The 58,778-nt window shown below is 39.1% G+C and overlaps 1 protein-coding gene and 2 long non-coding RNA genes across 12 annotated transcripts; 1 reads left to right on the top strand and 2 right to left on the bottom strand.

Annotated features, from left to right (window-relative positions):
- Positions 1 to 2,616: 2,616 nt before the first annotated feature.
- ERLIN2 (ER lipid raft associated 2) lies at positions 2,617 to 21,284 on the bottom strand. 7 transcript variants are annotated; one of them, XM_087938896.1, is made up of 13 exons: positions 21,129 to 21,284; positions 20,569 to 20,641; positions 18,348 to 18,469; positions 17,637 to 17,718; positions 15,819 to 15,865; positions 14,076 to 14,137; positions 13,665 to 13,790; positions 12,501 to 12,574; positions 11,806 to 11,864; positions 11,007 to 11,098; positions 8,260 to 8,349; positions 5,065 to 5,144; positions 2,617 to 3,813 (listed from the first exon to the last, which is right to left on the bottom strand). In XM_087938896.1, the coding sequence occupies exons 3-13, from the start codon at positions 18,452 to 18,454 to the stop codon at positions 3,625 to 3,627; spliced, it is 1,008 nt and encodes a 335-aa protein (XP_087795022.1). In that variant the 5' UTR covers positions 18,455 to 18,469; positions 20,569 to 20,641; positions 21,129 to 21,284; the 3' UTR covers positions 2,617 to 3,624. The 7 variants fall into 7 exon arrangements, with proteins under 7 accessions (XP_087795022.1, XP_026573040.1, XP_087795023.1 ...); XM_026717255.2 differs by lacking the exon at positions 20,569 to 20,641 and having other exon boundaries at positions 21,244 to 21,284; XM_087938897.1 differs by lacking the exon at positions 20,569 to 20,641.
- Positions 21,285 to 21,352: 68 nt separating this feature from the next.
- Positions 21,353 to 44,310, top strand: LOC148125031 (uncharacterized). Of its 4 annotated transcripts, none has more exons than XR_015744660.1 (6): positions 21,353 to 21,502; positions 29,415 to 29,533; positions 30,031 to 30,143; positions 31,309 to 31,368; positions 32,270 to 32,431; positions 44,194 to 44,310. It is a non-coding gene; the product is annotated as an uncharacterized LOC148125031 (long non-coding RNA). The 4 variants fall into 4 exon arrangements; XR_015744661.1 differs by lacking the exon at positions 44,194 to 44,310 and adding an exon at positions 39,323 to 39,865; XR_015744659.1 differs by lacking the exon at positions 44,194 to 44,310 and having other exon boundaries at positions 32,270 to 32,880.
- A 5,190-nt stretch (positions 44,311 to 49,500) lies between these two features.
- LOC148125032 (uncharacterized) lies at positions 49,501 to 56,248 on the bottom strand. The gene is made up of 2 exons (XR_015744663.1): positions 53,232 to 56,248; positions 49,501 to 50,268 (listed from the first exon to the last, which is right to left on the bottom strand). It is a non-coding gene; the product is annotated as an uncharacterized LOC148125032 (long non-coding RNA).
- Positions 56,249 to 58,778: the final 2,530 nt, after the last annotated feature.

The following is a 58,778-nucleotide window of genomic DNA, read 5'->3' on the forward strand; positions in this document are numbered from 1 at the left end:
TATGACTTGCATTTATCAGACATGGAAGAATGCCAGGTTACTTTACAAGGTGTGAGATAAGTCTTTAAATCAGAATAGTAAAAAAAAAATCTCGATGTTATTGCAGTTCTAGGAATTTCAACAATTCAGAACAATGCACTGTATGGGAGCCAATGGCACACTTAATGGACTTCTCCCCATGAATTTGGGGGTAATGACGCCATAACTCTCACATTTTATTCATACACAAAAAGTCACACAAAGGGAAGTACACTTGATGCTTCTTCTGCTCTGCTTTCCTTACAACCTATACTGTGTTGTACATAATCACTGCTTAATACAACTGCAAGAAAAGGCCAAATTCTAACACAGAATGGGAAACCAGTATGTCACCTGTACCCTTGTCAATTGAATGGTGAGGGTTCATATGACTGAATGCTCCTATACTAAAAATGTATTCCCCCAAAAGTTAATACCTCAAGAATACCAACTAATCAGATACACTTGCAGGATATTTCTATATTTAATTAACCTGGCCAATTATGTGACCTCTTCAGTGCTGGCAACTTGAAGTATAATAAACGGAAATATAAATCTTATCGCTTCCATAAAAACTCATATAATAGCAAAGGTTGTTCATAAGACAAAGCACTGTTTCCTCTGGATTCATAACTAAAGGTACCTTAGCACGCTTATGCTATTTTTTCTCCAGTTTTCGTGGAACAGGCAAATATTGTCCATACAGCTTCCTTCACTCCAGAGGAATTCTGGATGTTCATTACATTAGCTCAACTTTACACAATGAAGACATGTGGAAGAAAGCAACTGCAAGTGGAGGAAAGGCTAAGGCGTCCACCTTAGCAACATTAAGACTTATGGACTTCAACTCCCCGAAACCCCAGCCAGCAGTCTTAATGTTGCCATGGTTGGACACCCCTGGGCTAAGGAAAAGCTCATTTGAAATTTAAGGCACATGTGGCAAAGCGCCTGAGATTCCCTTTATTTAGTTTGCAGGCTACAAATTCCGAATCGTAGTCCCCATTTTATAGAGAGGCTTGCTTCAATCCCTCTTGCACATTAAGAAATGTTAATGTGGAAACACCCCTCTCCCAAAGTCACACTTCAAGAGCAAGGACTATAATCAGACTGACAGAAATCTCCCATGAAGATTAAAAACCAGCAGGACAAAAAGATCACCTTTCTCAATTAGATGATGGAACAAAACTAAAGAAGAGGGATTTTTCATTGGCATATTCCAAGAAAGGTGCAGGACATCTCACTTGATGACAACTGAAAATTGACCAAGTTGTTTGAAAAAGATTAGAAAAGGAAAGAGAACAAAAAGCGAAAGTTTTTCTACTTGGTCTTTGTCCAGCATAGGCAAAGCATACTTTAAAAAGGACCTAGGAAAGCTTGCATTCTTAACACATGGAACAGACACAAAAGATGATTTAGCAAGAGGGCTTATTCAGGCCTTGTGGCTACTGGGCACTGATTTTATAGTGGGAGGCACTGATTAGACTTAGATGAGTCTTTTGAGTATCATCACCTAAGAGATCCAGGGTTCCTGGTTCTGCCAGTTACAAGACATAGTCCTGCTTGCTGCAGCTTAAAAGCAGGAAAATATATGCTACTGATATACCAGCTATTCAACTCGCAAATGCTGATTAGTGATTTTTTTAAAAAAAGGTTCCCCTACTTCAAGGAGAAAAAAAGGCTTTTGTTACAGACTGTTTGGATTACAAATAAGATTTCAGCCCTAGAAATACAAGAATCTTGGGGTTAGAACCGAAAATTTTGGCGGATTGCCCAGTTAGTCTACATCACTGTGTCTCAACCTTTACAACTTTAAGACATGTGGACTTCCAACTCCCAGAATTCCCCAACCAACCATCATGGCTGGCTAGGAATTTAGAGAGTTGAAATCCACACTTCTTAAAGTTGGTTAGGCTGAGAAACACTAGCCTATGCAAAATAAATAGCACAGGCCAACACAAAGAATGAAAAAGTCCTGTTTCGGAGGAACAGAAAGTTCTCTCAGTCTGTTTTTTGGAGCAAGCCATTTCTCGGACCACATGCAACTCCCCCTCCCTATTCTTAATGGAAAGATACACACCAAATGTAAAAGCAGCATGGGATTTACAGAGTCACTAAGGGCACCATCTGAGACATCATTGGTTGCTGAAGGAGGGATTTGGATGCAGCTTGGTGTTTCGGATTCCTGCTTGCTGGGCTGTCCTCAGAAAAAAAATGGTGTTAAAAATCAGTTCCCAAATTATTTCACCTACTTGTGGATCACTTCAAAGGGCAGCCTTCTAGAATAGAGAAATGCTGAATCTACTTTATCCATAAAGTAGTGGAATAGGAGAGACCCCGATGTTGCACCACTGGAGATTACCCAAGCCAAAATGCAGCCCTCTATGATGAGTCTTGATCAGTCAGATCTGGGTTCTACAAATAGGCTGCCAATTACCTAGTGAACAACAATGACATGGCTAGAAGATTGTGTTAAGATTTCAAATCAGTAGTTATGCAGGTTCATTCCAGACCACGAGCTGAAAACCAGAATCAAGGTATGCTTCTCTATGGATTCCCTCTATGAACTGCATATTATTATAGAAGAACTTCCAGACAGAGGACAAGCACTTCTCCATTTAATGTAAGGACAAAAGAACCATTTCATCTGACATTTGTCCCATAGTGTCCCAACCAATTTCTACAGGGTAGGAAGGTGGACATACGGTCTAGATGTGCTCTGCAGATCTTGAAATAAGCACCAACTGACATATCTTTAGTTAATGTTTAATGCTCCATGTTTCTATTCCAAGGCTTTTAATCTGTAGTGTACTTCTTGTTTAAAAAATTCAAAATTAGCACCTTTATTTTTGAAGGAATAGGTTGCAACTGATGACTAGTGAAATCCAATTACTGGAGACGATGCTCATGAATGCAAATAATTCAGCATGCAGAGATGATCTGCTCATCCACATAAAGTCCCCCCCCCCCCTGAAAAAAAAAATCAGCCTACTGAACCTTATCCCTTCAGAAGGGTTGGGACTGTAACTCATGGACTTCCCAGTTACTCCAACAACTTACATCACGGGGAGTTGGAAGTCCCAAAACTTCTAGAAGGAATAAGGTTGGGCTATATCAAGACTAATTTGCCATTACCAAAAGAGGGAGCGAGTTCTTTTTTCAATCCTCCCCCACCCCCGAAAATTCCTATGTGGTGGACTTGACCTGTAGTATATGTACAAGTATAAGGGGATAGTTGGGTTTCTCACATGAAAAGACTTCTCTTGCTCCAAAAATAAAATTGAGCATGCTTCATCTTATTGAAGTGGAGGCAGAGTCAATCATAGGCATGCTGCCTCTTCTTTTACCATGATTCACTGTTGCTCCCTCAATCGGCACAAAGATCAATAAGGCAGCATATCTTGACTGCTAAGAAAGATGAAGTCAGAAGACTGAGTTGCAGTGCTTCTTCAGGCTGTCTTTACAGAACAGAGGGTGTTCTTCTTTCTGGCCTAGTAGGTTCAGTGCTTCATCACATTCTGGAAGGTAGACACCACACATCAAATAGCCAAATGCCAGTTCGGATGGATTCAGACAAGGATTGTGCTGTCCTTCTGGCTGCTCATGACTTCACAAATCTTCCCCTGCTTCCAGCCAACTTTCATCTTTTAGCTCCTCTGCCTGCCCTTCAGAAAACTTAGTGGGAGTCCCAGCGTGATCCATAAACATGTTGGGTATATCTTTGCCGAAGTAGATTTTGCTGTTAGAGGCAATCGCTTTGTATTTCATTAACTGCAAGTATTCTGGGGTCAGTTTTAGCTGCAAGGAGAGAGAAAGAGAGCACACCCACAGTCCAGTTATGAAAAAGAGTTTTCAAGACTACTGCTCAGGCTTTGGATTAAATTATCAATTGTGTGGCTTATAATACTTCGAAAATACAAAAGTAGAGCAAAATAAATATGCAAGATAAAGCTAAAATGAGGCTTGTTAATTGATTCAGCCACTACCTTACTGTGTTATACAAATAGGCTACTGCATTCAGCCATAATAACAGCTTGTTTGAATATAGCACAATATCCAGAGGCATTCTGAACAAATGGTTATCCAGTGGCTTCTGCTCTTTGCGATTATGATGACGTACAGACAACAACCCTATATATATTTACCCTTTGTGTCCCAATCTGGATCTCATGGCAGCACGACAGAGCACAATCACTGTTGCTAGTTTTGGGGCTAGTTTTTGTATATATTTTAATGTTGTATATTTAATATTTTATATCATATAGTCTTCCTTATTTTCACTGTGTTGCTTCTGACACAAATGAATCAACAATATGTACATGGGAGAAACATACTACCAATCTACATTTGGGATTTAGCATGTTGTGTAAATACCATATTTTTTGGTGTGTAAAAAGTGGGTGGAAATGTCTGTGCATTTTATACAGCAAATGTTGCTGAAGCCCTGCCCACCTGCCGGGGGCACACAGAGGCCAAAAACAGGCTGCTGAGGCCAAAAATGGGGCATGCAGAGGCGGCAATAGGCAATGGCAATCCCTGCAGCCTGAAAGTATCTTGCAGTATCTTAAGTTGGTATTTGAAGACTCTTGTGTTGTAAAATATTTCTTATCTGTTATTCTTGGCAGCCTCGCAGAATTTTGGCAAGGCTTGTGTTTATAAAAGTTAATTAGTTTGCAGCAGCCTTTTAACCGGGAAGTCGTAAGAATCATTAAAAAGTTTCTGTTCCCTTTGGTTCATGTTTGTTTTATTGGAAAAGGGTTTGGGTCAGAACAGTCTGTGTCCACGAGGAAGAGGAAAAACCTAGCATAATTTGCCAGGCACAAACTAGTCCATAAATAAATAACTAAACAAATCAATGGTTAGCAATAATCAAGAACAACTTTTTAAATCAATAAGATTTTTGGAGTCACACAGATTCCATCAACAACCTGAGGATTGAGAATCTCAGACAAGGGGACAATTGCAGTGAGAACAAAGATCAAAACAACTCGCAGTTGTTGCATCAATAATCTGAGCTCCAGGCCATGGAAGCACAGTGGAATCTCTCACCTTGTTGGCTTCTGCTATCTTCATGGCTGTGTAACATTCAGCATCCGCCTTCGCTTTTTCTCTGGCAAGGAACGCAGCATCTGCAAAAAGAGGGGAGGTGGGTGAATAAGACTTCCAAATGCAGAGAAGCCTCAAGTGATCCTGAAAATTTGAAAATTAAAAGAGGCAGGCATTTTCTAGAAGAAATGCTGATTTCTATCTTCAGAATTGGTCAAATACTTTCCACCTGAAGTCATTTTTTCTCTTAATCTTGATCAGAATAACAAGGAAAAGAATACAGCCAATCATTAAGAGAACAATCTGGAGGAGGAAATGAAGCAGAGCAGTTTTCCTTAACCTGATATCATGCAGGCATTCTGAGCATCAACATAGCCAGTAGACTTTGTGTAGTATGAAGGGTACTAGGTTAGGCAATGCTAAAATAAGGCATCACCCTAGCATGCTCAAAACCTCTTCCACTCAGCTTATGGTAAGTGACAAAAAGAAATCTGAACAAGAAGGAACATGCTCCAGTTAAAAACTCAAACTTTTCTGTGTGAAACCTACTGGTAAATCAGATACTTTTCAGAATCAAGTGGAACAGATATAATTTAGACTGTTCTAGTTATTGAGCAAAACTCTTCCGCCACACACCCACAAGTCAGTGAGGTAGAGATGGTTGAAATTAGATCTGGGAGATATGAAATCAATTCCCTATAAAGTGCACAGCTGAAAGACAGTACTGATAGAAAAGTACAAAGAATTATTCCGCCTACGCTGACAAGCACATGTCACCCTCCACTTCCCACTTCCACTGAAATGTTTGTGTTCAGCAGAAACATAATCTATTGCATAATCTTCTATCCGCCACGAAAACAAACTAATATTAGTGTTTTGATAGTTAGCAAAGCTATTATTCTAAGAGAAAGAATTTCCAAGTTTAGAAAGCCAATTCATAAAGTAACCGCTAAATATGACCACAATTAAGCTTCAAATTTCTGTTGCTAAGCAAGACAGTTAAGTGAGTTTCGCCCCATTTTATGAATTTTCTTTCCACAGTTGTTAAGTGAATCACTGCATCTGTTAAGTTAGTAACACGGTTGTTAAATGAATCTGGCTTCTCCATTGACTTTGCTTGTCAGAAGGTCCCAAAAGGTGATCACATGACCCTAGGAGTCAATTGCCAAGCATCTGAATTTTGATCATGTGACTGTGGGGATGGTGCAATGGTTGCAAGTGTGAAAAAGTCATAAGCTTTGTTATATAAAAGCAATACAGGCAGTACTAGACTTACAACCATTTGTTTTAGTGACCATTCAATGTGACAATGGTACTGAAAAAAGTGACTTATGACTTTTTCACACTCAGGACCATTGCAGCATCCCCATGGTCCCATGATCAGAATTCAGATGTTTGGCAATTGGCTCTTGTTTATGACAGCTGCAATGTCCTGAGGTGATATGATCACCTTCTGCAACTCCCCTGACAAGCAAAGTCAATGGGGAAATCCATACTCATGTGGTTTTGACACACTTCCATCCATTAACATCTCCATGTCAGTTCATATACCAATGTACTAATGTCAGCAGCCCAAAGTGCGTGCAATTCAAGAAGTATACAGCACAGTATCCAATTGCCAGAACAACCACACGAGTCTGAACAAAGCCCCAAGTTTGCTACTCAGGATACACTGAACATCCTGTCTCCTCTCTTTCACTCGCTTAGGATACAGCTGGATCATTTCAAAGGCCTGGCACTCAGCAACACGTCTCGATGTAAAAGCAAGCTATTAGCCCTCTGTCAGGGCCTGCCTGATGAGATGCGGCTGATCTGTAAACCACTAATTAGCTCCTTGGGGACATGCTGCATTGCTTGACAAGGTTCATAATGAACTTAACTTAGCAAACCGGTGCTTAGAGGCAGGCCAGAGAAGCCTTTTCCCTGCACCAGCAGCTTATTCCAAAAATAGGATCAACAAATGGGAAATCCTTATGTCAGCATCTCCTTCTTACAAGGGTAGCTTGAAAGCTTTTGCTTGGTGGCACAGCACATGCTTTATAGGCAAAGTGCCCAGGTTCAGTTCTGGCTTGTGATGTAGAGAAACACTTGGGTTTAAAATCCTTAAGAGCCAATGCCAGTTGGTGGAGATATCACCGGGGCAACTTGTGATCCAGATGCTAATCCCATGTAACTTCAACTAATTTCAAAGCCTGTGCACAAAGGGGGTAGGCTCAGAGATATTTGGATTGTATTTAAGGTCTGCAAGTTGGGGGAGCGAGATAAATTGTTGCAGAGAGGAGGAGTAGGTGATTCATTCTGCCTCATTTATAGCATGGTGGCATGGTTAGGACATTGAGTTGACAAGTAGTAAGCCCATGTTCGAGACCCAAATGCTAACATGGAATAGGGTGAATTCCCATAATTTCCTCCAGCTCCTGCTGACTTACCAGTTCAAAAGTGTGCATTTCCAAGTAGGTAGGTACCACTTTGTTTGGGCACATTAACAGGGACATGAAAGCAGCTCTCAACTGGGCATCCCCTGGGCAACAATGTCACCGGCTAGTACTTTGAACACGGAAGCAGCCTGGTGCCTCTGACATAAGTGCAATGCAATTTGTTGCTCAAACCTGCCTACTGCACACTCCTTCAATGGAAGTTAGGAGAAATTTCCTAATGGTAACAAGCAATGGTAACAGTCAATTTTCTGATTCTTGATTTAATGGCAGTTCAAGGAGGATTTAAAAGTAATGGGTAGCCTTTGCTGGAAGTTTTCAAGTGAAGCTGAACTGTAACCAATGCTTTAATTTGGATTTTTGCACTAAGCAGGGGTTCAAACTCAATAGTCTAAATATTATCCTTCCCATTCCATGATTCTATGATTTACCTCCTTATTGCTTAAATAAAAACTGGGATAAGCAAGGAAAAGATTCTTCAAACCTCAGTGAAATGGGGAGGTGCTCCTAAAGCTGAAAACAGACAAATGTGGTTAAACAGAAGTAAATCACAAGATGCTGCTTCTACAGAATTACATCATATCATATTGATTCACCCAAAACAAGATAATCTCCATTAACATCATTAAGATTTTTGGAATTTCCTTGTTCTCTCTGTAAACTGGATTTATCTCTTTCCTAGATTTCTGGTGATCTTCAAACATGGAACATAGTGGTTGAAATCCTCAGACAGGATAAACACCTCTAAGACACCGCTGCTTACCTTCAATCTCAGATATTCTCTTCTCTGTTTCTTTTTCCATCACCTTCTGCCCGTATGTTATCTCAGCCACCTGGGCAATTTTTTCTGCCTCTGCATAGGAAAGAAAACACACCCAGTTATTATAGGAGGCAGCAATGATGTTCAATGAAGCAACAATTTCCTGGAGCAGACAGGCTTCATTCACTGCCTCTCTATGGGTGCTTAGAAATGATGACTTGTACACCTTTTCAGAAGGTTTTTTTCTCTCCCTCTCTTTTTCACAAGGGTGGCTCATATTTTAAATTAGGGTTTATCTAATGATCTCTGATTAAGTTAATTACCCTAGAGGAAATTGTTTGTTCTCCCCATCATTTTACAAACTGATTATTTTTTATTCTCTCAGAGAATTCACAGCTTGCAATCTAAAATAATTCTGAGTTTATATCCAGTTTGGTTCAGATCCAGTAGGAAAAACACTCCCTTAATAGTTATATGCAGTTCCGATTTGAGCTTCTTCGGCGATAGACTGAAACCGCAACTTTGCGTGGTTTCGATCCGTGCTCGCCGCTGGAGTGCCCCGAGCCGGCTGGTTTTGGGGCTAAGCCACCCCATAGAGGTGGTGAAGAAGGGGGAGACTGCCTGCAGGGTTGAGGAGAACCGCATCTCTCCTCCTTAGCTGGCCATTATTCTCTTTCCCAAAGGCGGTTGTAGCGGTGGTCAGAAGTGGCCACCACAAAGAAGAACTCGACCGGAAAAGAATGTGCAGGAGGAAGATAAGAAGAGAAAGTTTTGGTTGACTGGGTCAAACAGCAAAAGCAACAAATAAGGTACCCTGGAATTTAAACTATAAAAAAATAATACTGTTCCCAAAGAAGATCTTTAAGCAGCGAAGGAGAGAGAAAAGGGAAAAGATTTGGTTTTCTCCTTTTCCTATACTGACAGCTAAGAGACTTAAGCAAGAAATTGGAAAAAAATCCACTTTGGCATCAATAGGCATTTAATGCTGAAAATAAAAAGTCAAAGGGATAATAAAGATTTCTGGATACTTAAAAGCTTTTGAAAACAGGAAAGGAGAGAAAAAGAATAAAAGGGCAGGATCTGGAAGGGAGGAGACTGCCTGGAATTAAAAAGAACTCACAGTAAAAGCTCAACAAGACTTCTAAAAGATACATTTTAACTGCAACATGGCAACAAAATAGTAAAACCCTAGGAAGAGAAAGTGAAAAAAGAAATAAGAAGAAATAGCTCGGGAGTATTTGGATTACTTGGTGATCTCTGGATTCTTGGTTACTGCATCTGAATGACTAAAATCAATCGGGTGGTTGTTTAAAATGTTTAAAATGGCTCCACTCTTAGAAGAACTTAAAATGGAACTTAAAAAGTACAAAGAAGATGCACAAGAAGGGAGAGGTTCTTTTGGCTTTGTATTTCAGTTCTTAGAAATGGAGATTTGGAACTATGAGAAACAACAAGAAATGCCTGCAGAACAAGAAGATTGGGACAAAGAAGAAGCCATCTTTAATGAACAAGTAATCTTAGGTGGGGAAAAAAAAGGAAAGGGGGGGAAAGAGAATGGAAAGTTTAAGACTGGGAAAAAGAACCCCCCAAAAGAATAGATTGAAAAATAAGTATAAAATCAGAAAGCGACAGAAGAGGGAAATGCAGAAGAGAGAATTAGAAGTAGAGAGACAAGGGGGTAAAAAGGGGAGGGAGAAGAAGAGAGGGAAGAAAGAAAGGAAAAGAAGTTATAAAGGAGAGAAACAAGATATAGAGAAACAGGGCCTATTTAGAGATAATGGGTGAAAATCTAATTGAAAAAAGGATTCTGCAAAGGTACGTAAGATAGTATTGTTATATTAGAAATAGAAATAATTTCAGAAAATATGAAACAATGTATGATTAAAATGTTTGATAAAATAGTTATAACTCAGTGGAATGTTTGTCAATAAATAAATGTAATAAAATAAACATTTAATGATTTATAAAACATATGTGAAGAGAAATAAGGGAAAAATTAATTATGGAGATTATACGTGTCTTCAAGGAAGTATGATATTTAATTGAAAAGAAATGTTAAAGATGTTAAGACTTTAATGAGTATTAATGATAGAACTGAATTGGAATGGAATGAGAGTTTTAATTATATATATTTATAATCCTTTTTAAAAGAATATAGTGTGTATTATAAGAATGTACCAAGCAGAATTCGATTGGAAGTTATGTATTATGTATTATATTGAACGTTATAACCTTAAGGTATATATTGAAGTTTAAATAGGAGTTGAATGGATAAAATTAGTAACTACAGGAGAAAATTTGTTTAATGAGAAAAGATAATATGAAATTGAAACAGGACAGACAAAAGTATAAATATAATGATTTGAATTGAGATGAGATAATCAAAATAAAATTGAGAAAATTAAGAGGGGAAAAACTATATAGAAAATGCAAAATAGAAATAAGATATGGAATAGAACACAAAAATGAGCATGAAACTGAGTTTGTGTCTGTATAACCCGGGACCATGCTATTTTCAAAAAAGATGTTTTACTTGTATTATGTTTTTTGTGTGTGTGAAAACCCAAGCAAAACTTTAATTAAGAAAAATAGTTATATGCACAGTGTATACTTCCTAACCTCTGCTTTTGATCACCCTCTGCTCTTTTGGAAAATGCAGTTCACACAGACAAAACAAGAAATACCACCTTCTATGTTCTGCATAATTCTACAAGAATATTTATACATGACAGCAAGAACTGCACACCAACCAATGAGAGCCTTTTTGCGTTCTGTTTCAGCCTCTTTCTCCACAACTTTCTGCTTCTGAGCCGCAATCAACAGTTTTGTCTTTTCACTCTCCCTAGAGGAGATCAAGACAGGCTTTAGCTAAAGGATTAAAATGACTTCCATAACAAAAGGCATCTTCAAGTTTCTGAATAGATTAAAATACATACATATATAGAACAGCACTTATATATACTGCTCCACAGTGCTTTATAGTCCTCTCTAATAAGTTTATAGAGTCAGCTTATTGCCTCCAACAATCTGGGTCCTCATTTTACTGACCTCGGAAGGATGGAAGGCTGAGGTCAACCTTGAGTCAGTGAGACTTGAACTGCAGAACTGCTGGCAGACGGCAGTCAGAAATAGCCTGCAGTACTGAATTCTAACCACTGCACCACCACAGCTCTTATATGCACAAATAATAAGCACAAGAAATTCTTACAGACAGCTCAAACTGATCCATCATTCGATCATTCATTCCTATAGTAGCCCATCTCAGTAAATGACTCTTGGTGGCTTACAATTAAAAAAAAAGATATTGCAATTAAAACATTTTAAAACACTAAAAAGTTCAGATTAAACATACTTAAGGGCAAGATACTTGGCTAATTAGCAATACAGTTAGGAAACGGGGTCCTTAACATACTTAGCAGATAAAACTGGGTGAGCAGTGTGTGTTTTTCCATATGTCACATGACTGTAACTTTATAGTCCTATAGCGTATGTGTAATATATGCACAAACACATGTAGTGACTATAAAGAAGAGGACTACAGAAACTTACATGAGCTCATAATTTCTCCGAATAGTTTCTGGGATGTTTGGCTTTGTAACTCGAACTGCCTGATTGAACAGAAAAAGTGAGGATTATGTGGAAAGATTCTCAAAATGACCACAATATTAAGAACCACAGAGCTGATTGTTCAAAAGTAAAGGCATCCTGAATCTGTGAATAGGAACCAGCAAGACTGAAGCAACAAAGCAAAAACTAGTTATCAGTTGGATAGAGCTTATAAGAGGTTTCAATAACTCCTTGTTTAGATAAACAACATTTTTTTTATAATTTTATAATCTATTCAGACATATAAAACTAAGCATGGAAGTTGCCTAGACCAGATCTTGAAACACTCACATTAGGAGAAAAGATTATAATCTAGAACAAACCTAGAACCAATATTTTGTCATCATGTTTGCAACAATGGTAGAATCTCTGAACTTCAAATGGGATAACATTAACATTAGTTTGCAATCCTCTCCTCTATTCCAGCGATACTCAAACTTTCTTTCAGTAATATTTTAAACTTTCTCTATTTCTAATATCTAAATATTGTTAGATATACCCTGCATTAACCAAAGCTCTTTGGGATCCCTCAATCATTTTTAGAATGTAAAGGGATCCTGAAACCAAAACATTGATCTTTCTATCTAGTTTTGCACCAGAATTTTGTTCTTGAAATATACTCCAGATTTTTTTGTTACCTGTATGATGAGTCCTGGAGCCATAGTTGTCAGATCTTGTTGGAGAGCCAGTTTTAGGTTTTCATCAATCTGATCTAAGAAGGGATAAAGCATGAAACAAGAAATTGTGAACAAGCATGAAACAAGAAATTGTGAACAAGCACATCAGCAATGTTGATTCTTTGCTGATACACTTGCATGTGTAAACAGAAAGAATGAAGAGAAGAAAAGCAGTTGCACTTGCTTGCTCATTTACCAAAGACAATATTGTTGCAATAAAAATGGGAGAGAATATGGATGACAAGGCATTTATTTTCTGTAAGGAATTATAGGTTATTGAGACAGTAGTTCCTTTGGAACCAGAAGGCCTCACTTTCAATTCCAATCCCTTTTATGCCAAAGATCACAGAAAATATATGGATTTTCAAAATTTGCTGAACTTCCAGCAATATTAGCCATAAACTTGTGAATTTATGGTGAGGAATACTGAGTGAGGAATACTGGGACTTACAATTCAAAAATATTTTAAGTATATCAGGGCCACTGATAAGTAAGGGGAATATAATCGTCAACCAGTCATATAATCAGTAACACGTTCCAATGTTCCTGTACTGCTAAATAGTTGTAGAGGTAAAAAAATGGTGCAAATTTTCACTCCTGCCTCATAAAGCAGATCTGCCAAAATTCCTGATTATGAAAACTTAAAGTACAAAACCACTATTTGACTGATTTGCCTTCTGAAACAAGATGAGGGTAGATTAATGAAGAATATGTAATGTACCATCATGCTCTAGTTGTGGGTTCAAAGGAAATGATATATCACACATTGCAACATTTAATTACTTCCACTGAGACTAGCTAAAAGCACCATTAATTTTTTGATTGATAGATTTTGTATCATCAGATTGGTCTCTGTTCTTAGCAACCACATATATTTTCTGTCTTTAACCTGGTCTTTCAGGTTTTTCAATGCTGCCATTAATATTAGAAAAGTAATATCTATTACTGTGGATTCAATGATTTAACAATATGCAAATCCATAAATGCTCTCAAATTATGGGAAAGAGAAAGAAAATTCACAAACCTAACCCTTAAATTCCTTTCATTCTAGAGACATTGTAACCCCAACAGTTCTCTAAGGTATTTTAATTCAAGAGTTCTGCACGTCATGCCAAAGACACTCACCAAACAATTCAATATAAACTTCCTGAAGTGTGTGAACACTGCAAAACTGGTTCAGCTCATGGTGAATCTTGTTGAAGATGAGAGCCTTATCATAGTCTGCAGTATAGTTCTTTACTATATCATAGACTAGGGAGAAAGAAAAAGGGGTCTTAAAAAATTGTGCAGGCAAGAAATGGCACCTCAATTGTTATCACTACAGCCATGGTTTGAAAACAGGAAAAACTCAGTACTTCTGTCCAGGCAGCAAAGAACCCAGGGAACTGATTTCTAAAAAAACCCCAAATTTTATTTCCTTGGTATAAAATGTTCATACAATGTATCTTCCTTTCAGCACAATTGGTGCAGCCAACTAATACAATAAATGCAATCCCAAATCCAGCTCCAAAAAAGAGGTTGGCAGCAATAACTCACCTGCACTTTGGATCAGGAAATTCACCACCTCAATTCTGTCAAAATAGATCATCACACCTCCGCTGCAGGAAAAAAAAAAAATCAAGGTGGGGGGAGAGAGGTGAGCATCTGCTGGGATGGGTCACTTGGAAGAGAAGTGATGTTGAAAGCTGTGCTAATCTAAAAAAAACAGGAGTTTGGTAGCACCTTTTTCCGATGAACACCTTTTATTAGAAAGCATAAGTTCTTCTCACGTAAGCTGACACCTTTTATAAAATGCTTTATTTCGAAAAAAAGTGCTACCAGACTTCTGATTGAAAGAATAAGGTATCAAGAGGTAGCTCAGAAAGTGAACTCCACCTGCCCCCAAACAGATTTTTGTTAAAAAAAGAGTAGCAATTTTAGATCCATTGGTGCCTATTAAGACTACTGCAAGAGGTTTCTCCGTGGATAAGTAAAAGGAAAAAAGTGCCATCTAGTGGTAGAGCAGAGCATTCTTTGGACTACAGAATGCAATCTGGCCTCCCATCTGAGTGAGAAAAATAAAGAAAGCAAAGATAATACTAATAGTAATATTGCCTTGGGTGCAATCCCAAAACAATTGGAGCACCATTTCAACACCAGCGGCATTGACAAATTCACCATCAGTCAATTGCAAAAGACAGCTTTATTTGGAACAGCTTACATCCTGTGACCATACCTCTAACACAATGAAACATCAACATCTGCCTATCCCACTCAGATCCTGGGGAAGGACTTGACAGGTGGATAAAAATGGCAAATCCAGTCTGAACATCTGGCTAACTGTGTGACAAGCCATAATAATAATAAAAATTGCACTGAAATAAGATGCCTGGATGAGAATCCTGCTCAAACACTAACATCATCAGGATTGGAAAAGGGGGAGAGTTTGCATTTTCTCACATGGGCTCCATAAATGGAAAAAATATAGAAATGAGGGGTGAAATTAGAATAGAAATCGGTGGATTTCTTGCAGACATTTCATGATGTTATCTAATTTGGGTAACGAAACGTCTGTGCAAGAAAACAAGCAAGCTCAGAGAGTACCAAGGACCCCTCATTTTAACCCTGAGCTACTAATATTCTCCTCTATCGAAAATAGAAACATAAGAAATGATTATATTAATTAGCCAAGCTACATAACTTGAGGTTTTTCTTAGCAAAGTAATTGCAGTTTTGAATACCAAACATCTTAGCTCCAGGTTTCAAGACCGACAAACCTACTTGCATTTTTATGCCATCTTTAAAAACAGACTCCTGGGCTGTGGTATTGTTTTTTTTATCTTGCCTTTATCATTTTTATAAATAACTTAAGGCAGTGAACGTGGCTAATACTCCTTCCTCCTCCTATTTTCTCCACAACCACCTTGTGAGGTGACTTTGGCTGAGAGAGATTGACTGGCCTAAAGTCATCCAGCTGGTTTTCATGTCTAAGGCAGGACTAGAACTCATGATTTCCTGGTTTCTAGCCTGGTGACTTGATCACTAGACCAAACTGGTAGTTATGGAAAGCCAAATACAGTATCATAGATACGAGACGATTCCATTTCCTATTTTGTGTCATCTTATCTGAAAACAGGAAAAATAACCACCATATTTTCTGACACATCTATACACAGGAGGGAAGCACTAATCAAAGTTACAAAACAAATTCTAGATTTATGTATGTGAAAAACTCCCTCCACCTGCGGAGAAGATAAAGGCTAAGAAATGGCAGATTCATAGATAGGGGTTCAACCTCACCTTGTGCCACATGGAACATTCTTTACTTCATCTGTTTGTAAGGTGGTCTAGAAAGTAGAAAGAAAGAGGACTACTAAGGAACTGCTTTCCTTAAGCTGAATTTCACTTCTGCAACAAGAAAAATAAACTTTTCTATGGGATGGGAAATAAACAAAATTTGGCAGCCGACACTCACATAATCTTTTGGGAGGGATAAACAGCCGTAGGAAACAAGGTAATGTTGCATAAAGGAGGTCACAACTGTGAAAAGCTTCATATTTTACTCCCTGACTTGGAGGATTTTTAAATTGTACAACTTTTTATTTCCTGGTGCCAAATGATGTTTTGGTCCAAGCAGAGCAGAAAAATAATTTTGGGGAGTGCAGAGCTCCATGGGCTGTAAAAAGTGGTCCTGGAGTTACCCATCTTTGCAGAATGGCTTGCATAGCATTGGTCAGTCTCTTTGGCCCTACTCAGGTAAATGTCATCCATCTGTCTACATCTAGCACTACCTGATTATCTTAGCCCCATCTTCTCTGCAACCTATCTGAGCCAGAAACAGACTGGCCATTCCAAAAGTTGCTCAGCAATAGTTCAAGACAAATATATTCAACATGCTGATTGAGAGCAGGTCTTGAAGATAATTTCTTACCCTTATTGTGAAAAAGTGAAAAGACTTGTTTGAAAACAGGTTTAAGGTCCATTCAGATAAGACAAAAAGAAAGAATGTGAAGGAGTCAGAAAAATGTGGCACATGCAAAGAACAACTTTGTTTGCAGATCTGCAATTGTATGAATAACTTTACAAGAACTTTGCATAGGCTCATTAACAAAATTTACAGAGGTAAAATGCTTAATAAAACATGGAAAAAATATACATATTACAGGACAATAAAATAATAAAAGGCAGTTAAGATCTATGTCAATTTGGGAAGTAGATAATAAGAAAAATAAATAAACCTTATTGCCAAATAACAATGTTCCATACACATGAAACCAGTTTTTCTACTGGATGTAACAATTAAACAAATTGGGGTATGTAAATAATATTTGTGTCACAAGCTTGTATACATCTTGTCTGATTTATATGGATTATATATTATTATATTATTGTAAACTACCCAGAGTAACGTGAGATGGATGGCTATATAATTTTGATTACTAAATAATGTGGAGTTTATAGCTTGCTACACTATATGAATGATGGTTATTGCAAACTATAATTCCTGGTCATGGAAACCAAAACTGTACTCATTCTAATTTTCCTCTGGAGACAAACTAGGATCAGTCACAGTTTCAGACTAAGCTATGATTATCATGGAGAATTGAGATCCAAGAATAAAAGGTTACATTACAAATTTAAGAATGGGCGCAATTCTTCTTCATGTCACATTCCATTTTTATTCTACTTTTAACCTCCTCAAGCATTTCCCACATTATTTTCCTTACCCAAACAACTTGTAACAGAAAACCTGGACTCTGAACTATAGGGTGTGGCAAGCTTCTTTCGTTCCTTTCACAACAGTTATTACATAATGAACCACTTAACAAAGCAGTTCCTCAGGCTTGCACCCAAGATACACAAAGAGCATTAGAGTTATATATTAACAAAATTGCCCCAAGATGCATTTAAGAGCATCAAAATATACAACAATTATGAATATTGAGCTATATAAAATATATATTGGACTGAAATTACACCTCATATTGTTGAGACCATAAATTAGAATCTACCAAGAAATGTCTATTCTAAGATAGCATTCAAAACTACTCTGGCACAGTCAGTAAGAGATCTCTGTGCTTCTCCCCCATAAGACAATTATATATAAAGACAAGATACCTGTACTGATTTATAGGAAGTTATGAAAGGGAGCATTAGATGGAAACCAGGTCCACTTGTAGATGTCAGAAGTGCTCCTCCTCTGTAGGGGAGAAAGGTATATATTTAAACAGATAATGCTGATTCTTTGATCAGCAATTTTAGCCTTTTGACATTCCCACCAACCAATTCCAGATTATGTAGTACATTAACAAATGCAAAGCTTGCTTTCTCACCATCACATTTTGCCTGTGTCCTTTTATCAGAACTTTATTTACAACATTTGTATAGCATCTACAAACTGAAGATCTCTGGACAGCTCACCATAAATACAATTACACGGAGCTTGCAACAACCTCAGGTTCAAAGCCAAATTTTTCAACCTAAACACTCAAGTTATTTATGGGGGTCTTCTCCAGTGCCAAAAGACCACAAGTGTCCCAAGCTAACCACTCTGGGGCTACTATTTTGAAACCTGTACAGGCAATCTCAGCAAGCATATTCAGAATGAGATGCATTTGCACACACTCCTCAAATGGTCCTAGAGAAGCAGATTTTCACAGCTATGGCATTCAACTTAAAGAACACTCTCCTAAAGAAAGTCATGCATGGCACCAGGTTGAAGTGAAGGAAAAAATCCATTTGTCATTTATTCAATTTTGCAAACCACATTTCTTAGCACACATGCAACAATATAACAAAGCACAGCTCTTTCCAAGTGTCTCCCCTTACCTGTAGTAAACACCAATATGTCCTTCTTCAATCTTGTGTATTGCAGAAAAAAGAGAAGCTGCCATTAAGCTAGCAGCCAAAGCTGCAATGGCACCTAATTGAGTCATCCCTGAGAAAGTAACCTGAGAAAAGCAAAAAAAAGGAGCAAGATAAGCACTTATGTGAATCTGTGCAAGACACAGGTTCTCTGCTTTGGGACTGCCTAAAGTTATAGCTAACCTTACATGATTGTATCACATGATAATAATTGCATGATTGGATCAAGGTCCACAGACACAGCATACTTTTTCCATCAATAGCTAAGCCGACTGTTCTTTGAAAGAAGTGGAAATTCAGTTACATATTTACTTATAGCATTTGATGACCAAGCCTACTGCCACGGAATATTCAGACTGTTTCATGTCATGGCTGTAAGATATGTTAACTTATATTTCTTATTAACTTTGATTAAAATACTTGACATCCTACAAACCTCAGCTGCATTTTAGAGTAACAGGAGCAAACTTTCAGTCTTCCTGGTAACAGGAATCAATTTCACACAATCAATTCCTTAATGTTTTGTCAACTTCAGCATTCATGTGAAATAAAAAATGTGATCAGAAGATAACTGTAAAAATTGGGCTGCTGTTTGTAACTTTTGCAATGTTGGGTCTGTTGCTGAACATTCAAATAGCACCTTAGACATGTTCACCTTTTATTAATATTAAATGCAATCTACTGATAAACATCTCCAGCAGAGACCCCTAAGGAAATCTGTGGCTGGCATATTCTTCATGCAGAAATTGTCTCTAAAGGCAGGACTAGAATCACAATATGGAAACAAGAGCTTGGCTAAAGTCTATAAGCATAAAAAATTTCCAACTGTAGAATAGACTACTGCAAGTGATAGGTCCTCCTTTTTGATCTCAAAGCAGAAATTGTTATTATAAAACGGATGTTTAAGCCTCAACAACTTGATTCTAATTAAATATATTGATTTGCAATTCCCAGAAAAATATATTGATTTGCAATTCCCAGAATTCCCAATTTCTGGGCAGCACTAGGTTAGGCAGGAATACTTCTGGTTTATCCTGATGAATCAGAGAACTGGACTAAATTATCCCATAATTCTATTCAGTTCTAAGATTCATTTTGCACAGAACTTTCTGGCTGTGCCTGCATTTTTCTTATCAGTATGACCCAAATTCTGACAGATACTACTTTGTGATGTTGTGTTGTGTTAAAAAAAAAATAGCAGGTTGCAGAGCAAACAATCTTTAAAAGCTACTGCTTGACTCTCATTAAAAATCTCCAGAAGCCTTCTGACTGACTCACAGAAGTGCCCAAGTTGCCAGTTCTTTGAATTTTCAACCACTGCTAGTGATAAGGAAACCAAGCAGGAAGAACTTAAAAGCGTCTTTTCGATTTTTGTAGCTTATGCTTCTCTCAGCTTGCCAAATACCTCTTTAGACAACCAAGAAGAGATTAATCTGCAAGTACGCCTATGATTTGTGGTATATCCAAATAGCAGGAAACATACATTAAGCAATCAGTTTCTGTGAGCTGCAGCTATAGCAATGATATATCCCTTATTACCCAATTCAAAATTTTCACTACAATTGAAGAATGCCCACCAGCTTTATGAATAAAATTCCAATAGAAGAGAATGAGCTAAGCTGCAAAACTCATAAAGCTCAAAATTTGTTGACAATGAAATGTGACTGCTAAATAATGGCAATTATATGCATGAACTAAGCTTGATTACTTATCAACTGAACCAACTGTAACTTGTTCAACAAGTCCTGGCCTAGTGAAGTCAAGCATATTAGCCTAATCTCCAGACAAACTTGTTAATGATTTTTTTTAAAAGTTCACCTGGAACCTTTATCTGTAAATGAATTTCTATTCTTCCCACCATACCTAGTCCTTTAGAATAGCAATGTCCAACCTTGGCAACTTTAAGACTTGTGGACTTCAATTCCTAGAATTCCCCAGGCAACGTGTCTTAAAGTTGCCAAGATTGGACACTCCTGCTTTAGAAAGACAACTGTTTCATCCTTTCAAGCTTCTCTGAGCTCCTTCCCAAACCCTCATTTTCTTTGGATTTCAAAGACCGGATTGTATTGGAGTATATCTGTTGAAAAACATATTAAAAACAAAATACAAGAGTTCCTTTTGGTGCATGCATCTGCAAACACCGAGACTTAAGCTCTCAGTAACCATGGAGCTCAGTTACTCTCACCCAACCATTCTCATTCCAATGAATCTCGCAGGACTGTTGTGGGAAAATTCCCAAAGACAGACCCTCTCGAGCTCTTCAGAGAACAAACAGGACATAATGAGAGAAGAGCCACATAATAGAGGAAAACGCTGTCGAAATTGTTGCAGTAAAGAATTGTTGCAACAGACTTTTCCACTGGGAGTCCAAAAAGGCTATCTAGAAGTTTCTGTAAGAGGTGTTTTTTTTTCCAACACCCCTGGAAGGCCCAGATTGGGGAAAGACGACTGGAAATGGAAGGACCTGGCTGTGCCGTAAGCGGAAGACAAAATTTGCAGCTGAAAACTGGGATGTTATTATTTTCCCCCTACTATTGTGCGCTGCCCAGAGTTCACTGAAGTTGGGCAGCCAATGCTTTCAATAGAGCATAAATAAAAATAATCCTCATTCTTATTTCTCCCCAATGAAAGTAATGGGAAGCTCTCCGGCCATCTAAAAGGGGCGAGAGAAGTGAGGAGACGGCCTACAGAGAGCACCCGGTTGGGGGGCGAGGGAGACAGAGATAGTAACGAGAGACTCCCTACAGCCGGAAAGAAGACGCGGAGCCCGGCCGGGAAGCACCGCCGAGAGGGAGGAGAGGAAGCGAGGCGCGGCCAAGCAGAGAAAGACTGCCGCGCTTCACAGCCCCGGCACACTTACAGCCACCCGCGCCTCCTGCTGCTATGGCTGCCCTGGCTTCCGGATCAGTCGCGCGCCTGACGTCACCTCCCCGCGCCACCGCCGCCAGAACCTTTTGGACATTCGCCCCGCCCCCCTGAAGTATGGCCGTTGCTGCCTTCTTCTCTCCGACAGAGGGCGCCAGAGCTCTTGGAACCGCTTCTTCGCCAGAGACTCGTCTAGTGCCTTCTTATGCGTGTTACCCGGAACGTCGGAATGGTGTACCGAGCCGCCATTTGAAGTAAGGAACGCGCGTTCAACTGAGTGGACAGGCAACGATGCGGAGACGCGTTTCTTAGACAGTGGCTGCCTTCAGCCTCTTCTGGGACAAGGGTGGAAGTTATGATTCGAAACGTGAGGCCTACATGGGTCACAATGGGCTTGCTTCCCTATTTGAGTTGGCAGCCCGTTCGGTTTAAGACGTTCAGCGATTTCGTAGCAAGAGAGAAATATTACATGATATAGACTGGGCTCGTACGTTGCATGAAGACAGTAGCAAATCATGACATCGTGGTTTAGTCAAATGGCTTGGTATGGTTTTGCATCATATGCGGTGTTGCTGTTGATTAATCGTTGAGTTCATACCCCAGATTAAGCCATTAACCATTATTTAGAAACAACAGGACTTGGACGCCCAATGCACAAAATGGTCTGGTTCGTTTTTACCTTACTGTGTCATTGTTATTTTTAAATTATACTTTCTGAATTGTATAAATCCAGCCAGTGTTGATATCCTCAGTATAACTTAGTTATACTGGTTATAATTAGCTGGTTTCATTTGAACATGTATGAATAAGATAATTAAGATTTAATCAGGTTGATAGTCAATAACTTAAAAATATTTATTTTTATAATAAATTAACCAAAGCATGACTATTTGCAGATGTTACTGAATTGCAACACTTAGCATTCCAGATGACACAGTTAGAAACATCTGGAATGGGTATTTCTTATTTTCAGTCCTGATCTGATTTTGTGAAAAAAGAAATTCCCTTTCATTAGAACTTTACCTTTGGTGTCTAGATTAGCAGCCATTATAGTTTGTAGTGGTTTCAAAATCAACAAACTGTTAAATGCTGGCCTCGTTCAGACTGCTTTTGAGATTTAGGAAGTTTTCTAAGCTTACTTCACCAAATTAAAACCACTAAAGTATGTAAGAAAAATGCATAAGCTCTTGTATTATTCCCAGTTCTATAAATCTGATTCTCCAAATTATTGTAACTTCTGAAAAGACTATCCACAGAAGCATAAAGAGAAAAACTCATCTAAAATATCACCAAAGGAGAATAATTTCATCTCCACTTTATAACAATCACTATGTACATGTATAGAACAAACCTGTCCAAAGAATTCTATGCCAACTTATAAAACCAAGTAATGAAATATCAGCAATACAGTATTTATCCATCCAAATGTTTAGCTCCAAGCCAAACATTAAAAGGGTGTTTTGGATGAAATATACAAAGCATTAAGTTTTTAAACACTTGCCTAGATTTAAAGCCTTGATAAAATGCACTAAATCTTTTAAGGTTTTTAATGAATTTAGCAGGTGTTTCATAAATCAGAATTTGGCTCAGCCCTTCCTTTAATAGCAGTAAACTAGGAAATTGCTGTGAGCTGAGGCAAAATGCATTCCTGCAACAGAGAAAACAAGGTTTTTGAAGAAGAAAACTGGCCTCATGTCTGGAATGGACGCTGGTGACAGTAAATCAGATTCCATCTGTGTATCTATAGTTAACAGTATCAAGATGTAACTGGGTAGAATGGTAAATGTATCAGAAGGTTAAGGAATCATCATCAGCACAGCTTGGCCATGGAAGAAACGTAAGAAACTGCTATAGTTATATGAACGTTGTTATATTTCTTTTTGTAACCTGGCCAAATCCAGTTAGATTCACTCTTGGCAAAAATGAAAACTTCATAGGGGCAGTGAGAAGCTTATGTGATGGAGATTTCTTTATTCCTCACTTGTCAGGTAGACCAGACAGGAAACAGATCTATCTTATTGTGAGGTTATATTAACAGAATCTTGTGAGTCTGAAAGTACAAAACTGCCACCATCTCTTTCTGCAACCTGATTTGTTAGGCAGGGATCCCTTCTCAGTTTTTCTTTGCCTGTTATGCAGCTGTGGGCTCCCCCAGTTATCTCACTGTTCTCTAAGCCAGCGGTTACCAACTGGTGGGCCATGAGAAAATTTTGGTGGGCCGCAGAGAAATCTCACCCCCAGAGCACCCCCACAAAGCAATTAATCCAGGCTATGCAGAAACACAAGGCTGCTCAGCCCACATGGCCCGCGGGAACCCTCCCCGCCAACTCACTCCTTACCCTGTAAACTTGCCTGCTAAATTGCTATTTTTCCTTTTTCCGACCATCAGGTGTTCTGCTGTGCCAGGAGATTTAGATTAGCTAGGAAGCAGGAAATGGTTGGATTTCTTGCTTTCTAGCTAGTCTTTAGACCTTCAGCTCAGCACAGCCGAACCTCCCTTAGGACTGAAGGTTTGCTTGCAAGCAAATTCAGTGCAGACTCACGGCAAGCAAATTTGAGAGATTGAGCTAGCCGATGGCAGATAGATAGATCACTGATGATTCTGTGAGCAACTCAATCTGCCTGCTTTGCCTAATTTTGGGTAAATGTTTTTAAATGTTTTTTAAAATAAAAATAAAAAATTCAATATTTACATGCATGGTGTGTTGTGAGTTAATTTTGTGAGTTTGTTTGCTAGCAAATTTTATGAGTTTGCTTGCAAGCAAATTTTATGTGACAGATTGAGCTAGCCAATGGCAGATAGATCTCTGAATGAATCTGTGATTCGGTGAGCAACTCAATTTGCCTGCTTTGCCTGATTTTGGGTAAAAGTTGCTCTTTTTTATAAAAAATTCAATATTTATATAAATATTTATAATATTTACATACAAGCCATGCCCAGCCAGTCACACGACCACCAAGCCACACCCACAAATTCGGCTACGCCCACAGAACCGGTTAATGGTCCCTGGGATCTAAAATTATGAGTTTGGTGGTCCCTGAGGTCCAAAAGGTTGGTGACCCCTGCTCTTAGCAGCATCTCTTTCTCCCATCTCTCACTGTTCTTCCCACAATTCACTAAATCATTATTTCCCTAGTTGGGGTTTGTTGAAGAGCTGATACTGGCTGGATTCATATAACATGCTGGGCCCAAACTAAACACACGATAGCTTGGCATGATGCATGACATAGTTTTATCAGATCGCACTTTCACTGTGGTATCTGGAACTGAAGACAGTCAAGTATGCAAAAACAGTAGAATTGAAATTACATTTAAATAAAATTTTATGTTTGACTTGGCATGCAAGTTTAGCACTTACCTGGTACATATAAAAGCATCAAAATCTCTCAAATGAGGAAGCCAGTTTGCATATCAGGGCAGCCATGTTCATAATGAGCACTAATATGCATGAATATGCGTGTATATGCAACAAAGAGGTCATCTTTATTTCAAAGTGATATGAAATGCTGTAGGAGCCGGGTTCTTTTTTATTTGAAAGAAAGCTGCCACTGACTCATCAACTTTTTCTCAAAATCCCCTTAAGTCATTTTTTTTAAAGATGTTGGGATGTGGGAAGAATAAAATAAATTAAAGCAGATTAAAAAAAGCCCTCTTCCCTTCCTGTCAATAATTTCCTTTCAGCTTCACTTGATCCTAGTTTGCATGCCTATGTGCAAAAAATCAGGCCTCCCATAAAGCGTACTCATCTTTGAGGTGCTTTACAAACAACATATCAAATAATTATTAGGCACAGCTATTAGCGAAGATTAGAAGTGCCTCATGTCTTCCTTCCAGTAACTTTGTCTCAACCCATGAGAACTGAAAAGCAGAAAATTAAAAAACTTCTTCCAGAGATGGAAGGGCTTTTTGCACCTCTCTTTGCAAGAAAACACAATAAAGAACTGATCCTGGTGCCAGCCAATTTGCCAGCTGTGCCCTCTTCTAGGACATTCCGTGCTAGTTCCCACTGCTTACTTTTCCTCCTTAGCAACCATGAAGAACAGGAAGAAAGGGAAAAAAGGTATCTAATTTAGCTCCAGAGTTATACCCAGTTTTCCTCCTGAACTAAACTGTCATATTTCTTAAGGATTTCAAAGAAAAACAATCTATTATTGTGTGATAGGCACTAGTATATTTTTAATAACTTTCTCAGGTCCAACTAGAAAATATGGTTTCTGTGTGCAATTCTGTATATCAACGTCTGACCTTGGAGATGTGTGTTTTCTCCAAGTTTTCTCTTCCTAGCCTTGGAGAGTTCTCTGAGTTTGCTGTTAGGTGTTGGGTTCACAAGTGTTGAAAATTGGCCATGTGGAGAAAGGAACTACACAAGAGCACCACATGCCCTAAAATGACCATAAAAAAATTAAAATTAAAATGACCATAAAACAATTAAAATGCAGAGAAACAATGACTTCCTTGAAACCAAAGTCAACAGTTAAGATGTATGTAGATTACTTGGCAATAATATGAAAATTACTTCTTATATTGCCTTCTTTAGGGAATTAAGTTCCTCTTTAGCTCATTGCTCTGAATTTCTTGCACTTCTTTTTGAGGTCAGCCAAGGTCAACCACCTGGGCAAAAAGACCCCCCCCCCCAATAATCTTAGCAGTGGTCATATGAGCCCTACATGGCATACCTACGTTGCATCACCACCTACCTCACCCTAGAAAACTGCCTACTTGGAATCTCTTGGTTGATCCCAAGTAATTTGCAATGTGTTCTGTTGCCTTGTTTCATAACGAGAATATGTTTTGCCAATGTCTCTTCTCTTTCCTCATGCTAATGCAGTTTCCCAAAATTATAACATCATTCTGGAATGTTGATCCTGTTCTTGGGGCTTTCTGCAAAGAAAATCCACTGGGCTTTTAGTTGCCTTTTCAGACTTGGAGGAGTGGGGTGGTTTGAGATGGTCCCTAAGAGGCCACTATTTCTGTTGGTAGAGAAAGCTTGGGAGGGCAACTTCCCATCCAGGCTGGAGAATCCTGAAATGAGAAGATAGCAAACCAGTTATCACCAGGAGGAGAAACCTGAGAGAGAAACTGAGAAGAAACTTGGAGTTCTGCAGGTGTCCTGGGTGGGGAAGTGCCCAGAGACAGAACACCCTGATCAAAGCTATTGTGCTGACAGAATAGATTAGTATCCAAAGGAGAAGCTTCAGGCAAAACCTGATGGGAATGACAGTAGGGATTAAAGCTGGAAAATAACCTGATCCAGAGGAGTGACTCAGATCAGCATTGTTTGACAAGGGAGAAGGTTTCAGGGATGAAGGGCTGATCCTGTCAAAGATGGGGGAGTGGCAAGAGCCTAAAGCTCCCAGTGTATATCCCCCACCGGAGTTCCCCTGTCTGCAGGTACAGGTGGAACACTTTCTCAACAGGTAAACAAGCAACTTAGTTAAGAGCAGCTCGTTCTTTCTCAACCTGGATTGTTTCAATGCCATGTTATGACCTCTCTCCCACCTTTTTATGAGTCAGACACCTTCAAAGCAGCTATGGTTTTCAACCCACTAAGCTGCCCCAGCTGGATTGGATAATTAGAGTTTTAGAATATTTATCTATTTACATTTAGGTAGAACTGCATGTATGTATGTGGGAGACATATAAAAAAGCTGAAAATGTTAACCAAATGCTGATTAAGAGTGATTGGGTTGAGGTATTCCTGTGTGTGTAAACATACTGATTTTCATAAGAACAAAGAATGTAGGATAGAATATTCCTTATTGGTCAAGTGTGATTGGACACATAAGGAATTTGTCTCCGGTGTATAAGCTCTCAGTATACATACAAGTAACAAAATAATAAATCATATATCATAAGATACAACCAACAAGTGATAAGTCATAAGATACCAATAGGAATAGATAATAGGATAGGTGCAAAGAATAATAGTAATACAACCCTACTACAAAATATGTTTAAATTATAATCTGATTGAAAAAATTCCTATTATGTTTTACAAATGGAAAAAGATGGGGATAGTGCTTGCAAAATAAGAAAAAATAAAACTCAAGAATGGGCCATTACTGAAACCATTTGGCAGTCCAAAGGTACAGAAGGAACGACAACTTTTTGTGAAGACTGAAAGTGACACAGCTTATGCTAAATAAATAAATAAATATCACTGGATGAACTTTTCACAAATGTTCCTTTCCTATGAGAGAGGCTTCTGCCTTTTTAACCTTTTTGGAGAATTTGGAACGCAATCCACCATTTTTGGATATGCTGTTGAGTTCTAGTACTAGCTTGCCTGTTTTGTATTCTACAGTTTTCCATCCTCTTGAAGCCTGCTTGGCAGGACAGCCTGGAAAAATAAAGCTTCATGAGACAACTTCTCTCCCTTGGGGTAGAATAAAAATTGGGAAGCCAAGGAAACTGCAGAATAAGCAATGGCAGCTCTTCATATAACAGCATTTTTACCTGCTCTAATCTAAAAGTCTCCAGGTGAAGTGCATAACATAGGAACCATTACAAAAATCAAACATAGAAAATTCTGGTGTAGGAACGGTAATAAAAGGAAATCCATATTTATTTAGCGTATGGCATACAGTAGCAATATATATTAACATTTCAACTAGACTAGTAGAATGCAATAAAATACAAATGTTAAAAAGATATATAAATCCATAATTTCAGTCTCTTATTTATATATGTGTGTATTAGAGATCTTTTACCAGGGAATCGTAGAGTTCTCTGTCTTCTGTCTTTATTCTTAAGCATTCTTCTTTATCTACTCTTACTGATTCTTCTTATTTAGAAGTAAGCAGCATAGGACCCACAGACAGCATGGTGTCCGCAGATCCTTTTTGATGATCATCAGACTCTAGTTGTTTAAAATGTTTTGTAAAAAAAAAAAAAAGCTGACAAACCTCTAGCCTCTATCACCATATTTAATTACAGGATAATATTTAGACCCTTAGTTTAGATAGAGGACATTCTTGAGGCTTTAGTAGATGGTTGTCGTGATGGTCATAAATATGAAGACTGACAATTAGTCACTGCTTTCAGTGCTATTGTAAATTAATGGCTGTAAGTTGAGGACTACTTGTATAAGTACAACATTCCACAGTAGCATCAACTTTTTTCCCTCCTTCCAGAATGTGGGAACAGATAGCAATTAGCTTGGGTTAAATGTTGCAAAAATGAAGTGGGAAAGAACAGCTAGAAGAAAGAACAGATCAGACTTCAGCCATGGATAGTTAGGATGTTTCTATATAATCTATCAAAGCATGCCTCTGTTGAATTTTGGCTTATGTGAAGTACCCCTGCTGTCAACAGAATGATATTCCATCTGTGTGTAATAACTTTAAATCCCCCAGGCAGATCTCCTGGCTGTAGCCCATAGCTAGCATGCTGATAAGGCCTGGTTAAATGCTTTAAACTGTCATCATGAGAGACCCAGTCCTCTCCCTCAACCTCTTTTCCCTGGACATGCTAAGCCCATGGCAGGGATTAATCCTGCTGTTGCCCATGGCAAGGCCAGGCTAAGACTGTATTAATAATTCACCAAAGAAAAGTTCTATAGATGGAAATGATGTCCTGGCAGAATTCATAAAACATAAATAAAGAAAACCCAGATGGCCTTCATGACCGAGAAGAATGCTTGGGATAGGAAAATGGAGGAAAAATGATTGTTGGCTGGGTTTTGTATTTATTCACTAAGATCTGCTTATTTTAGCCGATCCAAGTTGCATCTTAGCTGATGACAGCCTCTTGCTGGCTATGACTAGGCTCAGAAAGTCAATAGGATTGGGCTCAGTTTGATGGAAGAACCTTTGATGGAAGAACCTTGAGGCTGCAAGCTAGATGGGGATGCTGAAAACACATCTTGGAAGAAAGCTGTTGGCATCTTGATGCCAAGAAGTCATCGAGAGTTAAGCTCAAGTACAGCCTGTATGGTCAAAGCATGTCTCAAATGTTTCTTTCTGTGTGCTTGGAGGCCAAATAGAGGGCTAGCAGGGAGACTCCTACTGATTGCCTCCTTGCCTAACATGTTCACATGAAGTGACTAATATGTACTCAATGTGTTGAAGCATATTACTCTTCAGACACCCACCTTCATATTTGGTAATCATGCTATTTGTCATACTAATCACCATTGTTCTTGCTGTGATTTTCTGGGATGGTAGATGCCTCTGAACAAGTGGATTTTCCAAACTTCAACGATGGGCAAGATGGCAAGTTCCAGCCAACAATTCTCCTTACCTTTAAAGAAAACAAAGTCAAGTTTGCAGTGTTTATAACTGAGGTGAGAATACCACTAGAATTACTTCTTATACACCAGTGTCTGGCAACTTTAAGATGCATGGACTTCAATTCTTAGAATTCTCCCCAGCTGGGGCAATTCTGGGACTTGAAGTCCATGCATCTTAAAGTTGCCAATGTCAAGAAACACTGGTCTAGAGCCAATCTTGTACTTTGATTCTACCCACATTTATTACTTTTTAAATGAGACACTTGATGTGCCATTAATTATTGCTTGTGGCATTACAGTTTCTGCTGAACTAGATTGAGCCAGTGTGATTGGTTCTTCCTGTCTAACACAGATCAAAACCCAAACCTGCTTTGCAATTATGCAAAATGGAAACAAAAATCTACTTCTGCTTTTCTATTTCATTGTCAGTGTGCTTAAGGGTTTCTTTTGGGAGTATTTTTGAGCTAATTCTATTGTCCAAGCATGGGAGGGAGGGAGACAAGATGCTGTTATCATTGTTCTTGTTACTCTCATTTTCCATCACTTTGAAGTTTTTAGCTACCCTGAAAAGCTCCCCAGGAAGAGTTGTCTGATGGTATCTTCTCTTAAGAATGGAAGTGTAGGAAGCCCAGAAGCTATAGATGTCTGGGAAAGAAGATAAAAGGTAAGAAGAGATGTAAGTTTCCCCTGTCATGTCTTTTCCAACTCTAGAGGGTGGTGCTCATTCCTGTTTCTTAGCTGAGGGAGCCAGCATTATCCAAAGACATTTCTGTGGCCACAGGGTTAGCTTGACTATATGCCCAGGCATACGGAACACTTACCTTCCCATCAAAGTGGTACCTATTTATCTACTTTCAAACTGCTAGGCTAGTAAACTGCTAGGTTTCAAAAAAAAAAAAAAAAAAAAAGCCAAACCCTAGGTTTTGTAAAGTTGCTAGGTTTCTAAAAAAAAACCTAGATTTTGTAAAAACTGCTAGCTTGGAAAAGAACACTGTGTACTAAATCACAGAACAAAACATTCACACTTACACATCAACCACCTTGTGACCAAGTGAAAGGCATTCTTCTCAGGAGAACTGCAACAAGCAATTGCAAAAATGAATGCTCTTTCAATAAATAGTCTTGGTGGACAAACAAAAATACACAAGAATTTTTCAGCACAGGCCCCATTCTGAAAGACCTTTCCTAGATTGAGAAAGTACATTTGTGGTACAGTCAGAAAACACATGGAGTGTAAGTAAAACACATGGTTTTCTTTCTGTAGGTGGGAATAAATTCCAAACCCATTTATCCCTCATTTCTCCATAAAGGAAGCAGTGGAAAGCATGAGGGGTGTGGAAGAACCTCAAGTATTTCAAAAAGTGCACCCAATCTTTATAAACCAAAAAAGGGTCCGGAATGGAGATTTGGCCTTAACTATGTATATTTGCAGAGTAAGCAATACTGATGTTTGCTCAAGTAGGAGAAACTCCAGGTGGGGAAAAAGTAAACCTTTGGGAAGTAGGTACAGTTGGTGTCAGGCTCTAAAAAAACCCCAAAAGGTCACACTTGAGATTCTATTGAGTAGATTTCTTTATTGTTTCTCACCTGTAGACAGAATCTTGCCAAACTAAAGCAGACTAGTTGCATCATGAAACATTTATTCTGGGAACTATTGGAAAGGAAGTGTCTTCACCCTCTATCCCTCACACAAATTATCTAAACTGAGTTGTCTCTTGCTCCTCTGGAATGCACTCCCTCCCTCCTGGGAATCTGGACAACATTCCATTACAGTTGAATAGTGTAAGCAGGCACACTTTGCTACTATATTCAACTTGTCCCGTTTACAGATACGACATGGGCATATCTATCACTGTGTCTCCATCCAACCACTATATGCTGATATAATGGTAAGTATTTGAATAAAAAAAAAATAAGAGAGCCTTAATGAGAGTAGAATATGCACATGGGTCTTTCAAACAAAGGAGGTTCACTGTCTTTTTTTTTCCATTTCCCCCCAAATCATTTCCTGAATTATTTTAAAATTCAAAGCAAACATCCCCATCCGCTGATTGTCTGGATGGAAACAGAAGTAAAATGCAAATCAAATATGGATAGATCTTGTTATGGCTAGGGGAAAAAATATAATCCTGCAATTCATAAATAAAATGTTTGTTTCTAGCTTCAGTTTTCTTTGGCATGTACGAACCGATACCTAGGAAGGCAGTTAAGTCCCCCTCTTTGTCACATCTAAAACAGTTCTGACTACTTAAAAAAGTACAGAAAGACAATTGTTCCATTGGAAAAGATGATGAATCTTAACCCCAAGACCATTTGTTTTTTTTTAAAAAGGCACCACTGGAGAAGGAAAAAACACAACCAATTAAATCTCTTCAACATTATTTACAGATGATGGTGCCAACTTGCGTTCGGGTAGATCCAAGTTGATTAGATGTCAGCATTAACAATACTGCACTTGGCAATCAAGACAGAACTCAGACTGTTAGTCATTAATCACCATCTGACAGGCCCGAAGCAGAAATTCAGAAAATGGCTCACACGTGTTTCATCCCCAGTAACTCTCCCTGTTGCAATGATGGCTCTCTCATGCCACTGACTTACTGCTTTTCAACAGCACAGCTCGGGTGATAAGGCCCTTATTTTGTTCTATTTATATTTATGGGAACCAAAGAAAAGTGGGCATGTGTCTTAAGTGCATGTAATCAATGCAAGATTTGTTTATAACAAGTAGGTTTATTGTTCATACGTACTGAAAAGTTGTCTCATCAGCATATTTATCTGTTTTTGCAGATATGTAGCCTCGAATTGAAACTAGATGCAGTACAAGTGACCTTTAGAAGTTCTTCAACTTAGGGGCAGAGAAATTCAAGGATTTTCTTCTTCTTCTGAATTTCCAGGGAATGGAGCAATTCTTCCATGCTTTCTCAAGAGTGGGATTTATCTTTAACAAATGTAAATCAATGTTTCTCAACATTACTACTTTTAAGATATATGGATTTCAACTTGTAGAATTATGGGAGTTGAAGTTCACACCTCTTAAGTTGCCACTTTTGAGAAAGACTATGTTTGAGTAATCCAGAGATTCTGGAATCAAAAGTCAGCTCCAAAGAGGGCAGTGTAAAGGAATTCAGTGTGTCTTCCAATTTTTAAAAAATGTTTTCTTTCACTGAAAAGGAGCCTCCCATTCCACCCTGTTTAAACTATTAACATGATTGGGGTGCACCTGGGTGGAATTTCTTTCTGGTGAAGTTTTATTGTTGGAATTGGGGTAGAATTTGAATATGTTTGTGTTTGACTTCTCAATCAATGATCTCCCTTCCCAGTTTCCCCTGTTTCTTAGTTGAAAAATGTGAACAAAAGAGAGACATATCTATAGATATCATGTAGATAGTGCCTAACTAAAGTCAATGTTAGGAAAAAAAATGTTTCTTGTGAAGTTTTCACTTTTTCACTTTTTTTGGGGGAGAGGAAGAAACCCAACTTATCTATTTTCACCAAGTCAGAGAATTGATTAAAAATGCAGAAGAAAAGTTCAATACAAGTGCCAAGGCTTTAACTTCTCAGCAGCATTGGTTTGAGAACTATAAGGAAAGCCATGCGTCCAGGAGATGGCAACTCAGAATGACAGAGTTGGAAGGGACCTTAGAAGTGTTCTAGTCCAACCCCCTGCTTAAGCAGGAAACCCTATGCAGTTTCAGACAAATGGTTGTCCAATCTCTTCTTAAAAACTTGCAGTGTTAGAGAATCAAGATTTCTTTACCTTTGTACGTGATTGTTCCATCTCTGGACATTCTATAAATAATATCCTGGATACTCCTTCTCGTAAATCGTATATGGACTTCTCTTGGGCATTTGTGGCGTCTCGCATAATTAGTGCTAGCCCTATAAACTTCATCAAACTCCCTTAAGATGTCATCTTTGTCCTTTTCCAATAATCCAGCCAGTATTTCCGCCATTAGTTGTTCCAGGTCTTCTTCTCTGGATTCCACTACATTTTGGAATCTCAAGTATGTAGCCGCCTTGTCCATCTCTAGGTAGACCAGTGAGTCCTCCATTTCTTTGCTCGCATTCTTTAATTCTTCACCTACCCTTTCTAATTTTCTTTCAGTTCATTCAGTCCTTTTCTCTACCTCTTTTATTGTTGCTTCATTTTTTTCCAAGGCCTGCTGTAATATTCCAACTTTCTCCTCTACTTTAGAGATGTCCGCTTTCATTTCTGCTTTTAATTTCCCCAGTAAGAGAACAAAGGCAAGACTACAAGTTCTTAGCAGCTTACTTAAATCAGAAAAGAATTGCATTTAAATGGCTAATCCCAGAAGGGATGTTAGTGTCTTGGAAAGAAAGGAAAATTAAAATAGATTCCATGGAAAAGGCCCAGGAATTCTATTAGCGGCTGGTGGGTCCGGAAGACCAGAGCAGTAAGGAGGAACTGGAAACAAACTGCCAGGAAGATCACGGTTATTACAAAAATAAAGATGGAACTGTAGGAAATCAAGGAAATACTCATTTACATCAGGAGACAGAAAAAATTACACACCTTCAGGCACAAGAAGAGATCGGAGTCGTTACAAGACAAAAGAGCGAAACAGAATTAATTAAATGGAAGGGAAAAAAAAACTACTATCAATTAATATAAATGGCTTAAATTCGACGATAAAAAGGAAAAGGATATTAGCTAAACTAATCAAACAAAATGCCAATATAATATGCCTACAAGAAACTCACATAAAGAAAACATATGAAAAACACCTAAAATGTCCGAAATTAGGGAAGCTATTTACCGCACCAGCAGATACAGGAAAAAAGGGATTGCAGTATATGTTAAAGAGGATTTGAAAGCAGATTTAATATGGTCAGATTCTGAGGGAAGAACTCTGGTTTTGCAGATCTGGATCAATGCCATCCCAATTCTCTTAGTGGTAATCTACGCCCCGAACGGAGATCAAAAAGAGTTTTTTAAGCATCTTTATGGAAAAATAGTAGGATTGGTAAAAAGAAATATTTGTATCATAGGAGACTTCAATTCTATTGCTGATTATCAAAAAGACCACAGTAATGGGGGGAAGAATAAAGGGGGGAAAAGAGAGCTTCCCAAGATTTGTAGGGAAATGATGAAGGAGTTAAATTTAACTGATATATGGAGAAGATTACACCCCAAGAAAAAACAATTCACATTCTACTCAAATCCCCATCAAATATGGACACGAATTGACATGGCATGGATGAATGGGGAAATAGCAAATGAGATAAAAGAGATTGGTATAACAGGTATAGCAATCTCTTATAATGCCAAGAGGAATAAGGAAAAGTATGCCCAGCAAAATAAATTACAACAAAAAATTAAGGTAATAGAAACTCAGTTACAGAGTACTCCAAAGGATTCAAAATTGCAAAATCAGATAATGATAGCTAAACATAAATTGAATTTAATTGAACAAGAGAAAATGATTATAAATTTGAATTTGACTAGACAAACTTATTTTGAGCATGCTAATAAGCCAGGAAGATGGCTATCTTATAAACTAAAAAAAGGAAAGAAAAGAGATTGATATATCAGCTAATAGATGGAAAGGGGGATATACAGCAGGAGATAGAACAGAAAAAATAAATTTCTCATAAGTATTTTGAAGATTTATATAAAAAGGAAGATGTTAATGAGGATAGAATAAGAAACTAGATGAAGGGAAGGATAAAGCAATTGGGGAAGAAATGGTAGAACTATTAAACAAAGACATTACTTGGTTGGAATTGAAATCAGCAATAGAGAACCAGAAAAACAACAAAACCCTGGACCCAGATGGGATTCCAGGGGAGCTGTACAAGGCAATTGCAGAACAAATTGGACCTCTTATGGTGGAAGTTTTTAATGATGTTTTATTGGCAGCCAGGATGCCGGACTCATGGAGGGAGGCATTGATTTCGCTGATCCCGAAGGAGGATTCGGATCCCTGATATATAAACAATTATAGGCCGATTTCACTGTTAAACACTGACTACAAAATATTTACTTCTATTATAGCAAGCAGACTAAAAAGAATGCTAAACGCGCATATACATGAAGATCAAAATGGATTTCTCCCAACCAGACAAATTAGGAACAATTTAAGAATAGTACTAGATGTCTTAGAATTTTATGAAGCTCACCCCAAAAAACAAATTGCACTTATGTTTTTAGATGCAGAGAAGGCTTTCGACAATTTAAATTGGCAATTTTTAATCCAAAAAATTTATAATATGAATTTAGGCACCAAATTTGAAAATATTATAACAACTATGTATGATACACAACAAGCTAATATTATAATAAACGGGGAATATACTCGCCCAATAAAAATAGAAAAAGGAGTCAGACAGGGCTGCCCACTCTCACCCCTGCTGCTCTTCATATTATCATTAGAAACATTATTAATGCGAATTAGACAGAACCCAGATATAAACGGATTAAAGGTTAAGAAAGAAGAATATAAGTTGCAAACATTTGCGGACGATATGATTTTTTCATTGAGGAACCAATAGAAAGAGGACAAAAATTGATGAATGAATTAGAACAATTTGGAGCAGTAGCAGGACTCAAAATTAACAGGAAGAAAACTAAATTAATGACTAAAAATTTAACAGAAAAACAGAAAATAGAGTTAGAAGAAGTTATGGAAATACAAGTGACAAAGAAAGTTAAATACTTAGGAATATGGTTGACAGCACATTGTAAGACACTCAAGGAAAATAATTATGATAAATTGATGTAACAGTTAAAGAAGGATTTAGAATCATGGGGTAAGCTGCAACTTTCATTATTAGGCAGGATCGCTGTCATTAAAATGAATATTCTTCCAAAATTTCTATATCTATTTCAGATGATCCCAATTAAACAATTTTTTTTGAAGAACTCAACAAAATAACTGTTAAATTTATTTGGCAAGGGAAAAAACCTAGAATAAATTTAAAGGCAATGCAGGATATGAAGAGCAGGAGAGGACTGTCACTTCCAAATTGGCAGATGTATTATATTGCTGCCTCTTTAGTATGGTTGAAGGAATGGGTGAATTTAACTAACAAGAGAATATTATTTTTAGAAGGCCATGATTTGCAGAGGAGGTAGCATGCTTTTTTATGGGATGTAGGGAAAACTAGTCAGAAATATTTCCACAGACATCTAATCAGAGACTCATTATTAACTAATTGGAAGAAAATACGGAAAAAACACTATTTAAAAGTACCAGTCTGGATTTCAACAATGGAGGCAATGATCCACCCAAATAATCCGGATATCACTAAAATGATTAAATAGATACACAAGGAAATTTGAAATCGCGGCAAGAACTTCAAGAGCGAGGACAAAAAATTGATCAGTGGGCATACCTTCAAATTCAAAGTAGATATAAACAGGACAAGAAAGAATTCAGAATCAACAATAAACTCCAGCAATTAGATAAAATTTTTAGGATCAGGCAAAAAAAAATATAACAAAATTTTATAATTATTTATTAGAAGTCGAATTAGAAGAAGAAATTGTAAAAGGGAACATGATTGCCTGGAGTAGGAATGTAGGACGTAGCATCACCTTAACAGAATGGGAAAAGGTCTGGGGTAGAAACAATAAGATTACAAAGTCGGTAGCATATAAAGAAAACACCTATAAAATGTTTTATAGATGGCACCTTCCTCCTTCAAGATTAGCGAAGATGCACCCCAATATGAGTCCGAATTGCTGGAAATGCAAAAAAAAAAAGAGGGAACTTTTTTCCATATGTGGTGGTCCTGCTCAAAAATATTGGCAGAAAATTAGAATTTGGCTGGAAGAAATGTCAAGAGAGCAGATCAAATTCAAACCAGAGTCCTTTCTGTTAGGGATCTTTGACAAACAAATATCAAAAAAAGCGAAATACATAATAATACACATTTTGACAGTGGCCAGATTAGCTTTTTCCCAATGTTGGAAGCAGCCTCAGGTTCCATCAGAGGAAATGATCATTCAAAAAATTTCAAGTTGTGCAGAAATGGACAAATTAACTTTGGCACTAAAAAATAAAGACAACTCAATATACTACAATAGCTGGAACTGCTGGTACAAATGGATAAACCAAAGATAGATTTTATACTATAAGGCAAAAGAGGATAGGATAAACCCATAGCAGTGATATACAGATATATGTAAAGATTAGGTGTGTGTATATGGCATAAATTAAGGGTTAAAAAAAAAAGAGATCTTACAAACTGTTGAAAATGAGAATGTTTTTAATTGTTTTCTATTTTTTCTTTCTATTTTCTTCTCCTTTTCTTTGCTTTTCTTTCACTTGTGTATGTGTTGTTGGTTTGTTTTAATTGTAAAATTAATAAAATTTATTTATTAAAAAGAACACTTCCAGTATTGGAGCACCCACAACTTCAGTTGTTCCACCAATTAGTTGTTCTAACCGTAAGGAAAACTCCCTAGAACCTCCATCACTGCATCAGTGAGGATGACTCTTGAATCTTCGTTATTTTTGTAGCTTTTACTCCCAAGCTCTTTTGAGAGGTAGCAAGCAAGAATAAAAAATGTCATTTGTTTTTAGAAATTTATGAAGTTTTGGGGAATTCTACAGGCTCACTACAAAACCAGTGCACTTGCATGAGCACAGCACTTCCATTTTCTTCCATTCATTTATGTCCAATTCTTGGAGAAAGCCTAGATAAGTCCCTGCAGTTTTCTTGGCAAAGTTATTCAGGATGGGGTTGCCCTTATGTTCTTCCGAGGGCTAAGAGAAAGTGACTATCCCAAGGTAGGACTAGAACTCTTCTGGTTTCTACCTGATCCTCTAACCAAACTGACTTAAATATTTACCTTCTGCTAAGTAATGTAAGGGGTCCTTGGTGCTCTCTGAGCTTGTTTTTTTTCTTGCAGACGTTTCATTACCCAAACTAGGTAACATCTGTGCTAGTCCAGTGAGACTAACAGTGACTAGCACTGATGATGTTACCTAGTTTGGTAACAAAACGTCTGCAAGAAAACAAGCTGAAAGAACACCAGGGACTCCTCATGTCAACCTTAGCTACAAATATTCTTTATTAGTAAGTGATTTCCTTTGCACCGGAGAAGCTTCCCTTCCAAAGGAATCTTCTGGTAAGCACATGGGAAGATGAGTGGAATATGTCTTGGCTTGAACTGCAGCATCTTCTGAGATGGGCCAAATCCTCAGGATGCTGGTGGAAGTCCTATTGGATGAACCCAGCATTTAGAAAGGAAAACGGGGGTCTGACTTGAGAGTTTGCAGTGGGAAATTTACGTTGAGGTTTTTTCTCTACTTAGTTTTCTAGACACCAGCCCAGTGGACAACTGCCAACATGCCAGGTCATCTTGTCCATAAATAAAAGGAGCAATGTTTCCAGCCCTAGAATCCCAATTTATAATGGGAAAATGTTTAATGGCCACACTAAACCACAATTCATCCAGGGATAGAAATTATACTTGCTTCCAAAAAGAAAAAGAAAAAAACCCACAACCCTAACCACACTTGAGGAGTGCTTGGAAAGGTTTGGACAGACTGGATGGGGGTCAGAGGAATTGGGCGATGACTAGGACTCCACAGTATTCTGGAATTTTTGACTCTCGGACACTACTAGATGAGTAAACTGCAAGAAACGCATAAAAGAAAAGAAGCTGCAAGCTGTTCAAATAGAAGTACTCCAAAATTGATTAAAAGGGTTGGGGAATGCAGAAAGCAGCTTAGAAGTTACCCTTGCCAGGTGATATACTAACACCTTTGGGCCGCATTCTGCAACGATGACCTGTGGGAATTCATTCTCAGAGTGAGAGTGTATGTCTTTTATTGGACGGTTCTGAACCACTCTCTTTTCTCGTCCCAGCATCCATTTCCCCAAGCACCAAGGAAACAAGAGTCAGCTCTCTCCTAGGACTTGGAGTAGATCATCTGTAGAAGACTTTGCGACAAGATCAAACACCATCATACCCTGCCACAGACCCAGGACAGGAAGGAGCGTAAATTGCATAAAAACACACTTGCTAATATGGAACCCTTAGTGCTATCTGAACTTGTTTGTTTGCTTGCAGATGTGTCATTATCTGACTAAGTAACATCATCAGTGTTAATGACTGTGAGATTTGCTCTCTGTTTACATATAGTAGCTTGTCCTGCCTGTGTTGGTGGGAGTGTGGTTTTCTCCTTGGTAGGTCCTTGATTAGGGTGTTGTGTTTGCTTGCTTGCTTGTTAATCCCTGCTTATCTGGGAGTTGGCTGCTGGAAAGGATGTGTTCTAGCCTTTTTGTTTTCTCCTTTTTAATTGTCTCTTTTGAATGGCGTGTAAATGTGGTTTATCTTGATATGTCTGTTGATGGCTGATTTGTCTTGCAGGAATTCCCTAGTGTATTTGGATATAGCTTGGTCTATGATGCAGGGTTTCCAACTGAAACTATGATTTAATCTGTCTGCTGTAATGAAGCAAATCCCCACACTCACTAGCACTGAGGATGTTACCTTGGCAGGTAGTGAAACATCTGCAAGCAAAGTATCAATTGCAGAGAGCATCAAGGCCTGCACAGTTCAACCCTGAGCTATAGATATTCTCTTCTATTGTTTTTCCTTATAATTAAACATTTCTGGTCATCTACTTAGATATGTTTAAGATTAGATTTCCCTCCAGTTTAAATGGAGACTTGCTTTCCCAGCACCATCAGTCTTGTTAATGTTTGTCAGGCCACGACGCAGAGGAAAACAGTGTGAGAGAGAAAAAAAATATTCACCTGGATGGAGTACAAGTCAAGACATCATTTACCTGCAGTTGCATCACTTCTACTTTCATATTCTTTTCAGAACTGGATAACTCTTCTTGTCAGTCTGTTGAGTGGTGAGCTGAGAGAAAGCAGGAGCTGATTAATCTGGAAATGCATAAAAAGGGTTTTCCAGCACGACTGCTGACTTTAATCCAAGCAGCTGTGTTCTTTCACTTTGGCATCTAAACCCATTGTGTAAGTTCTGGGCTTGAAGGAAGCTAGTGGTATATATTTGTCATTGCCTAAGAAATAATGAGAAAGGGAAGGAGGCCCCTTGCTTAATCAGACCAGCGAAAGCTACAAAATGGCTGTTGAAACAGAGAAAGAATAAAATGCGACAAACCAAAGCAGAGCTGAAAGCTGAAACAAAGGGAAAGTGAAAAAGTCACAGCCAGCAAGGGATGCCTACAGCATGCTAAAGAGTGTGGGTTTCCCTTTAGATATCAAGGAGTATATATGAACAATGGTCAAGAGTATATATGAACAATGGATTGTGAATACCAGCCTTGTAAAAAAAGAAAAAGAAAATTAGTAGCTAGATCTAGATGCTGTGGTATTGGGATAAGAAAAATTAAGAGCTCTCTTTCTTCTGTAGCAAATTGCTGTTGTTCTATGTTGAATGTAGTGTGTGTATAAGTGTTTAAGCAGAATGCTTAGTTTTCCACTTGTCAGCCTCCTGTCAATATAACGGCCTAAAATTCCATTACTTGCCTGTATGAAGTTTGTTATTACCAAAGGTAACCCAGTCCCAATTAAATACTGGTTTTAAATATAACAAACTACGACAGTCAATAGGTAGAGGAAGGTTCAAAAGTCTCTGGATTCAAAAATTCTACTTTTGGCATTTTGTTTAACTAAAAACACACAGAATGTATCCAGATCAGGATAGTGGAGGATATGAAACTATTAGCATTGCCCCACAATGATCTCCTGCTGATGAAAATGTTCTTCTCACCTCAAATAATTTGTCTCACTCCCTAAAACATAGCCAAAATGAAACAGCCAAGAATTAAAAAAAATAACTAAAAAATGCCTTCCCAAATTGGGTACAGCTATAGCAGATGCAATAATTCTGCGTGTTAATGAGACAGAGAGGGAGGGGGAGAGAGGGAGAATGAAAAGGGGAGGGTGGGGGAGGTATATATTATACCCTCTCTCACCTGGACCTGCTTGAGAAGTCCCAGCCAACTAACTGCATTTCTCCAGATCATCTCTTCCAATAAATCAGAATTCCAGAACCCTTTCAACTTTGCAAGCTGATATGAGAAAAATGAAAAGCTATGTCTTTCTGGAATCTACCCAGAGCAATAAATCTCCAAAGTAAAAACACACACCAGATTTCCAAGTGCATTTGTTTTTCCCAATATTGTTTTAGCAGAGTAACCTTGCTGCAATAAACCCAGTCCTTGTTAGATGGTAATGTCCACTAGTCTTCTGACAGATGATACCCAGTATAAAGAAAGTCAGCTGGAGTCAACATGCCTAGGAGGAACTAACCTATGGATCTATCAGTTGCCTTCATGCGTGTGTTTCCTTTGGTTTGCTAAGATTAATAGTGTGGCCAACATCGGTTTCCCATTTCCCCTGTTTTCTTAACCTACAAAAGAGACTTCTGTGTTTTTCTTTTATTTTTATTCTCAAGGTAGTTGAGAATTTCTTTTGAATTTCCCCAATGGAGTTTTTAAATTTACTTTTTTGTTGAAGAAGATGAAGGAAGGGCACTGATGCTGGGAGTGTTCTTTTGGATTTCACATTTCAACACCACATTGAACCTTCTCTGGCTGCCTGTACTGATATAAGTTCCTCTGAACCAGGACTTATCCTGTGCAAGTTTCTTGGATAGGCTGCTTAGCCCTCTTCATCATCTACTCAGCAGCACATGAGACAAAGCGGCTGCCTCAGAGAAGAACTTTGCAAGAGCATGTCCACACTCATTAAGAACCAGGCCAAACAATACCTAAAGTGGCAGTAATGGCAATTTCAAAGTTGTTGCTTATTAATCACTCTGTCAATGTTGACAGGGCTAGTCACTCCAAAGAATCCAGCTATCTGGGGAAAAGGAAAAAGAACCGCCTGGGGACTGTCTAACTGTAGCCACAAGAAAAAGGATTTGGTCAATCTGCAAGAAGTTTTGCAGTACAGATTGTCCTTGACTTGGTTATTCATTTGATAACCAAAGTTACAATGGCACTGAAAAAAGTGAGTGACATTAGCACCATCTCCATGGTCACATGATCAAAAGACTTGGAAATTGGCTTGTATTTATGATGGTTTCAGTGTCCTGGGGGCCACACGATCAGTTTTTACGAACTTCTGTCAAAGTCAGCTGGGAAGCCAGATTCACTTAACAACTGTGTTACTAAATAGCTGCAGTGATTCACTTAACAACGGAGGCAAGGTCGCAAAATGGGGGCAAAACTAACTTCTGTTGGCAATGGAAATTTTGAGTTTGGTTGTGGTTGTAGGTCAAGGAGTACCTGTGTGTTCCCCACTCTTTGGATTTTGGGAGCTGATTCGGGAAACTGCTGAATAGAGGGGAGGTATATGCAGCTCTCATCAATAGTCCCAAAGCCAGGATTTCTGGAAGTTTGCATTATTTACAGGAATTGGGTATGTCTAGTTTAATGAAAAGAAGGACTAGGGGTGACATGATAGCAGTGTTCCAATATCTCAGGGGTTGCCACAAACAACAGGGAGTTGACCTATTCTCCAAAGCTCCTCTGAAGGAAGCAAAGGATGGAAACTTATCAAGGAGAAAACCAACCTAAAACTAAGGAAAAATTTCCTGGCAGTTAGAACAATAATCAGTAGAATGACTTGGCTCCAGAAGTTGTGGGTGATCCAACACGAGATTTTAAGAAGAGATTGGACAGCCATTTGTCTGAAATGGTATAGGGCTTCCTGCCTCAGCAGGAGGTTAGGCTAGAGGACCTCCAGCATCCCTTACAACTCTTATTCTGTTATGGTAGGCTGGAAAACAAGCTGCCAGCACCTATTGGCCAATGAAACTTCAGGAACGTGCCAGACATGGACATGTGTACTTGTTCGTGTGTCTGTTTCTTCATGGATTTGGTGCTCCTAGAGACCGGAGGCCTGCATAGGGCTAATTCTTTGGTGGAAAGCAGCTCTGGATCTCCTGCTACCAGGCATGCTAGAGGAAGAAAATAGTTTATATTTGGCTCAATTGCAAAGTGTTTGGAAAACTGAAAGTGACTTTTTGGTATGAGTTAATGGTGATTGATTTTCTTACTGGAAAACAGAATCCTATATGCTGAGCTTTGGGTTCGATAAAGGGCATGTTAAAACTGATGGCTTTTCAGCTTCTCTCAGTAGCCCAGATGAGCAGGTGTGACTTTGACAAGTTCAATGAGTTTTCCCCATTTTCCCCCTAACATCACCTAGTCAAGCATAGTCCCAGGGTGTTTGAGTGTTTAAAATTCTTCTCCCTTTGTGCGAAATGGGGTCAGGGCTGGTTAGTTTTTTTTTTGCAGCAGCTCTGCAGTGATTTTCAATTCACATCTAAAAGGAAGGCTAGCAAGGATCTTCAAATTGCTTCTGAAGGATTTCTGTAATGAAAACAATACTAGCACCAAGTGCTTAATCATTGAAGTGCTACAGGATGCTCAGAGTGGATGTGCAAACACAGGCTCATGGATTTGGCTACATCCTTAGGGAACTCTTCCAGTTGCAGCCAGCAAGGAGGCCATCCTGTCTAAGGTGCATGCCTGTCTCCATATTTTCACTTTTTCTCTGGCAATGTATTTTTTTTCTTCAGTGGGCAACAGGTGATTACCTTATCAGCTAGCATAGAAAGGCAAATATATCCAGAGGATGCTCTGTGGTCCCCTTTGCCACTGGCAAAATAAACTGATTTAATTAAAGATCAGAGGCTCAGGCCTTGTCTCACATCCCTTTCTTGTTCTAGCAGCTTTTCTCTGCTCTTTCAGATCCTACAGTGATTGGCAGAACTGTCTGGAGACAATGAGGCATAGTGGGCTCACCTCCCAGTGAATCACAGATGAGACAGGTGAGGGTTGAGCAAGCTCAAGGAGAAATCCAGACGGGTGAGTGAATGAGTGAACAAATGAATTAATATCCACAGCTCTGTATGGAAGAAGAAAGAGAATCGCCCTCTTCTGAATGTTCCCCACTGCTGTGAGGCACTAAGGCTGCAGAGATGTCCCAGTGAAGATGACTAATGGGTCCTGGATATAGATCAAAGGCAAGCCAGGCTTAGCTTGATCTCTAGATGCCTGCCCGTGCTTGCACAGAGAAAACATTTCTTTGGATGTTTCCATTTCAGCAGGTCAGTGGAAAGAATCTCTCTCCATTGATAGATCTGTGATGAGGCTGTATAAGGGACCCAGGTGTTAGGCGATGCAGATGGCAGCCCCCCCAAATCCTTGCAGATGGCTAGGAATTATGCGAGCTGGCCTCTGCAACACAGTTGGTTGAAAGGAAAGGAAGGAAGGAAAAGACAGGAAACTACTTTTCTAACCCTGATTGGTACGAGAAAACCACACACAGGAGATGTCTAGAATCATATGGAAGGGTCTTCCAGCAACACCTGACCCCTGCATTCATGCCAGAGGACAAGGATTGAAGCTTAGTGGTGGGTTATAGGTAGAAGAATTGTGAAACTGACTAGTGGTGGAAGGTTTATGAAAGTGACTAGCTTTGTTCTCCGATGGAAGGCCTTTATGCAATTGATTCTAAAATAGCAAGAATGGACGGACTAGAAAGCTATGGAGATTTATTTATTTTTCTAATTGTATCCCACTTTTATTATTTTTACAAGTAACTCAAGGTGGCCAACATACCTAACCCTCTTTCCTCCTCCTATTTCCCCACCCTGTGAGGTGAGTTGGGCTGAGAGAGTAACTCACCCAAGACCACCCAGCTTGCTTTCCTAGCTAAGGTGGGACTAGAACTCACAATCACTTCTTTTCTGGCACTACACTGAACTTGAAAGAGAAAAGTATGTATGTATGTATGTATGTATGTATGTATGTAGTGGTTTGCCCTTGTCTCCTTCCTAGGGCTGATGGAGAGGGACTTATCCAAAGTCACCCATCCAAGTCCAAAGCTTTCATGGCTTAGGCCAGATATGAATTCATGGTCTCCTGTTTTCTAGTCTGGTGCTTCAACCACTAGACCAAACTGGGAAGAGGAAATTCTGTCTGTCTGTATACATATGTATGGATTTAGGAAGTGGTTTTACCCTTGTCCCCTTCCTGAGGCTGAGGGAGAAGGACTGGCCCAAGGCCACGCAGTTGGTTTTGTGTCTAAGGCAGGTCTACAACCCACATGCACACACAGAGAAGAGGGAATATAAACTGGGTCTGTTGTAGGCATGCTTCTCTTTCCATCTGCCTGAATGATAAAAGAACCATCTCAAAGATGATGGAGAGCATCACTGCTGCTGTTTTATGCTCCACATTTCTCTCACACTATGAAGCCTCTCTGGCTGCCCATATTTCCTGCTCTGAAAAAAGCTAATGAAAAGGATTTGTTAAGTATATCGCCCTAGGAAGTTAGCCTCCATTTCTGGATAAGCGATCACACACTGAAGAATAGGCCAGTCATATGAACCTTGTGGGCAGTTGTAATGCCACCCATGAGAATTTAATAAATGCCAAATTAACTAGTAGCAAGAAATGATAGGAGAATTTTTCTGCAAAAAATTACAAATCACATCAATTTTTTCTCAGGTGAATCTAGTCATTATTTTTGAATGTATCAATTTGCCATGCAAAGTGCCAACTAGCTGTCTCCCCACCCAGCCCCCAGATTAAGTAGATGATTGTTTTGTTCCTATTGGTTAGAATCCATAAATAAAAATAATAGGAGATATGAAAGAATGGAGTCCTATCTAGGTGTCCCCCGCCCCCCAGGTACTGGATATCTAGACTCTGAAAGCTCCAACTGGGGAAGGAGATGGGGGGGGGGGCTTGATTTACTGAATGATATTTATTGTTTTTAAATATATGATAGCTCTGCAGACCCAAGTTCTCCTAAATCCATAAACATCTTTTTTTAACTCACTCAGCTCGGCTTGGTGAGGCCCCTTTCGGCAGTCGTTTATTTAACTTTTTCCACATGTGGAGTCTGTCGCCTCCATGTGATTTCCGGGAAAACACTGGGATGAGGGAAAGAGAATTATTTGGGAATTGTGGGGAGAGGATGGGCTTCATCTTCTGGCTTGCTGGAACAGGCCCACTGCCACTTGCTGGCACAGCCAACAAAATCTTACCCAGCCAAGCCAGCCCTCATTAATCATTCGAACTACTCAACTGCCAGCTCCTTTCAAGATCTTTCAAGAAGTGTTTTCACCCAAAATAGAACTTGAAAACACACAGGGCTCTACTTTCAGGAGCTCATCAATCTGGCTATTATAGAGAGTGTCAAGCAGATCCTGACAGACAAGGGAGCTCTGTTTGAGCAGCCTCCCTCCCCCCCTCCCCAGCTCTTTCTCAACCTGTCATATCAAGAACCTGATCAAATCGGACAGCTTTATTTGTACCTACAGAATAGATAAAAGGGCTGTTCATTGAAACAAATAGAAGGGAGGACAAGGAGAGTGAATCCGGAGACCTCTCACAAGAAGGAACAGGGAAAAGGCATGGAGTCCAGGGCAGGGCAGGACAAGAGGAGGAAGGGTGGGCTGATCCCAACCTTGAAGGCTCACATGACAGCATGTTGTGCTCTCCAGGGATCCCAGTTTAACAGCTGCATGTAATTATAGGGAAGAAATATTTATATAGGGCTCAGGAAAGGGATTTTCATTCTGTCACTGAGCCCTGTTTGTGATGGAAAAGTAACCAGCTCCATCCTTGCCATCTCCAAGGGTTTTAGTTTTCCCCCCAAAAGCAAGTTTAACGAACACTTTGAGGAGCCATTGGCCCTCCAGTGACAATGAATGGACAAGTAACTCCATAAAAGTTGACCTGAACCAGGCACATATGAGCCGTGGTGGTACAATGGTTAGAGTGCAGTATTGCAGGCTACTTCTGCCCACGGCTGCCTGCAATTTGGCAGATCGAATCTCACCAAGCTCAAGGTTGATTCAGCCTTCCCTCCTTCCGAGGTGGGTAAAATGAGGACCAGAATTGTTGGGGGCAATATGCTGGCTCTGTAAACCGCTTAGAGAGGGCACTATAAAGCAGTATATAAGTCTTAAGAGCTATTGCTATTGCTATAACCTCTTACTTCCAACTACCTTGGAAAGAGGACCAATCTTAGACATGCTGTAGATTGGGTCAGTAGGGAAGTGAAGACACTGAATGATGTTTATATAGTTGGGTAATAAAACATCTGCAAGCAAACAACCAAGTTTGGAGAGCACTAATCTTGAGCTACATGTATTCTTTTCTATTGGAAATTCCTTCCCCTCCTCTATGGTCGCTCAGATAAGTTTCTGAAATTCAAGAGCTCCTTGATTTGCAGCTTCATTCTAGTGCAGCTCCAACAGCTGGTGGAGAGGCAAAGCAGCTCAGTTCAAATATTCTCAGAGCTAAGAACCTCTTTGGTGGCTTTGGACAAGGCTTGCTTCATGTAGCTTCAGTTTTAGGGCTTACATTTCAAGAATGTAGTAATGCATTTGTAGCATTCTGAACTTCAGAGAACATGGTTAAGTATGGCTACTGCTATGCTCATTGGGATTTAAAGTTAATGTCTTCTTTTCTCCTCTGTTTCTGTCAAGTTACTCCTTTCCTTAAAGCAAAATTTTTGCAATCATATCATAGTGAAATACTTCATTGCAATAATACATTTTTCTTTCTTTTAAAAAATAGAGAAGGCTTAACTATTTTTTTCTCTCTCACTGAACATTTCTTCTCACTACTTGATTTTTTTTGCAATAAGCCTATATATTGAAAATTAGAGCAAGACTTTTAAAACTTAAAGCTTCTTTTCCAAGGTAAAATCAACTTTCTTGACCAAATTAGTGGTGTATTATAGATTTCAATCTCAGAAATGCTTTTAGAGCTGTTCCTTTTCTGATATTAATGGTATTCAAAACCTTGCTAAACATTATGATCTGGGAGAAACATCCATATCGATTCAGATACCATATGCCTTTTGTGTAGAACATTGAATGACAACTCAAACAGCAACTATAATAAATTGTGGGGGGAAAAACATTTCAAACATTGCTTTCCTGTAGAAGAATTTTCCTTGCCAGTCTATAGTAAAAGGCTTGGCAAATGTGAAGATAGAACTAACCTATGTGACCCCACAATCTTTTCTCAGTCTTCACAAGAGGAATGTTTTTATGCACTATAGATCATTGATGCCCCTCATGAAGGATAGAGTGAACAGCAATGAAGATAACATTTACAGGATACTTCTATTGATGATGGTGGATCAAGTTGTCTGAATAAATGTTTCATGTTTAAAATGAGTGTATTTTCTTTGATGGGAGGCAGCAGCTTCTGGTGGAGATGGGTTTTCTTCTAAGGCCAGATTGTGAGGGCACACATTGGGAATGTTTGAAACAAGAGGTTGGGTTACATGCCTTTTTCCTTGGAAGTAACCTTCTGAGGCTATATGCCAATAATAGGCAGGCTTAACAAACACTGGGTGAGGCTTAGATGGGGCTAGAGAAGCAAAAATGGCTCGATTGTCTCCATTTCTGATATCCTTTTCATCTATCATCTTGACAGTCATTACTTTCCATGTTTCTGCCTCCCTCAGACCAGTCTGCTTACAATAGATCCTTTTTGAATTAAGGCTTGCAATTTTCTTTTGAAATTAGAAAAAAGGAATCACTGGCAAAAGTTTATAATTTGCTCATCCCTGGGTTACAGAGATGTTTGATCTAGAATAGAATAGTGTAGAATAGAATAGAATAGAATAGAATAGAATAGAATAGAATAGAATAGAATAGAATAGAATAGATTTATTGGCCAAGTGTGATTGGACACACAGGAATTTGTCTTGGTGCATATGCTCTCAGTGTACATAAAAGAAAAGATACATTCGTCAAAGAGTCAAGAATCCTAAGGTACTAGTTGAACAAAGCTCTCCTCATGTTCTAAGATTGCTTGTAGTAGACAAGTTTCCTTGTTCTATAACTTGACACAGTACCAAACTGTTACAGGGGAGCATTAGGTCTGTCTAGCATGTGATATTTCTACAAGGTTATAGTGAGTCTCCATGAACACAGGTCAATATTCTATAGGATCTAAGCATGCTTCTTAGAACAATTGTCAGACATTCTGCATGACAGAGGTCTGTAAAAATGCTAACATGGAGGAAGTGAAAGAATATTTACTGTTTTTAGGACTATTTAAGATATCTATAGAATTCATAATAAAAAAAATAGTAATGGCCACCTAGGGAGCAAAACATGACGTCTAAGAAATGGATGGATGGGTGTCCAGATGGATTAGGTGTTAACTGATCTTGATTCCTTTTCAGCTCTATTCCTCCCAAAGTAGATTAATTTAAGCTCTACTAGTAAACCTGTAGCAGATGCCTGGCCATATTGTTCAAAACCCAAACGTTGTGGGGGGTACTAATGGTACAATATAAAATTTTATTGTTTAGAGGGGGGAGGAAGTGAGAGGATGAAAGAACCCTGCCAAGTAAAACTTTATAGAATATGTAGATTCCAGTTTGTGGCTTGCAGCAGTTTTAAATCCTCTTGATACTACCCTACTCATTTGTCAAAATATTGAAGTGATACATCCTTCCCTACTCTCTCCCCTCTCCCCTATTCCAGAAGAAGACATTTGTGGTTATTTCTGCTCTGCCAGCTATTAAAACCACTTGTACAATCCGTGTTGAATGAAAAATCAGTGTGCGGCTATGAAACAAAGTTCTTAGTTTACACTGGAGACATTTGCTTTCCTTCTTCTTTAGCATCTAACCCTTCTTCAGTCTGTTCCTCAGTCTCAAATGGTGTCCTTGAGAGCATGGAGGATTAAGGAAACCATGGTGGTTTTAGCAGGAAGAAGTATGGGCTACTTCCAGATGTATAGCTCCAAAGGACACTAGGCTTCCATTCTTTTTCTGTTTAACTGGGAAAAGAAGAAATGAGAAAAAAACTGGAAAATTACAAACAAAAATGGTTGTCTGGAATGGGTATAGTTTTTCAGGAACAAGGGGAGTTCATTATAAAAAAATCCCATCTGGGAGCAGCCATATCTATAATATAATTAACAGCCACGGACTCTGGTGATTGGATTCACATCATGCACTAAACTATATTTTGTTTTAGCCATGACTTGAGTAAATCACAAGCGGTGGCTTCCCAAGCCATAAATCATGGTTTGTAGATTGTAAAAGCCATGGGTTTTAATCAGGATTTTTGGACAAAGCCAAAGTGGCTGGATTGGTCCCTCATGATCAGCCATCAATTGTGGTTTATAAGGCACAGTTGTTGGATCCACATAAGCTGCTGAACTAAATCTAAATTTGACACAGTATGATTTAACTCAAGTTTGTATTTAGCCACCTGGACACTAGCCATTTCTAAGTCAGACATTTGGAGTAGTATATAAATTTGGTCAAATAAGTAACCTCACTCGGTAAAGGAGTTCCTGCAGATTTTACTCCACTAGTTGTTGCTGACTCTAGGTGGTGGTACTCATCTCCGTTTCAGGGTCATTGAGCTAGCACTGTCCAAAGACATTTTCACAGTCATATGGCCAGCATGATGTCACAGAACACTGTTACCTTCCCATCAAAATGTTACCTATTTATTTGCTTTTGAACTGCTAGGTTGACAGGAACTGAGGCAAGGATGGAGCTCACCCTGTCATGTGGCATTCAAGTCCCAAACCTGGGCTGCTGGCTTTCCAGCCAACAAGCCCAGTGTCTTTAACCGCTGAGCTACTGCGCCACCCCAGATGACCCCACTAGTGTCTTATAGTCAGCCAATCCTCACTGACAAGACAGAAAGTTTGGCCTCACTGTTGTTATTTTGGAAAATGGTGCTGGCTTCTGAAAGATCCTTTAAGTTATTAATGGGAAAATGCACTCTTGATTTTACTGAGTGATTACGGTACATCCTTCACTTCTTCCAGACTGTTCAATGATGCAAAGGCAGATTAAAAAAATTAAAGTTATAGTATATGCATACTTTGCATATACTATACAGATTATAAATGTTCATCTATACCCATAAAGAAGCAAAGATGATTTTCTTGCAAATCTTTGTCCACTTTTGATCAGAAATGCAATACATTTCACCAGAGCAAGTATAACTTATGATCAAGTGATTTGTGTGCCTGGTTATTCTCTCCATGTACTGCTAATAGCTCTGATCACATATCTCATGAAGACATAATGCGTTTTTTAAAGTGGATTTGCTACTTTGCTTCCATGTGGTGTGCACAGTACTGATGCAAACAGAAGATGGAAAGCATCTAAACTGAGCCATATCATTTTATAAACAATTGTTCCTAGATAAATATGTTGCATAACACTGCCCCATGATTTATTTAATAAACCATGATTTGATAAACCCTAGCTTGGTATACAGTATGACTTACTGGAGAAAAAAAATGGAAGCTGAGGATGATTCTTTCTGGGAATCAAGTTAAAGAAACAGCCTTTCTAAATGAAGAGGTCTGCTAAATGTTTCCAGGAGATGTTCTTTGGGGGGAAGAAAATGATGTCTCTCTAGCTATTTGTCATGATGTTAAACAGAGGGCTGACTGCTGATCATACATCATCAAGGACCATCTTACACTAAACAATAGGTCTGGCTGAAAACTGACATCAACAGAGCCCTCTAGAAAATCACCATGGCATAGATCTGTCCAGGCCATTGTCTCAGATGAACGTTTTGGAAAAAGAGAAATTTTCTTCAATGCTTGTAATGTGGAATCCATACAAGGAGAGCATGAATGTGACATAAAACAGATAACCACAAGCAGTTCCGGATTGCAGTTCAGTGGGGAGCATATGTTTTGCATGCAGAAAATTCCAAATTTAAATACTTTGCATCCAAGTAGAGCTCAGAGTAACTGAATTACAGAGTTGGAAGGTTTTCTAATCCAGTGGTTGCCAACCAGTGGGTCAGGGACCACTGGTGGTCCATGAAAATTTTTTGGTGGTCCGCAGAGAAATGTTATCCCCAGAGCACCCCCAAAGTAATTAATCCAGGCCGCCCACATGGCCCACAGGAAGTCTTGCGTCGCTTGCATTGCAAACAACATGGGGGGGGGGGGGAACTTGCCCAAGTGCCTCACCTGGCCACTAGGCTGCTTCTTTCCGCTTCTGCTTTTGGCTGCACACAAGGAAAGCAGCAAAAGTCTTCCTTTCTCTCCCCCAAACTCCACCAGAAATGAGTCTTTAGGACCCTGCAAGGCATCCTGCTCCAAGAGGCTGCGCCGGTGCAATAAGTCTCACAAAGATTCATTTCTGATGGAGTTTGGGGGAGAAAAGAAAGACTTCTGCTGCTTCTGCTGCTTTCCTTGCATGAAGCCAAAAGTCTCTCTCTCTCTCTCTTCCCCTGAGAATGGAATTGGAGATGGTATCCTGCGATCCCAAATAAAGAATGATCGATTGGTAGGAAAACAGGGTGGAGAATTTTGCTGCAAACTTTGGGGGGGATTTTCCCAGGGTCTCTGGTCCGCAGGATTTAAAATTATGAGTTTGGTGGTCCCTGAGGTCCAAAAGGTTGGCAACCACTGTTCTAATCCAACCCCCTGCTCAAGCAGGAGATTCTAAACCAGGGGTATTAAACGGTGATGTCACATGACATATTGGGACTTTTCCCCCCTTTGCTATACCGGGCATAGGTGTGAGCAGAGTGTGATGCATCTGGCCCATGGGCTGAGAGTTTGACAGCCCTACTCTATACCATTTTAGACAAATGCCCATTCAGTTTCGTCTTAAAAACCTTCAGTGATGGAGCACCCACTACTTCTGTATGCAAGCCCTTCCACTGGTTAGTTGTTCTGTCAGGAAATTTCTCTTTAGTTCTATGCTGCTTCTCTCCTTGATAGTTTCCATCTATTGTTTCTTGTCTTACCTCTTGGTGCCTGGAAAATAGGTTAACCCACTCTTCTATGTCGCAGCCCCTCCTTTGTGGCAGTTGATGGACTCTTCTCTGAAAACCTTGAAGAGTTGCTGATCACCTATTGTATTTGACCATGGATGGAATTCTCCAACTCATCAGGATAATGGTTGGCTGAGATATTCTGGGGGTTCATCTCTATCATGGATGACTGAATTAGACTAAATTGGAGCTGAACAAAAATAAAAGTCTGACTTGATGTATAAGTTACAAGTATACTGCATATCATGGAAATGGAGAAAGAACTTAAGAAATGAAGACAACTATACAGTACTCTATTTATATTCACATTTTTATCTCCTCTTCTTTCAAGGAAGGGTCTAGGATAACTTGCTGCGGCCAACTTGCCAACTTACCATGGCCAACTCACCACCCGCCAACTTGCCATGGAACAAGAGTTACGCTAATATCGAAAAAACAGATAGAATCATTAAAGAAAGGATGCAAATGGAGGGACAAAATGAAATGTGAATGACAAAAATTAAAATAAATTTTAATTATTTTAAATAATGAAAGTGAATTGTTCCGTAGCGAGTTAGCCATGATGAGTTGACTACAGCAAGTTGTCCAGGGCAAGTTGTCCCATTATACCCAAGGAAGGAATAATGGGGAGCAGGGTTCTTTATTTCAGTCCCTGAATACAGGTAGTCCTCGACTTACAATTCATTTAGTGTCAGTTCAAAGTGAAAAAAGTGACTTAGGACCATTTTTCAGAGTTATAACCTTTGCAGCATCCCCATGATCATGTGATCAAAATTCAGATGACTGGCAACTGACTCACCTATGACCATTGCTATGTTGCAGGGTCACGTGATTCCATTTTACAACCTTCTGACCAGCAAAGACAGTGGGGAAGCCAGATTCACTTAACAGCCATGTTACTAACTTAACAACTGCAGTAATTCACTTAACAAATTGTGACAACCAAGGTTGTAAAATGGGGCAAAGCTCACTTAACTAATGTCTCACTCAACAATATAAATTTTGGGCTCAATTGTGGTTGTAAGTCAATGATTACCTGTATTGTCTTCCCAAAACTCCTGTGATTGTGGTTTATTAGATGACCCTTGAGCCAATTCTGGGCTGGAGACTCACGCCCTATTAAGCTGTGTTTTCTTTCATCCTTGATTTGCTTGATGAAAACAACCAGCTAGATTCACAACAGTGTGATGGACACAAGTTATCAATTTCTTTCTGCTTAATCTTTCCCATACTGGGAAAAAGAAATAAAGGTGGAGGGAAAAAGAAAGACTTCAGAAGGAAGGCAATAATTAGAGATGATAAATAATAAATAAATATGGCACTCAAAAGCCAAAATCTGTGATACTTCAATGGAGTTTCAGAGGAAAAGCTTCCACTTCAATGCCTGATAGGCACCATTCAGTCCCTATTAGTGCACCTCTTTTTTTCCACCCAGATCTGCTATTTTTGCACCAGCATCTGCCTTCTTCTTGGCTAGAGCAGAATTCATCCTTCATGGACTACAGATCTTTGATGCTCTTTGTATTTCCCGAGATTTCTTTGTGGACATCTCCACTGCAGCTTTTCTCTGTGTGATGGATTAACTGGGAGATTTAGCAAAGGGCTTGCACCTTGAGAGAACAGCTTGTGCATGACAGAACCCAACACGTTTCTTTTTTCTAGCCCAAACGTATAATGTCGCCTTTGTTAAGTCTGGCTGAGTTGAAGCCAAACGGGGGTAAAAAAGAAAATTAAAAAAGCAGAATTGCCTTTTCTGCAATTCCCTAGGACCACAAAACGCTTTCATATTTTTCTGCTTGGGTATCAAAATAATCCTAATCGTAATCAGCAACAGTAATGAAGTGCCTTGATTTTCCTCATTCCTCTCTTGCATCCTCATGCAATTGGGGCAGGGAAACGTATCCCTATACAGACATACACAGAGGCCTGAGCTGTGGCTGCGATAAATCAAAGGGAAACAGAGCCTGCCAGTTAGACTAAACAAGTGCATTTGCAAAGCTTGCTAGCCCTCATTAATCATCCTGACAGCTCTAAAAACACATTTCCCCTTTAATGACTGTATTTGGATAATCAGTGCTTTTTCCTTCTGGGTGAGGGTTTGAAGAAGGGACAGCTGGTGCTATTGCAGCCATTCACAGGAGGGGTGTGTGTGAGAGAAACGGGGTCAACCAGGAGTCAACCACAAAAGGCCTTTTGCAGTCGTGGTCCAGAACTCGGACGGGTTGTTTGGCCGTCAGAAGATCAGCAGTTCTTTGCCAAGAGCTGGAACACGGAGAATGTGCCATGTCCCTCTGAGCTGTCCAAACAACTGCCCCCAAAAGAAACAAAGACATACAAAAATGAAATTATATAAAAAGTCTCTGGTAGATTGGAGGAACCTCTGTTTGAATTTAAGTTAGAGGTACTCAAAGTGAGGTTCCCAGCCTGAAAGTGCAGGCGCATCTTCTGGAGAAAGAATTCCAAATGCTGGTCCATATTGTATCAGCAAAAGGGAGAAATGAGTCAAAACATCTGCACTTCATTTGAATTAAGGTGAAGCATAAGCAGAGTGGTCTGGAATGTATAGGTAGTACATTCTTAAAACCACAATTGATTTAGGACCACAATTGGGATCAGAATCTTTGTTGCTAAGCAAGGTGGTCCATTATTATGATCTTTTTTTTTAAAAAAAAGTGAATCACATGGTCATTAAGCAAATCTGGCTTCCCCCATTGACTTTGCTTGTCAAAAGCTAGATGGGAAGATTACATATGGTGATCACACGACCCCTGGACAATGCAAGTTTCATAAATATATGCCAGATGCCAAGGACCTGAGTTTTGATCATGGGTCTGTGGAGTAACTGCAATAATAAGTGTGAGAGCCAGCAGTAGGTAATACGTTGTTACTTTGAATGGTCAGTAAATGAATGGTTGTAAGTCAAGACCTATCTGTAGTTTGTGCCATGGCTTCACTTACTGCTTTGTGGAGTGACAGTACTTGGATGGCAGAGGTAGATAGATAGATAGATAGATAGATAGATAGATAGATAGATAGATAGATAGATAGATAGATAGATCAGGCGTTTTTAAAATAACAAGTGAGGGGAATCCTTGTCTTGTCAGCAAGGATTGGCTGTTATGAAGAAATTATAAATCACCAGTGGGGTCACTTATTTAACTAAATTTATATGCCACTCCAAACATGTCTGACACAGAAATGGCCAGTGCCCAGGTGGCTAAATACAAATGCAAGTTAAATCATAATGTGTCAAGTTTACATTTAGTTCATCAGCTTGTGTGGACCCAACAACTGCACCATATAAACCACAATTGATGGCTGATTGTGATGGATCAACCCAACCATTTTGGCTTGTTCAAAAATCCTGATTAACACCCATGCCTTTGTGTGTGTGATGTGGTATATAGCAATATATCTGCTATTGATTGATTGCCACACCTCAGAACCCAGAATTCTTACTTCATCTGAAGACTGCAATCCCTCTCAGCTGGATAGAAATCCATGAGCAAAAAAACCCCACACTGATTCCCTTGCTGCTCCAATGACAGGAAACCAAATCAAATCACATGAAAAACTCTCGAGTGCAAGTTGTTAACTGCAGAATGATTAATAAAGTGCACCTCGTATCCCCTGTTAGAGGTGGTTTTGGCAATATCCAAGCAGTAGAAATGACAGGGAATTCTTTAATGCAGATGAAATGGCAGCCACCTGGCAGGTTACAATTAACAGTAACAATCAGAATAGAGCTGGAAGGGACCTTGAAGGTCTTCTAGTCCAACCCCATGCTCAAGCAGGAGCCCCTCTATCATTTCAGATAGGTGGCTGTTCAGTCTCTTCTTAAAAAGCTCAAGTGATGAAGCATCCACAACTTCTGGAGGCAAGCTGTTCCACTGGCTAATTGTCCTCACTGTTAGGAAGTTTCTCCTTAATTCCAGGTTGCTTCTCTCCTTGATTAGTTTCCATCCATGGTTTCTAGTCTTGCCTTCTGGTACTTCGGAGAATAATTTGACCCCCTCTTCTTTGTGGCAGGTCCTCAAATACTGGAATACTGCTATCATGTCCACCCAGTCCTTCTTTTCTCTAGACTAGCCAAACCCAATTCCTGCAACCAGATAGCCTGCTCCGTAATGTTTTGTGATTATTCTCTGCCTGAAGATGCAGGGCATGAGAAATGTCAGGGAGCAGCTGACCTGAATAAATTGAGGATTTTGGCGGGGGAGTAAAGCCTTCCTTGGGATAGGAGAACAAATACTTTCAAAAGGGTTGTGTGGCTTGATGGCTTAATTGATCTTCCCTGAATGATCTCTGGTGTATCTAATGCAAAGAATGAACCACATTACTAATTTGGGAATGGATGCCCTTGTTATGTTATAAGAGTAAGTTTGGACTAGAAAACAGGAGACCATGAGTTCAAGTCCTGTTTTAGCCATGAAAGCCAGCTTGGTGACTTTGGGGCAGCCATTTTCTCTCAGCTCAACCTACCTCCCAGGGTTGTTGTTATTGTTGTGGGGAAAATGAGAGGAGGAAGGTACACTGGACATATTTGCTATCTTGAATTTTTTCCCCAAAAATAATAAAGGTGGGATACAAATGAATGAATAAAAATATTTAAAATGTTTCTAGAGAAAACTAGAATGATAAGAATATCTTATCAAATAGCTCTGTACGAAAGCCTTTGCACATTCGTCCTTGATGCAGAAGGTTGGAGCTAATGCATTCCATCTCATGAAATTTCCAGATGGAACTGACCTGCTTTGAGCAGCCACTTGGCTTTGAGGCAGTTGGTTTCTTCCCATGGGTAACGCTTGCACAGTCTCAATTCAAGGAAAATATTTGTCCTTGCAGACATTTCTGCAAGATGTTTCTACAGACATTTCTTGTAGAGCTGATGATGTTACCTAATTTGGGTAATGAAATGTCTGCAAAAAAACTCAAAGAGCACCAAGGACCCTTTGCTCACACGGTGTATCACTAAAGGGCCACAAAAGCAGCTGAAGTGAAGTGGTGCAATTGCTCCAACCTGGTAGGTTAACATTTTGTGTTCCTTCATTTCTTGGATTAGCTCTGATGGGGTGGTCTGATTGCTGTGCTCCATGGCTAAGCCCTTTTTAATGCTTTCAAGACTTGTATATCTAGGCTGGTCTCAAAGCTAAGCTAGGCATGTTTGGTGCTTTCTGCTTTCTCCTACTTTTCCTGCACCCCAAACCCACCTCAGGTTTGTAGGATCCTATAGTCCAGCACAAGCTGCAGCTTGCTTGTCCTAAATGTTTACCAAAAGGGACTTAAGTAAGGGGTGGAGGGGAAAGTGTTCATGAAAGGCTATTGGTGGATTAAACTCTTTTCCCTAGTTTTTAAAGCAAGGAAAGTCCAACATTCTTGCTTTACTGACGTGATGGTGCAGTGGTTAGAAAGCAGTATTGCAGGCTAATTGTTCTGATTGCCAGCAGCTTGATCCTGACCAGCTCAAGGTTGACTCAGCCTTCCATCCTTCCAAGGTTGGTAAAATGAGGACCGATTGTT

This window comes from Pseudonaja textilis, chromosome 9 (genome assembly GCF_049901715.1).
Source record: "Pseudonaja textilis isolate UNSWEBS1 chromosome 9, rPseTex1.2, whole genome shotgun sequence".
Taxonomy (NCBI): Eukaryota; Metazoa; Chordata; class Lepidosauria; order Squamata; family Elapidae; genus Pseudonaja; species Pseudonaja textilis.

Excerpts from the sequence above, each read along its gene's own strand:
- ERLIN2 (XM_026717255.2), bottom strand. The coding sequence starts at position 18,454 with ATGACTCAATTAGGTGCCATTGCAGCTTTGGCTGCTAGCTTAATGGCA. Across the intron at positions 11,099-11,805 it reads CGGAGAAATTATGAGCTCAT|GGAGAGTGAAAAGACAAAAC; the intron begins GTAAGTTTCTGT and ends GATCTCCTCTAG. Across the intron at positions 8,350-11,006 it reads ACGCAAAAAGGCTCTCATTG|AGGCAGAAAAAATTGCCCAG; the intron begins GTTGGTGTGCAG and ends TTTCCTATGCAG.